We start from the raw sequence: 72,089 nt of genomic DNA, 5'->3' as shown, positions 1-72,089 counted from the left end.
GGAGGGAGAAGATACGATAAATACCAGCGATAAATAAGTGGAACTACGACCGATATGTCGAATCTCGTTGTCGTAACGAGAATGTAACAACGAGAATACTTCAGGAGTGGGCTGCAGGTGTGGCGCTTCAATATACGGCCAACAAGGATTCTACGTTTGCTGCATCATTATCTTGGGCAAGAAATTTCAAATCGGAGTATAAAATTCGTCAACGGCACGTCACTAAATACGTCTCTCATAAGGAGGTACAAAATATAGGAGAAATACATAAAGTGGCGGCTCTTCTCAGCACGCAAAGGACCTCACTTATGACCAGTTTTAATCGTAACTACGTTATCAACACCGATCAAACAGGATGCGAGTATCGGGTGAACATTCGAACCCTTGTCGCAGTTGGTGGTAAAAACAAACACATTCGTACACGGCGCAATATGTCATCACAGCCTCTGGAAAAGTGTGGCCTAAGGTTTTCCTGTCTTTACAAGACACGAATGTTACATTTGGTCCTCGGGTTATAGAAGAGGTCAATCGTTTAACCGACTAGTTGAAAAATGTTTACATTACCTGCTCCAAATCCGGGAAACTGACGAATGCGATTTACAGAACATTTCTTGAGAATGTTTTAAAACCATACGTTTCTGATAACAAGTTTTGTCTAATATTGGATTCCTGAAGTGGACAAATTAATACTTCAATATATGACACAATGTTTATAGACGGCGAGGGTCAGCCGACGTGCACAGTAAAAGTAATAACGCCAAACTGCACACCTGTGTGCCAGCCGTGTGATGTTTATTTCTATCGCCAGGTTAAAAACTTTATTTCCAGGCTTCAGAATTGCAGTGTGATTCTGGAATCCCAGCGGGAATTGCACAACCGCAAGGATGCAATAACTATTCACAGCATAACTCATAACCAACTTTCAGCACCGAGTTTTCAGGCAATGATATCGTATGCGTGGTACACATCAAAATTAATTCCCGAAATAGATATATATTTAAATTTAAACCAAGTTTGTTTTCTCTTCGGGAGGAACAGTGTAGCTGTCGAAAGATTGCATTCATTACATGTTCTTGGTGCCGTGAGTATATTTGTTTCGAATGTTTATATGACTAGTTGTTCGAAGAAAAGTGAGGACACGTAACAGTGACTGGAAGAGCCATTGTAAAGTGACCTCGAGTAACATATTAGTTGTTTACTATCCCAAGAGGTTTGAGAAATTTATTTGCCTACCCTATTATTATCAATCCTTGATTATTTACTCACCTTATTAACCCTCCTATCCCTATCAATTGAGATATGAAAAATACGAACGAAAATAAGAACATCCGCGAGATTTCTTCAAGATTCGAACCCGGGTTCTCCGATTCCCAGCCAGTTACCTTGGCCGTTGCGGTATCGGTGCTGTCGGCGAAGAGCGTTTACCACACGTATACAGAAGTGGCAGTTGCAAAAGTTTCTTATCTCGTTTTCTGGAAAAGTATGCGTTTTCGGACCCCATACCTGATGATGAAAAATGCTATATTTACAATTATCTACCGATCCCACCAATTTTGAGTTGATTCCTCGTCATAACCTTTAGTGGCGATTTTCTCAGAAACGCGGGGGTGTTCACCCAAAATATCTTAGATTCCTTCAGTTTTAGGTTGTACACAAGCTACCTGCCAAATCTGAACCGAATCGGTTGGCCGTGTCTGAGGCCTTCCCCTTGTGAGCCGCTAGCCGCCAGCAACGTGGTCACTGCAGTTGCGGTACAAACAGTCGAGACAGCAGTCAGCAGTATGAAGTATAGCAAGGGTAATTTACATGTATTTGAGAATGGAGGAAATGGTTACTGCATTTGGAAAAGTGAGTTTCGTTTGGGAAGATCAGATAAAGCCAATACTGAAGAAGCCTAACACTTGCTAACTCAAACTGTAAGTAGGCTGTTTATGTTTTCTTATTGGCAATGTTACCTAGCGCTCTGTATGAAAATCACTGGCTGTGCTGTGTGCAGTCCGTGGCTAGTTTGCATTGTTGTCTGCCATTGTATTGTTGGGCAGCTGGATGTGAACAGCGTGTAGCGTTGCGCAGTTGGAGGTGAGCCGCCAGCAGTGGTGGATGTGGGGACAGAGATGGCGGAGTTTTGAAATTTGTAAGACTGGATATCATGAACTGCTATATATATTATAACTATTAAGGTAAATACATCATTTGTTCTCTATCAAAATCTTTCATTTGCTAACTATGCCTATCAGTAGTTAGTGCCTCCCGTAGTTTGAATCTTTTATTTAGCTGGCAGTAGTGGCGCTCGCCGTATTGCAGTAGTTCGAGTAACCAAGATTTTTGTGAGGTAAGCGATTTGTGAAACGCATAGGTTAAGGTTAGTCAGGACCATTTTTTTGTAGGGATTTTTGAAAGTCAGATTGCGTTGCGCTAAAAATAATGTGTGTCAGTTTAAGCACAGTCATGTATAATTGTTCTGAGGGGACGTTTCATATGGCGACCCTGCCAGGATTCGAACCTGGAATCTTCTGATTTTTTCTTGTAGTTTGTGTAATTAGTGTAGATTTCGTTTATTGCTAGCGCATAATTGTAGAGAGAATCTCCTTTGTAGTTGCAGTCTTTCATTGTTGTACAGTAAAACAGGTGTGGAATGCATGTAAATTTGCACCAAGTATTTTGCAGCCTGCAATTAACTAGATATTATTTTCAGCGCTATGTTAATGTGTTCTCTTATTTTCTGTGTTATCGCGTGAAATATTGTGACAATAATGGCGTGAGAAAAACGTAACACTAGGCTCCAAAGTAAACAGAGAAATAATAGTGACGACGAGTGTAGCTTACCAGCCCCGCTGTGTAATGAATTAACAGACATTCAAAGTAGTAATTTGGTAACTGTGCATAGGGAAACGGAGCGGGCGTCAAATAATGGTGTAGACAGTGAAACAGATAGTGAACAGGTAAGCATTATCGATCGATCGGTCGGCAATAGCTCGCCTCAGGAATCCGAAATGACAGGACACAATTTTGCAAATACTGTAGATTCAGGTTTTGCGTCCTCACTGTTTTCACAAATAAGTCAAGACACATTTTCTGCTTGCCAAAATGTGAATGTTGCCTGTGCAAATGCACTGCCGAAAAGCGTAGAGGAACAGATTCCAGACACTAATGCATTGTTATTACAGCTAATGCAACAAATGGAACAAAATCAGAGACAAACACAGCAATAGCTTCAAAAGTTAGACACAATGGAACAACACCAGAGACAAACACAGCAAAAGCTTCAAAAGTTAGACACAATGGAACAAAATCTTCAAAAGTTAGACACAATGGAACAACACCAGAGACAAACACAGCAACAGTTAGTCGCAATGGAACAAAATCTTCACACCACGCTTAAACAAACACGTGAAGATTTAACTACTGAGTTACATAAAATCGAATCGAAATGTCAAAAAATCTGTAACGACGTAAAAACACAAATTTGTGAGCATTTTCAACCTATTTTTTCGCGGCATGAAAATGCATTACAGAATCACGAAGCAGCCATAAAAGAACTGCAGATTGTTGTTCATGAAAATCATGAGAACTTGCAAGCTAAAATTGACTCAGTTGCATCTACCGATTCGGTTATGCAACTTGCAAAAACTCAGGAAAACTTAAAAGACACAGTAGATAGACACATGGAGGAAATTAGTTCATTATCAGAGAAAGTAGTTGAACTTTCGGATCAGCTAAAGAATTTATCTACGAAGGTAGATGATAATTTGAATGACACAAAACCGGCAGTCTTTAATGGCACAGAAGAGTGCGAACAAACTAGGAAATTCAAACAAAATCAGAATCAAATTAATACGCAACACCAAAGAGAAATCCAGGAAGTACAAGATCAGCTGACACAAGTAATACAAAAATTAAATATTTCAGAGGACACTCGCGCTCCAACATGGGAAGAGGGATTTAGAAATACGGAACAACCACAAAATAATAACATAGGACACTTCGGAAATTATGAAAGAAATTGGCAAGGCACACCTAATTTTGAGATGGAACCGCCGAAACGACGTAACAATGACCGACATGTGACTCGCTGACATGAGGTTTTTGACTATAAGCTGTTCATTACTACACGTAAATTCGAAACATTTAATAATTCTGGCAACGACATTCATCCACAAACATGGCTCCATCAATTCTCACATTGTTTTCCTCCCAACTGGTCATTACAACACAGATTAGAATTTATGTGTGGCTACTTAGAGAGTGAACCAGCTGTAAGAATGCGATCGGCCATTCACGATTGTCACAGTGAAGGAGAATTTTACCATGCCTTCCTCTCAGCATATTGGTCTCAAGCTACACAAGACCGAGTAAAACATAGGATCATAATGATGAAACATTTCGAACAATCTTAATTTTCCAGTCTTGTCAAATATTTTGAAGACATGTTGCATAAGAATCAATATCTTTCAAACCCATACAGCCCTTCAGAACTCATCCGCATTTGCTTAATGAAATTGCCTGAAAATTTAAGAAATATTATTTTGGCAGGACGTTGCAAAGACGACATTGAAGCTTTTCAGGGACTCTTACAAGAATTAGAAATTGACACTGATAATCGTGGAACGTGAAAACAGGAACACAACAATTACAGGTCACAACCGTCACAATTCCGTGACGACAGAAACAATAACTGGACACGACAAGTCTATTCCTACAATGCAAATCGTGACCAAAACAGACACCACCCATATGACAACCACTGGCAGAGTAATAATAGTTACAGAGAAAGATCGCATTTCCGTAGTAGGGAATATGACAGAGATTACCATAGAAACAGACAATATGGGAACAAAAACAAATATTATCAAGGGAGACAGAATAACCTCCGAAGCAACGGTCCACCATGCAGTTACAATTCTGGGAGAAATCCTCCACCACATGACCGACAAACAAGAAACTATGTAAACCTCCGACAAAACGACAGACCTGAATTCCATCAGAACTGGCGGGATTCAAGCAGAGCAGGGCACTCTCGACAAGGTGAATTTGTAGAAGTTAGGTCTCCAAATCCCAATAACGACGCGCGCCAACAAAGAGACAATAGGCAATGACTCATACCGCTGGCAGCCACAAAACGTACGTATGAAACTGACGACGCAGCTGCCGTAGCTAGTAATTACGTAAAAATGGAAGACATTAGGGACATCTTACTCCAGGAACACGACATAAAACATAACAACATTGCATATCCTGTGATTCACATTACAGTAAGTGACGTAAAATTTACTGCAGTACTTGACTCTGGCAGTCCTATTTCAGTAATTAGTGAAACAGCCTTTAGCAAATGCAACAAATCGAACGATTGCCCCACACTTCCGTTACGTAAGATTAAATTACAAGGTGCAATCGTTGGAAAAAGTGTAGATGTATGCCAACAAACAAACTTAGAATTCTTTTGTTAAAGCCACAGCAACTCTACGAACTTTCTCATTGTTCCATTATTGTCGACAGAAATTATATTGGGAGTAGACTTTTTGAATGAATACAAAGCAATCTTAAACTTTCACGATGCTGAAATAAGTTTAGAGAAAGAAGGTAAGTCAATAGCTTTGAAATTTGAAGATTGGCTCTCAAACCATGACGAGGAAATTAATCGGCTTTACCTTCTGTTAGACAACAGTTCGGAATTTTCTACGGAACTAGACACTAACAATCACTCTGCAAGTACTGACAGGGATGATATCGACGACATATTTGATACTAATGAGTTAATTCAGAATAAAATTCGAACAATTGAGAATTGTAATGACACTGATAAGCAAGACCTTTTTGAGATTTTACAAGCACATTCCACAGTTTTTACTCACAAAACAGGAACACTCAAGGGATTTCAATACCAATTTCGTGTTCGTGAGCATACGAAATTTTGGGTTAGACCATATGTAATTCCAGCACATTATAGGGACCGTGTTAGAACAGAAATACAATCTATGCTTAATGAGGGCATTATTAAGCCTGCAGTAAGCTCATACAACAATCCATTACATGTTGTTGAGAAGAAAAATGGATCGATCAGACTTGTCTTAGATTCGAGACAAATCAATACTATCATCATTCCTGGAACGGACAGGCCGCAAACGATGGAAGAACTTCTTCAAAATTTTTATGGCGTAAAAGTGTTGTCTTCTATTGATCTCAGATCCAGCTTTTATCAGATCGAATTTCATCCAGAATGTAGAAAATACACAGCTTTCCTTTGTTTCGGCGTTTGTTATCAGTTTCGAAAACCTCCTTTTGGTTTGAACATTTCTTCGGCAGCATTCATTCGCGGGCTAAATTCCATATTACCTGAGTTCTTAAAACGTCACATCACCTTATATGTGGACGATATTCTGATAGCAGAAGCCTCTTAGGAACAACACAATCGCATCCTCAACAGCGTGTTACATATTTTTGCAGAATCTGGAATTACAGTTAACTTGGAAAAGTCTGAATTCGGTAGGTCAAAGGTGAGGTTTTTGGGACATATTATTTCTTCTGAAGGCATTCAGCCGGATCCCGAAAAGTTAGAAGCAATCAGAGCCATTCCAGTTCCATCCACAAAAAAACAAGTCCGCAGTTTTCTAGGTCTCGTAAATTTTTACTGTCGTTTTCTGAATATGCAAAATCTTGTTACACCAAAACTTTGTTCTCTCACTGGAAAAAATACTATTTGGAACTGGGACGAACAAGCACAGTTGGAATTCAATTCTTTGAAAGAATCGCTGCTTAACGCGCCAATACTAGCTCATCCAGATCTGTCATAAGATTTCTGCCTTAGCATGGATTCTTCTAAAGTCGGTCTTGGTGCCCATTTATTTCAAGAAGCCATAGAAAATGACACTACTGTTCAGAAAACCGTTGCTTTTGCTAGCCGAGTGCTAACAAAATCTGAAAAAAATTATTCCGTTACTGAATTAGAAGCATTAGCTATCGTTCGGGCATTTAACAAATTCCGTTTCTTTCTTCCTGGTAAGCACGTAAAAGTATACAGTGATCATCGTGCATTACAATTTCTTATGTCTTCAAAATTAAATCATGACCGATTAAAACGTTGGGCATTGTTTCTGCAAGAATTCCACTTCACAATAGTCTACATTCCCGGCAAGGAGAACATTGTTGCGGACTCACTGTCACGCGCACCGGCTGGGCTTGAGAAAAGTAACACAGAAGGCAACCTCGAGAAAAATTTCAGTATTCTTCACATTCAGAAAGTTGCCTATCAAAAATTCATCACCACATCTTTAAAGGATATTGCTCATGAACAAGATAAAGATCCGATTTGGAAAGACATCAAGAGCAAATGGCATGAAAAGACACACACACAGATTCGACATTATTACCTGGTTAGAAACAACATACTTTTCAAACGCTGCACTGTTGATGACAAGCTATGGGTACTTTGCATTCCAGACGATTTTGTTAATAAGCTCATTTGGTACATTCATTTCAGCTACGCACATTTTGGTCCACGAAAATGTTATCATATTCTTCGAACGACTTGTTATTTTAACAATATGGAAAAGAGAATTCGAAGAGTCTTGTCTATTTGTAAACTTTGTCAAAAGGCGAAACCATCTACTGTCTCACATCGTGCTCTGTTGTTTCCTATTATTCCTCCTAAATTAAAAGAATTTGCTGCTGTTGATCTCTTGGGACCGCTTGTCAGAACATCTAATGGATTTTCGTACGTTCTAGTCGCTGTTGAACTTACTTCAAAATTTGTTTCTTTCACTCCGTTACGTAAAGCCACTGGACGGTCTGTATCCAACGCCTTTGTTAAAAATTTCTTACGTGAAGTTGGACACGTTAGTAAAGTCATTTCAGATAACGGACCGCAATTCAGATCTGCTGTTTGGTCACGCATGCTTCGGAATCATAACTCAAACCTGTTTTATTTCATTGTACTCACCACATTGTAACCCAACTGAAAGGATTATGAAAGAAATCAATAAGCTTTGCAGACTTTATTGTCACAGAAAGCGTCAGCATTGGGACAGATATTTACACTTATTTCAAAATGTGCTGAATGAAATGCCTCATGATTCCACTGCTTTACCACCTACTCTTGTACCGAAGAATGAAGAACCACCGAACAGAATCAGAGAGCTTGTACCTTTCCCGAATACACGTAAACTTCGACACAAGGACATAATTGATTTGGCTATTAAAAATATAATATCTGCAGCAAACAAAAGGAGAAAACTACACAACAAAGCAAATGCAAAGAAATTACAGATTGGTCAGAAAGTTCTCATTAAAGCTCATTCATTGTCACGTAAGAAGAAACACTTGAGTCACAAATTCTTTCTAGTTTACAATGGACCTTACAGAATCCGACGTATACCACATGATAATTGCGTTGAAGTTGAAACTCTGCATACTAGGAAGAGTAAAGGTTTACACCACATTTCACATGCAAAACCGTTTATTGAAAGATAATCTGCTTTTTAACTTTGTCTTTGCCATAAAACTTTTCACTTCACATTTCTAGTATGCTTTGTCAGACTTAAGAAACTGTTAACATGCAGCAATGTTTGAAGTTAAATATCCAGTTTAGAACCTAGGAAACATTTTTAAACAGAAATTACGAATGCATTGTTATAGTGAACAGACGACACAGTGTTGTATTTGTACATTCTTGCTTGGTAGTTGCACGATTACGTAACGACTATAAGGCTTACATACTTAGGACATATACTGGTACGGCTAATGAGATTTTAATGCAGCATTTTGGTTTACTTGAAAATACATTCTGGATTTAAAGTACTTTCAGTGAGATACCAAATGACATAGTGGTTAGTTTATGTGACAGCTACACGATTTTATCACGACGCTACTAATGAGTGACAATTTACGATGTTGGTTTTGCGCTATATCTGTTTTATATCTGCACAGTTTTTCTGTTTTATTCTGGAAAGTAAAACATGTTTTAGTAGTAACTTTTGCGGTATAGCTACAATGACTCAGCCTTTTTCGTAGCACAACAATACGTTACATTATAGTACTTTCTTCATCACGGCAATAAGCATAATAACTACGATATCTATACGCAAAGCATCTCACTTTTGTTTATGATGCGGTGACTACATTGACTTCAGCAGAACTTTGCTTACAGAGGACGATAACTACGACACTTCAACAGAATTATCTTACTGCAAGACGCACATTTAGCGCTACAGGACACGCATTTCAGTGATTAATTTTGTACTTAAAACATTTATTTTTAAAGATTTTTGAATTACAAAGAAAGTGTTCCGTGATACATTTCATTCCATTGCTGTAATCTGTAACACCTGAGGGTATAATTACATTAATCCTCAGGGGGGTACACGCTTACTTTGTGTACCATGTGTTTGGCAAGCACAAGGAACCCTAGCTAATATGGTATTTGCTTATACAACTTTACACATCGGTACCATATTTCTCTAACACACAAATTACACAGCTATCTGATCATTTAACTGAGAGATAAACATTTTTTTTACTACATCAGTGACACATGTTTACACAATTACACAGTTGGGTAACTTCACACTTACGAAATTGTATTTTGTCTGTACTTTGTGAACTGTTGATATTTTTTCGGAACCATTGTGATATTATGAGAGCTTCGAATGATATATTTGGTAAGGGGGCATGATTTTAAAGTACGTCGGAGGTAGATGACACTGTTGAAATGAGCAGAGGTTTGTTATTTAGGTTTTGACATTATTGCAGAAAGCTACGACGTTTTTGAGATTTGACTGAGGTGTTATGATGTTATTACTACGATGACTATGTGTATTATGCTGTTGCAGTATGTTTATGATCAATAAGCTGATGCTATATGAATTATATGATTATGCTACGTATCTGTTGTGATGAAATATTGAAGAAGAGTCGACGAATTAGGTAAGGAATAATGAGTAGTGGTTAGGGACTCTGGTTTGTGAAAAAGGTTGTTGGAAACCAAGAATCGTACTTTAAGAGTTATAAAATGTATGTAAATGCGTGAATGTATCACAATGCCGACGAAAATTTTTTGGACACTGTTATATCAATAGGATTTTGTTTCTACAGATTTGTAACACAAATTCCTGACCTGTGAAATATTTTTATATGAGACTGTCACTGTAGTGGAAACTGCTGTCGTAAATATTTTGATAAGAAAGTTAAGTGACCACCTTCACATAATGCGCCGTGGGCACCCAGCTGCGCAACAGCTGCATGAAAAAAAAAAGCCATTAGTGTGTGCCTTTAAGAGGCACAGGTGGAGAAAGAAAAGAGGCTGTTATCCCCGCTATTGACATTCCTTTGTAGAAAGCATCGCAAATACGACAAGCTCATTACTTGGAAAGATACTTACATCTGCACACCTGATTATGACAAGCGTCGTTCTATGAGAGTTGAGAGAATTTCTACTAACTTATGAAATGCCTCATGACTACTGAATGATATTTTTATGCTTTACTTTGTAAATAGTTGCTTATTTTATTTGATATCTGTTTTCCAGGTGTGTTGCAGCATTGGTTTTATAAAATAAAATTAAATGCATTTGCTAATGTGAACACTTTCTGTCAACAGATCTATTAAATTATAATTTTATGAGCCACGCTCTTGGAAAAAGGAGCACTTGGAAAGGAAAGAACAATAAGAAGGGACTAATGACAGTAACTGCATACATAATTTTCTTTTCAAGTACTTGATAATTTTTATGGTAGAATAAGTTGTTGTGGTGCACTACTTTAATTACATAGACATTACGATGTGAATATACATTTCCCTTGTCTACATTGTTGTCTTTAGTGTAATATTTTTTTCTGCTTGAGCTATGTCATGTTTAGATATAAGTTATTTCATTTGCTGCTGCTGTTTGCCAGGCATAGTGTTGCTGAATTTGACTTTGTGTTACTCTGCTAAGCCAGTTTACTACTGATTTATTTTTCTTGTTTGCTGCTCATTGCCTTATATTAGTTGTAATATTGTTGCTTACTTTGCCAATTTGTATTTTTTTATCATTGTTGTTTGTGTTAATTGTTTTATGCTGCTGCATTGCATCGTTCCTTAGTTTAGCATCTGAGCTCAGTAGATTTAAGTTAGCTTAAGATAGGGTAGGCTATATGAGAGAGCGAGTTGTGATGAATTGGAAGAAATGCATTGAGAAGCTATAAGAAAATGGTTTGGCCAAAAAAAATTTTTTGAAAGATGATATGAACCAAAAAAGGTAGGGTTTAGGGACAACAGGTTTAGGTACGATTTTCTTGGAAATAAATGAGGTAAGATAATGGAAAATAAATAATGAGGTAAGAAATATGTGAACATATAAATACAGAAAGCATGCTTGGATAGGATTTTTTTGGTGGAGACAAATGTTGAAATAAGATGAAAGATCTATGGAATGAAGTTTTGGGTTGGACTGCAGTACCAAATACTACACTGAAAACAAATTCTGCCCTTTCCTGTTGTGTTATACTGCAATGTGTTTGTGTACACATGTGTATTTGTGTTTTTCCTGTCTTTATGTGTTTATCTGATGTTGTTATGTTGTAGAATTTTTCTAATACTATGTTATTTACTTTGTAAAGGTGTTTAGACATTATTTATCTGTTCTGTTTTGTTGCTCATATGTGAAGTTGATGTTTCAAAAGATATTCTGATCTTTATGTATGTACTTATGTCATAATTTTTGTAACACTGATGTGCATGTTTATTTCTGTTCTTTTGTAAAGTCTGTGTTACTACAAATGTTATCTGTACTGTTATGTTCTTTAATGATGTATTTTGTACCTTTGTAATTGTATTCTTATGTTATAAAATTGTAATTGACACCAGTTCATCATATTATTAACTTGTAAGTTACATTTCACTGCACACGTTTCTGTTGGTCATAGTATATGGACAATATGTGAGAAGTAGGGACTGTTAGTGTTTGCCCGTGTGTTAATAATTCAGCAAGGGAATGGATAACAGCATTGCTGGTTCTAAGGACAATTTCAAAAACTTTGTGAGTGCACAAGTGGTGGTTTATGGACTTGCTATATTGTCCACAAGACTCTTCGATGGTGATTGTACACCTGCACAGTTGCAACAGATGGCTGCTGGCCGTCTCTACAAGGACTACAGTGGGTCTGCATCTTTGATGGCCCACCATTACCATTATTTCTACCAGGACTGCAGTGGGTCTGCACCTCTGGTGGCCAACCAATACCGTAATCTCTACCAGGACTATAGTGGGTCTGCTCTGTGATGACGTATCTACCAATAATCTTCAAAATTTCGATTGACTCTGCTGTGGGTTAACTCTGTTGTGACCCATTACCTGTCTGCATGTCGAGAGTCAGCACTGTCTTTCCGTTGGAAGGACAACACTACTTCTTCAAGATTGCATGGAAATCCACTACTTCCATATGGATTTTCTTTTACTGCTCAGACTTTGAGAAAAACACTGCAATGTTACTGTGATGAATGATCAGGACTGTCTTTATGGACTGTGAGAAAATTTTAGCTTTTGACCAACAGTGTATCAATAAGTGGGTGCATTTGATATCTTTGTTATTGTAATTATGAAAAATTTTATCAAATCATTATTAGCCACTACCCAAAACAATTTGCAAAATTTTTTGTGGGGAGTATGGGGGCTATGTAAGTACGCTGTTTATGTTTTCTTATTGGCAACGTTACATAGCACTCTGTATGAAAATCACTGGCTGTGCTGTGTGCAGTCTGTGACTAGTTTGCATTGTTGTCTGCCATTGTAGTGCTGGGCAGCTGGATGTGAACAGCGCATAGCGTTGCGCAGTTGGAGGTGAGCCGCCAGCAGTGGTGGATGTGGGGAGAGAGATGGCGGAGTTTTGAAATTTGTAAGACTGGATATCATGAACTGCTATATATATTGTGACTATTAAGGTAAATACATCATTTGTTCTCTATCAAAATCTTTCATTTGCTAACTATGACTATCAGTAGTTAGTGCCTTCCGTAGTTTGAATCTTTTATTTAGCTGGCAGTAGTGGCGCTCGCCGTATTGCAGTAGTTCGAGTAACCAAGATTTTTGTGAGGTAAGCGATTTGTGAAACGCATAGGTTAATGTTAGTCAGGGCCATTTTTTTTGTAGGGATTTTTGTATGTCAGATTGCGTTGCGCAAAAAATAATGTGTGTCAGTTTAAGCACAGTCATGTATAATTGTTCTAAGGGGACGTATCAAAACTAATTAAAAGAAAGTTAGAAGCGTGGCGTGGTGGACAGGTAGAACCAGGTAACCACAGGAGTGAGACAAGACAGAAAGCAGCTCCGTTCAGAAAAAAATTATGTAACAGAAGAACGATTTTTACTCTATTACTACAATTCAGTATTACTTACCACGTTGAAATTATTCTCATCGTGTACGTAACTACGATGTAGAGAATACTGTGTGTGAAAGACCATCATCGGATATAGGAGGGGGCCTGAAGCCACTAACTTGTTACGTTGAATAAATAATTAAAAACTAATGTAAGCAAATTATTATTAATGTTAAATTAAAGCATTTGTTTGTTTAATATTCCTGGTTATGTCCATCAGGTGCTCTCTTAAATCGAACAGGTTTTCACACATACAGTACACTTTTTATATCAAAGATACTGAGAAATGAAGTTTTAACATGACAAATAGCACACACATCATAAAACGGTTTGCATCACCCCGGTTGTATCAGAGACACAGTCCCTTTGACTGTTCAGATATGTCACTAAACCCGCCCAAAGATCTAAAAACTCATGCATGAGCAGCGCCTATTAGACGGAGGGGGTCTGAGAGACGATCAGTTCCAGTTCCAGTCATTCCACCACGAAGGAGGTACAAGGAACGCGTTGTCTGTAATTCAACCATGCCTAGACAGTCAATACCGCGGTTCGATCGAATCCGCATTGTTACCCTGTGCCAGAAAGGGCTCTAAGCAATGGAAGTGTCCAGGCGTCTCAGAATGAACCAAAGCGATGATGTTCGGACATGGAAGAGATGCAGAGAGACAGCAACTGTCGATGACATGCTCGCTCAGGCCGCCCAAGGGCTACTACTGCAGTAGATGATCAGTACCTACGAATTATGTCTCGCAGGAATCTTGACAGCAACGACACCATGTTGAAAATGCTTTCCGTGCAGCCACAGGACGTCGTGTTACGACTCAAACTGTCCGTAATAGGCTGCATGATGCGCAACTTCACTCCTAACGTTCATGGCGAGGTCCACCTTTGCAACACCATGCAGCGTGGTACAGATGGGCCCAACAACATGCCGAATCGACCGCTCAGTATTGGCACCACGTTCTCTTCACCGACGAATGTCGCATATGCCTTCCAAAAAGGAGTTCCAAGTGGAGAAATCGGAACGTGTCGAACATATTATTCTGTTTGAAGTCAATAGAGGGTTGACAGAAGCGGAGGCAGCAAGATACATTTGCGCCGTGTATAGGGATAATGCCACTGGACAGAGTACGGCAAGAAACTGCTTTTCTCATTATAAGGAGGCTCTTTTTGACATTAGTGACTCTCCACGTTCAGGAAGACCTTCGTTGTTTGATGAAGATCCTTTAAATGTATTAATCCACAATGATCCACGTCACTGTTTTCGAGAACTGGCAAATGTGATGAACTGTGAATCTTGCATCATCGTGCGACACTTTTATTCAATGGGGAAGGTTCAAAACTCGGGTTTACGGGTACTGCATGCTCTGAGCTAAAATCACGCAAATCAGCGGGCGGCCGTAAGTGCATCTCTGCTTCTTCGTCATCAGCTGGCTCGTGAACAATACCGACCATTCCTGTCCTGTTTCGTTACTGGTGATGAGAAATGGTGTCTTTATGCTAACATCAGGAAGAAAGGAATGGTTGAGCCCGAACAAAGCAGTAACTCCCCGTACTCAGACGCGCGCGCATCCACGAAAGTGAAACACCGAAGGTCTGGTGTACTACGAATAGTTTCCCCGAGATGTAATCACCACTGCTGACATTTATTGTCAACAAAAGACATGTCTTGAATACACAATCCACGAACAACGACCAGGACCGCTGCGTGAAGTGTTGATACTCCCCGATAAGCCCGCCCATAATCTGCTAGACTGACGAAAACAACTATACCGGAGTTTAGTTGGGAAGTCACCCCTGCATCCGCCTTATTCACCTGATATTTTGCCCTCTGATTCTCAACTTTTTCTATCTAACAACCTTCAAGGAATTTCGTTTCTAGATGAAAAACGCTCCGAACATGGGTCGACAAATACTCCGCCTTGATACAGAGTGCCACGCGGGGTAGTTGCGCGGTCTACGGCTCCTTGCCACGGTTCGCATGGCTCTCCACGTCGGAGATTCGAGTCCTCCCTCGGGCATGGGAGTGTGTATGATGTCCTTAGCGTAAGTTAGTTTAAGTTAGATTAAGTAGCGCGTAAGCTTAGGGACCGATAACCTCAGCACTTTGGTCCCATAGGATCTTACCACCAATTTCCAAATGTTCAAACCCAAGTGATTTCTACAGGGGCGCATTCGAAAAGCTACCCCAGCATTGGTAGACTGTCGTAAATAGAGACCATATTATTGGTGACTAAAGTCACTGTTATGTGTATCTGTTGTGGTTATTAAACTTACGGAGAAAACGCTAAGAAGTTATGCACTAATCCAATAATAATAATAATGACAATAACAACAATGATGGTAGTGTAAAATCCACAAATCAATAAAGGTTTCCGCCGGCCGGAATGGCCGTGCTGTTCTAGGCGCTACAGTCTGGAACCGAGCGACCGCTACGGTCGCAGGTTCGAATCCTGCCTCGGGGATGGATGTGTGTGATGTCCTTAGGTTAGTTAGGTTTAAGTAGCTCTAAGTTCTGGGCGACTGATGACCTCAGAAGTTAAGTCGCATAGTGCTCAGAGCCAATAAAGGTTTCCCTAACCTCGGTTCAGAGAGATCCGGAAACTGTACAGAAAATTGGAATTGAGGTCAACGTAAACATCATTTCCACCCTTTTTATTGCTCATGAAAACCACAAATTGCATGTTGTACCACCATACAGCAAGACGTTCAGAGGTGGGGGTCCAGATTGCTGTACACACCGGTACCACTAATACCCAGTGGCCCGTCCTCTTGCATTGATGCATGCCTGTATTCGTCGTGCCATACTATCCACAAGTTCATCAAGGCACTGTTTGTCCACATTGCCCCACTCCTCAACGGAAATTCGGCATAGATCCCTCAGAGTGGTTGGTGAGTCACATCGTCAATAAACAGCCCTTTTTAATCCATCCCAGACGTGTTAGATAGGGTTCATGACCCGAGAACATGCTGGCCACTCTAGTCGAGCGATGTCGTTATCCTGAAGGAAGTGATTCACCAAATGTGCACAATGGGGGCGAGAATTGTCGTCCGTGAAGACGAATTCCTTGCGAATATGCTGCCGATATGGTTGCACTACCGGTCGGAGGATGGCATTCACGCGTCGTACAGCCGTTGTGGCGCCTCCCATGACCACCAGCGGCGTACGTCGGCCCCACGTAATGCCACCGCAAAACAGGAGGTAACCTCCACCTTGAGGCACTCACTGGACAGTGTGTCTAAGGCGTTCAGCCTGGCCGGGTTGCCTCCAAACACGTCTCTGACGATTGTGTGGTTGAAGACATATGAGACACTCATCGGTGAAGAGAACGTGATGCCAATCCTGAGCGGTACATTCGACATGTTGTTGGGCCCATCTGTAGGGTGCTGCGTGGTGTCGTGGTTGCAAAAATGGACCTCGCCATGGACGTCGGGAGTGAAGTTACGCAATGTGCAGCCTATTGCGCACTGTTTGACTCGTTACACGACGTACTGCAGCTGCATGGAAAGCATTATTCAACATGTTGGCGTTGCTGTCAGGTTTCCTCCGAGCCATAATCCATAGGTAGCGGTCATCCAATGCAGTAGCTGCCCTTGGGCGGCCTGAGCGAGGCATGTCATCGACAGTTCCTGTCTCTCTGTATCTCTTCCATGTCCGAACAACATCACTTTGGTTCACTCCGAGACACCTGGACAATTCCCTTGTTGAGAGCCCTTCCTGGCACAAAGTAACAATGTGGACGCGATCGAACCGCGGTATTCACCATCTAGGCATGGTTGAACTACAGACAACTCGAGCTGTGTACCTCCTTCCTGGTGGAGTGACTGGGACTGATCGGCTGTCGGACTCCCTCCGTATAGTAGGCGCTGCTCATGCGTGGTTGTTCACATCTTTGGGAGGGTTTAGTGACACCTCTGAACAGTCAAAGGTACTATGTATGTGATACAATATTCACAGTTAACATCTATCTTCAGGAGTTCTCGGAACTGGAGTGATGCAAAACTTCTATTGATGTGTGTATGAAAAGAATTTATAGGTGTACAAAATAGATGTTTTCTGATAAAACGAGTTCTGGGAAAGGAAATTAAAGGAGACTGTATCATCGAAGAAGAATATTGCGAAATGAGGAAGATATGGTAGGAAAGAACAGGGGCAATGTTAATTATTATTGTTGATTCAGTAGATATGTCATTAACTGTTTTCTGAAGCTGGTGAGCCGGCCGGAGTGGCCGAGCGGTTCTAGGTGCTTAAGTCTGGAACCGCGCGATCGCTACGGTCGCAGGTTCGAATCCTGCCTCGGGCATGGATGTATGTGATGTCTTAAGGTTAGTTAGGATTAAGTAGTTCTAATTTCTAGGGGACTGATGACCACAGCTGTTAAGTCTTATAGTGCTCAGAGCCATTTTTTTAAAGCTGGAGATGTTTAGTTCACATATGTAATGCAGAGTCGGGTTCCTACTATTTAGAAGTTTTAAATTTCGCGATGAAGAAATCGTTCACGCAGGAGAATCGTACAAACGGACCGTCGTTCAACTATCGAGCAAAATTCCCGTGTGGACAACATAATAATAAGCATCCCTGGTGTAGAGAAACAACTGAAAGATCTGAAAGCAAATGAATCACCAGGTTGGACCCCAATTCGGTTTTACAAAGAGTACTATACGGCACTGGTCCCATACCTATCCAGCATTAACGCGAATCTTTCGTCCTAGCGGAAAATCCCAAGCGACTGGAAAAAGTGCAAGTGACTCTTGTGTATAAGAACGTTAAAAAGCAGTCACGAAAAACTGCAGACCAATACCCTAACATCAGTATACTGCAGACTGCTTGAACATATTATCAGTTCGAACGCAATAAGTTTTCTTTAGACCGAGTAGCTTGGTTTTAGACAGCATCGTTCGTGCGACAATCAGCTTGACTTTTTCTCACATGAGACACCAAGTGGTATGGACGAAGGGCAACAGAATCCATATTTCGAGACATCTGTTAAGCATTTAACACTGCGACCCATTGCAGACTGTTAACGAAAGTACGGGAATACGGAACAGATTCGCTGATATGTAGGTGGCTCGAAGACTTGTTGAGTAATAGAATCCAGAGCCTTGTCTTCGATGGCGACTATTCAGCAGAGACAAGGGTGTCGTCAGGAGTGCCAGTGGGAAATGTGATGAAATTTCTGTTGTTCTCTATACACATAAATGATTTGGTGGACAGAGTGGGCAGCAATTTAAGATTGTTTGCTGATGATGCTGTGGTGTATGGTAGGGTGTCAAATTTGAGTGACTGTAGAAAGATACGGGATGACTGAGGCAAATTTTCTAGTTCGTTTGGTACATGTTGGAAAATATAAGTTAATGCGGATGGGTAGGAGAAACAAACCCGTAATGTTCGGATACAGCATTAGTAGTGTCCTCCTTGAAACAGTCACGTCACTTAAATATCTGGATGTAATGTTGCAAAGCGATATGAAATGGAACGAGAAAATGCTTCAAATTGCTCTAAGCTCTATGGGACTTAACATATGAGGTCATCAGTCACCTACACTTAGAACTACATGGGCCTAACTAACCTAAACACATCACACACATTCATGCCCGAGGCAGGATTCGAAACTGCGACCGTAGCAGCAGCGCGGTTCCGGACTGAAGCGCCTAGAACCGCTTTTTTTTTTATTTTCTGCAGTCACATTTTTGCTGCGTAAACCACTATCCTATATGTACAAAATTTGGGGTCACAATGAATATTTAATACAATAATTAGTATTTTTTAACAATGTCAGTTTTACATACTGTGCTTAAAAACATGTCTTCTATGGTATAAATCAATATATATTAATACTGAACACATGCCAAAATATGTACATGGAAGTTCTTCTAATTTAAGACACTGAAATAACTCCTCTAAATGACAATGTACGATTACTACTGAAATAAAAAAAAAAAATACAAACAATACAACATTTGAAGAACGTATATTCTTTCAATTTTAATATTTTTATGCAATCATTATCCAGTACACACTATACTTCCACCAAACCATTGTTACACCTATTGCCCTTATATACCCCAGCCCATAATACTTTACTGCGAAAGGATGTGGGAAACAATATGACAATTCTATTTACAAATTCATGGTGTACTTTATGCACACTTTATTATTGCATAATTTAATGAGTTACCAAATAAAAAGAGTGACATACACAACGAAGAATCAGGTTTTGTTTTTACACACTAAGTGAAGACATATCACTGGTCTTCAGCACATAACTTTTAAATATATTACAGTAGTGGAAATTGTCTCAGAATATTGGAATGTAGTTATCAGTTTTTGCCCTGTGTTTCTGGGCAACACATTCAGCAATCGATACAATGTTACGACATTCCTGTTCCTTCAGTTTCAAGTACGAATAGAACACACCAAAGTGGAACTGTTGTAAAAATGCATTCACATTCAATCGTACCTCATGTTCAAAGAATTTGTCCTCCAGTGTTTCTTCTCCTGGGTTGTTCCCTGCACCTTCGAATAAAGCACTGTATTCAGCATAGTATTCAGCTACAGCTTTTACTTGTTCATAGTCATCTGCACGTGCCAAAGCAGCTAGACCGTGAGGATGTAGCTTCCCACAACGAGGATACAGTTTGGCACGATCATCCTTTGTTAATTCAGTGCCAAATGAATTTATTGTAATAATAATTGCTCGTCTATCTGCTTCAAAAGCAAGAATTTCACACATAGTGTCAGCTGTTGTACCACCAAGTTCTTTGCAGAAAGAGTAGAATGTTTCTAAGTATGTCTTGTACAGGGTGTTTCGTATTATTTCTATATTCATTTCATCAAGATCTTGTTCACTGATGCAGTCCACAAAGAACGTGAAACGTCCACTTTGAAAAATTATACCTGACTGTGCTTAAACCGACACACAATATTTTTAGCGCAACGCAATCTGACTTTCAAAAAATCCCTACGAAAGAATGGCCCTGACTAACATTAACCTATATCTTTCACAAATCACTTACCTCACAAAAATCTTCGTTACTGGAACTACTGCAATACAGCGAGCGCCACTACTGCCAGCTAAATAAAAGATTCAAACTATGGAAGGCACTAACTACTGATGGGGATAGTTAGCAAATGAAAGATTTTAATAGAGAACAAACAATGTATTTACCTTAATAGTCATAATATGTATATCAGTTCATGACAAATTACAAAACTCCGCCATCTCTCTCCCCACATCCACCACTGCTGGCGGCTCACCTCCAGCTGCGCAACGCTATGCGCTGTTAACAGCCCAGCTGCCCAACACTACAATGGCGAGTATTACAACAATGCAAAGCAGCCACAGACTGCACACAGCACAGCCAGTGATTTTCATACAGAGGTGTCGTTACCAATAAAAAAACCTAAACAGCCTACTTTCATAGCCCCCATGCTCCCCACAAAAAATTTTACAAATTGTTTTGGGCAGTGGCCAATACTGGTTTGATAAAATTTTTCATAATTACAATAACAAAAATATCAGATGCACACACTTATTAATACAATGTTGGTCAAAAGCTAAAATTTTCTCACAGTCCATAAAGACAGTCCAGATTGTTCATCACAGTAAAATTGCAGTGTTTTTCTCAAAGTCTGAGCAGTAAAAGAAAATGCACGCGGAAGTAGTGGATTTCCATGCAGTCTTGAAGAAGTAGTCTTGTCCTTCCAACGGAAAGACAGTGCTGACTCTTGACATGCACACAGGTAATGGGCCACAACAGAGCAAACCCACAGCAGAGTCAGTCGAAGTTTTGAAGAATATTGGTAGGTAGGCCATCACAGAGCAGACCCACTATATTCTTGGTATAGAGTATGGTATTGGTGGGCCACCAAAGGTGCAGACCCACTGCAGTCCATGTAGAAATAATGGTATTGATGCATCATCAAAGGTGTAGACCCACTGTAGTCCTTGTAGAAATAATGGTATTGGTGGGTCATCAAAGATGCAGACACACTGTAGTCCTTGTGGAGATGGCCAGCAGCCATCTGTTGTGACTGTGCAGGTACACAATCACCATTGAAGAGTCTTGCAGATAATATAGCAAGTCCATAACCACCACTTGTGCACTCACAAAGTGTTTGGAATTGCCCTTAGAACCAGCAATGTTGTTATCCAGTCCCTTGCTGAATTATTAACACACGTGCAAACACTAACAGTCCCTACTTCTCACATATTGTCCATATACTATGACCAACAGAAATGTGTGCAGTGAAATGTAACTTACAAGTTAATTAATTTGATGAATTGGTGTCAAGCACAATTTTATAACATAAGAACATTATAACAAAGGTACAAAATACATCATTAAAAAAAAAACAATACAGATAACATTTGTAGTACAGGCTTCACAAAAGACTAGAAATAGACATGCATATCAGTGTTACAAGAATTATGACATAAGTACATACATAAAGATCAGAATAACTTTTGAAACATTACCTTCACATATGAGCAACAAAACAGAATAAATAATGTCTCAACATCTTTACAAAGTAAATAACATAGTATTAGAAAAATTCTACAACATAGCTCTCATCAGCTAAACACATAAAGACAGGAAAAACACAAATACACAAGGGTACACAAACATGTAGAGGGATGACACAAAAGGAAAGGACAGGGTTTGTTTTACTGCAGTATTTTGCATGGAGATCTCCCTTTGTTCATCATTATTCCCAAAAGTACTATCTAAGCCTGCTTTCTGTATTCTGTTCACATCCTCTTTCAAAATAGTTTTTCTCCACTGTACACTACTTTTTTTTTGGCCAAACCATTTTCTTATATCTTCTCAATGCATTTCTTCCAATTCATCATAGTTAGTTTCTTATATAGTCTACCACCTCTTAAGCTAACTTAAATCTACTGAGCTCAGATGCTAAACTAAGGGACGAGGCAATGCAGCAGCACAAAACAATTAACACAAACAGCAATGACAAAAATTGCAGATTTGCAAAGGGAGCAGCATTATAGAAATTAGCAAAGCAATTGCAATATTACAACTAACATAAGGCAATGTGCAGCAAACAAGAAAAATAAATCAGTAGTAAACTGGGTTAGAAGAGTAACACACAGTCAAATTCAGTAACACTATGCCTGGCAAACAGCAGCAGAAAATGAAATACCTAAACATGACAAAGCTCAAGCAGAAAAAATAGTACACTAAAGACAACAACACAGATAAGGGAAATGTCTGTTCGCATCTTAATATCTATGTCATTAAAGTGGTGCACCACAAAACTAATTCTACAAAAGATATTACCAAGTAGTTGAAAAGAAAATTATGAATGCAGTTCCTGTGAAGGTAAATGTCTTTTTGTGCTCCCTCATTATTTTGAAAAAATTATTATTTACTCGATCTGTAGACAGAAAATATTTATATTAGTACATCTATAAAATTTTATTTTAACCAATGCTGTAGTGCAGCTAGAACTAGATATTAAACACAATGATCAATTATGTACAAAGTAAAGCATAAGAACATCATTCAGTAGTCATGAGGCATTTCATAAGTTTGTAGAAAAATCTCTCAACTAGAGAGACAGTAGTCATAATCAGGTGTACAGACATAAAAATATTTCTCGTCACTTCATTAGGCATTTCAGTAAATATCATAAAATAAGAGCTCAACAGTGTAATCATTTGTTTTCAAATTCGACCATGTCGTTTTTGCGATGCTTTCTACAAAGGAACGTCAATAGCGAGGTTTATGGCCTCCCTTTTTTTTTTCACTTGTACCTCTGAAACGCACACGCTAATGGCTTTTTTCAAGGTGACTGTCGCCCAGCTGGGTGCCCACGGCGCATTACGTGCAGGTGGTCACTTAACTTTCTTACCAAAATATTTATGACACCAGTTTCCGCTACAGTGACAGTCTCATACGAAAATTTCACAGGTCGAAAATTTACATTACAAATGTGTAGAAACAAAATCCTGTAAATATAACAGTGTCCAAAAAATTTTCGTCGGCATTGTGGTACATTCAAGCATTTACACACATTTCATAACTCTTAAAGTATGATTCTTGGTTTCCAACAACCTTTTTCACAAACCAGAGTCCCTAACCACTACTCATTATTCCTTACCTTATTCGTCGACATTTCTTCAATATTTCATCTTAATAAATACGTAGCATACTCAAATTCCTCATATAGCATCAGCTTATTTATCATAAACATACCTCAGCAGCATAATACACATAGTCATCGTAATAATAACATCATAACACCTCAGTCAACTCTCAAAATCGTCGTAGCTTCCTCCAATAATTTCAAAACCTAAAAAAATTCACTGCTCATGTCAAAAATGTCATCTGCCTCAAACGCACTTCAAAAATCATGATCCCATACCAAATACATCATTCAAAGCTCTAATAGTATCGCAATGGTTCTGAAAAAATATGAACAGTTTACAAAGTACAGACACAATACAGTTTCATAATTGTGAAGTTATCCAACTGTGTAATTTCGTAAACATCTGTCACTGATGTAATAAAAAAAATGTTTGTTTCTCTGTTAAATAATCAGATAGCTGTGTAATTCTGTGTTGGAGAAATATGGTACCGATGTGTAAAGTTGTATAAGCAAATACCATATTAGCCAGGGCTCCTTGTGCTTGCCAAACACATGGTACGCAAAGTAAGCGTGTATCCCCCTGAGGATTAATGTAATTATACCCTCAGGTGTTACAGAGTACAGCAATGGAATGAAATGTATCACGAAAATCCTTTGTACCATTGTACTTCAAATATCTTTAAAAATAAATGTTTTAAGTATAAAATTAATCACTCAAATACGTGTCCTGTAGCGCTAAATGTGCGTCTTGCTGTAAGATAATCTCTGTGGAAGTGTCGTAGTTATCGTCCTCCAAAAGCTAAGTTCTGCAGAAGTCAATGTACTTACCTCATGATAAACAAAAGTGAATGATTTGCGTATAGATATCTTAGTTATTACGCTTATTGTTGTGATGAAGAAATTACTGTGCTGTAACGTATTGTTGTGCTATGGAAAAGGCTGTCTCATTGTAGCTATACCACAGAAGTTACTACTAAAACATGTTTTACTTTCCAAAATAATACAGAAAAACTGTGCAGATATGAAACAGAAACACCGCAAAAGCAACATTGTAAATTGTCACTCATTAGTAGCGTCGTAATAAAATCATGTAGCTGTCACATAAGCTAACCACTGTCTCATCTGGTATCTCACAGAAAGTACTTTAAATCCAGAATGTATTTTCAAGTAAACCAAAATGTTGCATTAGAATCTCATTAGCAGTACCAGTATATGTTCTAAGTATGTGAGCCTTATAGTCGTTACGTAATCGTGCAACTAACAAGCAAGAATGTACACACACAATAACACTGTGTCGTCTGTTCGCAATAACAATGCATTCGTAATTTCTGTTTAAATAAGTTCTCTTGGTTCTTGACTGGATATTTAACTTCAAACATTGTTGCAGGGTAACAGTTTCTAAAGCATACTAGTAACGTGAAGTGAAACGTTTTATGGCAAAGACAAAGTTAGAAAGCAGATTATCTTTCAATAAACGGTTTTACATGTGAAATGTGGTGTAAACCTTTACTCTTCCTAGTACCAGAGTTTCAACTTCAACGCAATTATCATGTGGTGTACGTCAGATTCTGTAAGGTCCATAGTAAACTAGAAAGAATTTGTGACTCAAGTGTTTCTTCTTATGTGACAATGAATGAGCTTTAATGAGAACTTTCTGACCAATCTATAATTTCTTTGCATTTGCTTTACCGTGTAGTTTTCTCCTTTTTTCTGCTGCAGATTTTATATTTTTAAGAGCCAAATCAATTATGTCTTTGTGTCGAAGTTAACGTGTATTCGAGAAAGGTACAAGCTCTCTGATTCTGTTCGGTGGTTCTTCATTCTTCAGTACAATAGTAGGTGGTAAAGCAGTGGAGTCGTGAGGCATTTCATTCAGCACGTTTTGAAATAAGTGTAAATATCTGTCCCAATGCTGATGCTTTCTGTGACAATAAAGTCTGCAAAGCTTATTGATTTCTTTCATAATTCGTGCAGACGGGTTACAATGTGGTGAGTACAATGAAATAAAAACAGGTTTGATTTTATGATTCCGAAGCGTGCGTGACCAAACAGCAGATCTGAATTGCGGTCCGTTATCTGAAATGACTTTACTAACGTGTCAAACTTCACGTAAGAAATTTTTTACAAAGGCGTTGGATAGAGACCGTCCAGCAGCTTTACGTAACGGTGTGAAAGAAACAAATTTTGAAGTAAGTTCAACAGCGACTAGAACGTACGAAAATCCATTAGATGTTCTGACAAGCGGTCCCAAGAGATCAACAGCAGCAAATTCTTTTAATTTAGAAGGAATGATAGGAAATAGCGGAGCACGATGGGAGATAGTAGATGGTTTGGCCTTTTGACAAAGTTTCCAAATAGACAAGACTCTTCGAATTCTCTTTTCCATATTGTTAAAATAACAAGTCGTTCGAAGAATATGATAACATTTTCGTGGACCAAAATGTGCGTAGCTGAAATAAATGTACCAAATGGGCTTATTAACAAAATCGTCTGGAATGCAAAGTACCCATAGCTTGTCATCAACAGTGCAGCGTTTGAAGAGTATGTTGTTTCTAACCGGATAATAATGCCGAATCTGTGTGTGTGTCTTTTCATGCCATTTCCTCTTGATGTCTTTCCAAATCGGATCTTTATCTTGTTCATGAGCAATGTCCTTTAAAGATGTGGTGATGAAGTTTTCAAAGGCGACTTTCTGAATGTAAAGAATACTGAAATTTTTCTTGAGATTGCCTTCTGTGTTACTTTTCTCAAGCCCAGCCGGTGCGCGTGACAGTGTGTCCGCAACAATGTTCTCCTTGCCGGGAATGTAGACTATTGTGAAGCAGAATTCTTGCAGAAACAATGCCCAACGTTTTAACCTGTCATGATTTAATTTTGAAGACATAAGAAATTGTAATGCATGATGATCACTGTATACTTTTACGTGCTTACCAGAGAGAAAGAAACGGAATTTGTTAAATGCCCAAATGATAACTAAAGCTTCTAATTCAGTATCGGAATAATTTTTTCAGATTTTTTTTGCACTCGGCTAGCAAAAGCAACGGTTTTCTGAACAGTAGTGTCATTTTCTGTGGCTTCTTGAAATAAATGGGCACCAAGACCGACTTTAGAAGAATCCGTGCTAAGGCAGAAAGAAGTCTTGTGACAGATCTGGATGAGCTAGTATTGGCGCATTAAGTAGCGATTCTTTCAAAGAATTGAATTCCAACTGTGCTTGTTCGTCCCAGTTCCAAATAGTATTTTTTCCAGTGAGAGAACAAAGTTTTGGTGTAACAAGAATTTGCATATTCAGAAAACGATGGTAAAAATTTACGAGACCTAGAAAACTGCGGACTTGTTTTTTTGTGGATGGAACTGGAATGGCTCTGATTGCTTGTAACTTTTCAGGATCCGGCTGAATGCCTTCAGAAGAAATAATATGTCACAAAAACCTCACCTTTGACCTACCGAATTCAGACTTTTCCAAGTTAACTGTAATTCCAGGTTCTGCAAAAATACGTAACAAACTGTTGAGGATGCGATTATGTTGTTCCCATGAAGCTTCTGCTATTAGAATATCGTCCACATATAAGGTGATGTGACGTTTTAAGAACTCAGGTAATATGGAATTTAGCCCGCGAATGAATGCTGCCGAAGAAATGTTCAAACCAAAAGGAAGTTTCCGAAACTGATAACAAACGCCGAAACAAAGGAAAGCTGTGTATTTTCTACATTCTGGATGAAGTTCGATCTGATAAAAGCTGGATCTGAAATCAATGGATGACAACACTTTTACACCATTAAAATTTTGAAGAAGTTCTTCCAACGTTTGCGGCCTGTCTGTTTCAGGAATAATGATAGTATTGATTTGTCTCGAATCTAAGACAAGCCTGACCGATCCATTTCTCTTCTCAACAACATGTAATGGATTGTTGTATAAGCTTACTGCAGGCTCAATAATGTCCTCGTCAAGCGGTCCCTATAATGTGCTGGAATTACATATGGTCTAACACAAAATTTAGTATGCTCACGAACACGAAATTGGTATTGAAATCCCTTGAGTGTTCCTGTTTTATGAGTAAAAACTGTGGAATGTTCTTGTAAAATCTCAAAAACGTTCTGCCTATCAGTGTCATTTCAATTCTCAATTGTTTGAATTTTATTCTGAATTAACTCATTAATTTCAAATATGCCGTCGATATCATCTCTGTCAGTACTTGCAGAGTTATTGTTAGTGTCTAGTTCCGTAGAAAATTCCGAACTGTTGTCCAACAGAAGGTAAAGCCGATTAATTTCTTCGTCATGGTTTGAGAGCCAATCTTCAAATATCAAAGCTATTGACTTACCTTCTTTCTCTAAACTTATTTCAGCATCGTGAAAGTTTAAGATTGCTTTGTATTCATTCAAAAAGTCTACTCCCAATATAATTTCCGTCGACAATAATGGAACAATGAGAAAGTTCATAGAGAAGCTGTGGCTTTGACAAAAGAATTCTAAGTTGGTTTGTTGGCTTACATCTACACTTTTTCCAAAGATTGCACCTTGTAATTTAATCTTACGTAACGGAAGTGTGGGGCAATCGTTCGATTTGTTGCATTTGCTAAAGGCTGTTTCACTAATTACTGAAATGGGACTGCCAGAGTCAAGTACTGCCGTAAATTATACATTTACAGTAATGTGAATCACAGCATATGCAATGTTGTTAAGTTTTACGTCGTGTTCCAGGAGTAAGATGTCCCTAATGTCTTCCATTTTTACGTAATTACTAGCTATGGCAGCTGTGTCGTCAGTTTCATAAGTACGTTTTGTGGCTGCCAGCGGTGTGAGTCATTGCCTATTGTCTCTTTGTTGGCGCGCGTCGTTATTGGGATTTGGAGACCTAACTTCTACAAATTCACCGTGACGAGAGGGCCCTGCCCTGTTTATATCCCGCCAGTTCTGATGCAATTCAGGTCTGTCGTTACGATCACATCGTCTGTCGTCATGTCGGTAGTTCCTGTAGTTTCTTTCTTGTCAGTTAAGTGGTGGCGAATTTCTCCCTGAATCGTAACTGCACGCTGGACCGTTGCGTCTAAAGTTATTCTGTCTCCCAATAATAATTATTTTGGTTCCCATATTGTCTGTTTCTCTGATTGTCTCTGTGATAGTCATTACCACGGAGAGGTGATCTTTCCCCGTAATTATTACTACTCTGCCAACGGTTGTCGTACGGGTGGTGTCTATTTTGGTCACGATTTGCGTCGTAAGAATAGACCTGTCGTGTCCAGTTATTGTTTCTGTCGTCACGGAATTGTGACGGATATGACCTGCAGTGATCGTTTTCCTGTTTTCGCATCCTGCGACTGTCTGTATCAATTTCTATTTCTTGTAAGAGTCCCTGAAAAGCTTCAATATCGTCTTTGCAACGTCCTGCCAAAATAATATGTCGTAAATGTTCAGGTAATTTGATTAAGCAAATGCGGATGAGTTCTGAAGGGCTGTATGGGTTTGAAAGATATTGATTCTTATGCAGCATGTCTTCAAAATATTTGACAAGACTGGAAAATTAAGATTGTTCAAAGTGTTTCATCATCATGATGCTATGTTTTACTCGGTCTTGTGTAGCTTGAGACCAATATGCTGATAGGAAGGCATGGTAAAATTCTCCTTCACTGTGACAATCGTGAATGACCGATCGCATTCTTACAGCTGGTTCATTCTCTAAGTAGCCACACATAAATTCTAATCTGTGTTCTAATGACCAGTTGGGAGGAAAGCAATGAGAGAATTGATGAAGCCACGCTTATGGATGAATGTCGTTGGCAGAATTCTTAAACGTTTTGAATTTACGTGTAGTAATGAACAGCTTATAGTCAAAATCATCATGTCGGCGAGTCGCATATCGGTCATTGTTAGGTCGTGTCGGCCGTTCCATCTCAAAATTCGGTGCACCTTGGCAATTTCTTTCATAGTTTCCGAAATGCCCTGTATTATTATTTTGCGGCTTTTCCGTATTTCTAAGTCCCTCTTCCCGTGTTGGAGCGCGAGTGTCCTCTGAAATTTGTAATTTTTGTATTACTTGTGCCAGCTGATCTTGTACTTCCCGGATTTCTCTTTGGTGTTGCGTATTAATTTGATTCAGATTTTGTTTCAGTTTCCTAATTTGTTCGCTCTCTTCTGTGTCATTAAAGACTACCGGTTTTGTGTCATTCAGATTATCATCTACCTTCGTAGATAGATTATTTCGCTGATCCGAAAGTTCAACTACTTTCTCTGATAATGAACTAATTTCCTCCATGTGTCTTTCTGAACCAATTTTCAGAGTATCTACTGTGTCCTTTAAGTTTTCTTGATTTTTTGCAAGTTGCATAACCAAATCGGTAGATGCAACTGAGTCAATTTTAGCTTGCAGGGTCTCATGATTTTGATGAACAGTAGTTTGCAGTTCTTTTATGGCTGCTTCGTGATTCTGTAATGCATTTTCATGCCGCAAAAAATAGGTTGAAAATGCTCACAAATTTGTGTTTTTACGTCATTAGAGACTTTTTGACATTTCGATTCAATGTTATGTAACTCAGTAGTTAAATCTTCACGTGTTTGTTCAAGCGTGGTGTCTAACGTTTGAAGATTTTGTTCCATTGTGTCTAACTTTTTAAGATTTTGTTCCACTGTGTCTAACTGTTGCTGTGTTTGTCTCTGGTGTTGTTCCATTGTGTCTAATTTTTTAAGATTTTGTTCCACTGTGTCTAACTTTTGAAGATTTTGTCCCATTTGTTTCTGATTTTGTTCAAGCGTTGTGTCTAACTTTTGTAGCCTTTGTCCCATTTGTTGCATTAACTGTAATAACAGTGCACTGGTGTCTGAAACATGTTCCTCCGTGCTATTCGGCAGTGCATTTGAACCGGCAATATTCGCATTCTGAGAAGCAGAAAATGTGTCTTGATTTATTTGAGAAAACGGTGAGGACGCAAAACCTGGATCTACAGTATTTGCAAGATTGTGTCCTGTCATTTCGGAATCCTGAGGCGAGCTGTTGCCGACCGATCAATCGATAATGCTTCCCTGTTCACTAATTGTTTCACTGCCTACACCATTATTTGACGCCCGCTCCATTTCCCTATGCACAGTTACCAAATTACTACTTTGAATATTTGTTAATTCATTACATGGTGACGTTAACACACTGATTTCGTCTTCACTTTTATTTCTCAGTTTACTTTGGAGCCTAGTATTATGTTTTTCACACGCCATTGTTGTCACAATATTTCACACGACAACACAGAAAAACACAATTTGAAGAGCAAAAATAAGAGAATACATTAACATAGCACTGAAAATAATATCTAGTTAATTGCAAGCGCAGCTGCGAAATACTTGGTGCAAATCTACATGCATGCCACAACTGTTTTACTGTACAAGAATGAAAAACTACAACTACAAAGGAAATTCTTTCTACAATTACGCGCAATAAACAAAGGCTGCACTAATTGCACAAACCACAAGAATAAATCAGAAGATTCCAGTGAGGTATCCTCGGCTAAGGGCCGACATTTGAAACGTCCCCTTTGAAAAATTATACCTGACAGTGCTTAAACTGACACACAATATTTTTAGCGCAACGCAATCTGACTTTCAAAAAATCCATACGAAAGACTGTCCCTGACTAACATTTAACCTATACCTTTCACAAATCACTTACCTCACAAAAATCTTCGTTACTGGAACTACTGCAATACAGCGAGCGCCACTACTGCCAGCTAAATAAAAGATTCAAACTATGGAAGGCACTAACTACTGATAGGGATAGTTAGCAAATGAAAGATTTTATTAGAGAACAAACAATGTATTTACCTTAATAGTCATAATATATATATCAGTTCATGACAAATTACAAAACTCCGCCATCTCTCTCCCCACATCCACCACTGCTGGCGGCTCACCTCCAGCTGCGCAACGCTACGCGCTGTTAACAGCCCAGCTGCCCAACACTACAATGGCGAGTATTACAACAATGCAAAGCAGCCACAGACTGCACACAGCACAGCCAGTGATTTTCATACAGAGGTGTCGTTACCAATAAAAAAACCTAAACAGCCTACTTACAAACGGAGCAAGTGGTGTGTCAACCAAGACTGCACTGTACAGTTCTGCAGGTGTTGCTGAAACATGAATAGCCTCCATCTGTTCGAAACTCCCGAGTGGGTGACACTTTGGGATCAATTCCGATATTGGTCGCTGGTGTAAGGTTCCAGTGATAAGAAGAATGATGTTATCTATCATGTAGCTGTACGTAATATAGTCCAGAAAAGTGGACAATGGTTCAGCTGCATGATGTCTTATGTGCTGAAATTCGATAACCAATTTTTCTCTCAGCTTATCATTGATGACAGACACTTGGAGTGGACTTGGTTCATTTGCTAAGAAGCTTCCATAATCTGTGCCCTGAAGATGTAACTTCAGATCTTCAAGAGTTTCACATTGCACTAAGTTAAAGTAATCAGCTTGTTTCAGAATTCCACATTTGAACCCTCTATACAGGCCTTCCAAGTAACCAGCATCAATATTGAACATACACCCAATCATTTCGATTTTGTAAAGAAAATAACAATTGATTTTTTTATATATTTACACTGCACTTCTATAACACTCGGCCCTTCCCACTTGCTCCACTTCCAATCAACTGTCATGTGCTCGGCCACAATGGCCGGTGGAAAAGGAACGAGAATTTGGCGAATTTGGTAGCGAAGACGAAGGGTCGACTTCGGTTTATTGGGAGAATTTTAGAAAAGTGTGGTTTATCTGTAAAGAAGACCGCATAGAGGACGCTGGTGCGACTTTCCTCTAGAATTTCTCGAGTGTTTGGGATTCCCATCAGTTCTCACTAAAGTATGGCATCGAAGCAATTCAGAGGTAGGCTGCTAGATTTGTTACCGATAGGTTCGAACAATACGCAACTGTTACAGAGATGCTTCGCGAACTCAGATGGGGATCCTTGGAGGGAAGGTGACGTTAGTTTCAAGGAACCCATTGAGAAAATTTAGAGAACAGGCATTTGAAGCTTACTGCGAAACGATTCTTCTGCCGCCAACATACGTTGTGCTTAAGGACCACGAAGATAAGGTATGAGAAATTAGTGCTCACACGGAGGCATATAGACAGTAGTTTCTGTCTCGCTCTATTTGCGAGTGGAACGGGACGGGAAATTACTACAGTAGTACGGGGTACTCTCCGCGAAGCCCCTACAGTGTCTTATGGAGTATCTAAGTAAGTGTAGATTTCGAGAAAGTAGCTAAATGATGGGGCGGGACGGAAAGAATTTTACTCTGATGGTAACGGGTCTGGTCATGTTGTTGAGACCGGGCGTCAAGGCCGCGGAGGGATATGAGGGACAGTGCACATTGGAAACATGATAGAGAAGACAGAGGATATGGAAATCCCTGCGTTTCTCTGCACGCAGGCGGGATAACTGTGCGTATGATGTCGAAATATGTTCAAAGAGCCAAACACCACAGACATAACTAACACAGGCATTCATAACCAGTTCCAGGCGCCGCGAGTTCTCCTGAGATCGACCTTGCAAGATGAGATCGCTGTAATCAATAACTGCAGGTGTACGTGTATGTACAAGTTTATTTTTCAGGTCAAAGGGGAGAGCGTTTTACATTTCCGTAGGGCATGGACAGATGTTGATGCATTCTTGCACTTTGCAGTTACGTGCTCAGACCAACCTAGATTTTCAAATATCATTGCTCCTGGATTCTTTATTGAGAGAGAGAAGTCGATTTTTGTAGCATGTAGGATGAAAGATGATGGGGATTCCAGATATTTCTGGCTAATGGGCCCAGAAATACGAACGAGCATCGCTTGGTTTATGGATTGGTTGAGATTTCATCCCATACTCCGTGTCCACTTTTGTAGTGCACACATGTTGGTATTAAGATTATCGACAGCTATCTTCAGGCTTATTGGTTTTGTGCTTGCCCTAGATATCTCTGGAGGTCATTTGAAGTAGGAGAAAACTGATGACAGCCGTAGCACGTTGAAAGCGACTGAGAGTCATTTTGGGAGGAGGAGAAGGCACAGAAAGTAACAAACCGTGACCCCGCCACCGCCCAAGACCTATTGCGACTAGTTTCGAAACTCGGCGCGCTGTCGATCCCTGCCTGCAACACACGCACACACACAGACACACACACACACACACACACACACACACACACACACACACACACACGAGGTAAACCGCTGATTCGCGTGCGCGCTGCCTCACACCTGCATCGAACAGGCGGACCGGAACGGCCATTTTCCGCATAATCAGGCCGCAAACCTGTTCCCGAGGCCGAGCGGCGACAAGTGCAGGACCGGGAAGAGAAAAGCGACCAACAAGAGGAACACACACAGCCCCCCCCCCCTCCCTCTCTCCTTTCTTTGGACCGCTATTCTCGCCACGAGTCAAATTATTTTCGTCGCCACTGTGCGGGTATTTCCTAGCTGTTATATGTTATCCAACCGTTCTCGAGTATAATGGACGGTGCCTCCGGAACTTATATCGAAGAGAGAAGAGATGGTGGAGAGATAGCCCGGCAGTGAACCTCGGCCCACCGACGAGAGCCACCGCGCAGCCATCTGTCTTTGAGGCAATAGGCTGCGGGCAGTGGAAATTAATTACCGCTATTAGACCGCGAATTAACAGCACACCGTTTATAAGCCGGCAGAACAAGAGGTGGATTTCTCTGATTGCGGAGAATAAGCAGTGTCTCTCTTTGAATCACTTCACTCCTGTATCGGACGCAGCGTTCAAACTATAATTATTATTCATGGAGGTGTCCCGTATTTGTGTAAAGCAGTCTGTTTTCTGCCGTACTCGTTTCGCTTCTTTCACTTGGGAAGCATTCTCAGTGGCCTATATATATCTGCTACACATATAAGTGCATTATGCAGTAGCTACAAATATGTTGCTATGCTACGTTTTCTCTGGTTTTTCTCTTGTTTTTCACATTAGAAACAACTTTTCCAACACAGGTTTCGTGAAATTAAATTATTATTTGGCCTTACGATTTACAATGTTGCTAGCCCATGTCTGTGGTCCTAAAGACAACTTCATCGCAACTCATAGTCTATCTGATCGATTTCAGGCGTTTATTTCACCTACATTTATTACAACACATCACTGCACTTTTCGTTGAGTAGTCACCATATGTATCTTAACAGTGTATAGTGTAACCAAATGTCACTGCGAGTGTGCGTCCTCTCTTTTGTTTGTGTTGTCTCTGTGGTTTGATATTTATCATTTGTTTTGTGAGTATATGCGTCTGTGTGTGTGTGTGTGTGTGTGTGTGTGTGTGTGTGTGTTTGTATGTATTTTGATATGTGTGAATACCTAGTTCATTGTGAGGGTGCTTTGTTTTTAGTGTTGTGGGTGTGTTATTCTTTGCGCGCGCGCGTTCGTGTGTGTGTGTGTGTGTGTGTGTGTGTGTGTGTGTGTGTGTGTGTGTGTGCGCTTATGTGTGTGAGGGCGATATAAATTATTAATGCGAACAATTACAAGAAAAAGCTTCTGACATTGCAATAAAAATTTCATATACAAAGTGCCCTCTCAATGAAAAAGAAAATAATTAATGACCAAATCAATATCAGGAATAATTCACAGGGGAAAAAAATGGTTCAAATCGCTCTGAGGAGGACTTAACATCTGAGGTCATCAGTCCCCTAGAACCTAGAACTACTTAAATCTAACTAACCTAAGGACATCACACACATCCATGCCCGAGGCAGGATTCGAACCTGCGACCGTATCAGTCACGCGGTTCCGGACTGAAGCGCCTAGAACTGCTCGGACACCGCGGCCGGCTCACAGGGGAAACTCCCCACCGAACCCCTCTCAGATTTAGTGATAAGATGGCCCAGTGGATAGCCCATCAAACACTGAACACATATCAAGCATGAAAACAGGAAGAAACTTTACTGAACTGTGGAAAAAAGAAGCAAAACCGAAACAGTGACCAGTCCCAACATGTTGTCTTTTGTTGTGGTCTTCAGTCCAGAGACTGGTTTGTTGCAACTCTCCATGCTACTCTATCCTGTAAAAGCCTCTTCATCTTCGAATAACTACTGCACCCTACATCCTTCTGAATCTGCTTAGTGTATTCACTTCTCGGCCTCCCTCTACTACTTTTACCCTCCACGCTTCCCTCTAATACTAAAATGGTGTCTCCTTAATGCCTCAGAACATGTCCTACCAACCAAGTTGCTCTTCACAAGATCTACGTATCTAATCTATAGGATTCTTCTGTAGCACCACATTTCGAAGCTTTGTATTCTCTTCTTGTCTACACTGTTTATTGTCCATGTTTCACTTCCATCCAGGCTACACTCCATACGAATACTTCCATAAAAGAATTCCTAACCCTTACATCTATACCTGATGTTGACAAATTTCTCTTCTTCAGAAACGCTTTCCTTGACACAGCCTGTCTATATTTTATACCCTCTCTACTTTGACCATCGTCAGTTATTTTTCTCCCCAAATAGCAAAACACATTTACAACTCTGAGTGTCTCATATCATAATCTAATTCCCTCAGCATCACCTGATTTAATTCGACTACATTCCATATCTTCATTTGTTTTCATTGATGTCCATCTTATATCCTCCTTTCCTTTTAACACACTGTCCATTCTGTTCAGCTGCTCTTTCAGGTCCTTTGCTGTCTCTGACACAATAACAATATCGAAGGCAAACCTCAAAGTTTTAATTTCTTCTCCATGGATTTTAGTTCCTACTCCAAATTTTTCTTTTGTTTCATTTACCGCTTGCTCAGTATGCATGTTCTGGCGTAACCCCAAACGCCGGAACGGAAGACCAGAGAAGGGGGTGAGGAAACAGCGGCCATTGGTACACGGAATTGGATCGCGCCGCGCCGCAAAACGCACGCCCGCTACAGGACGCGAATAAAAGCGACTGTCCTTTCCAGCCTCGGCCGCGGAGATCGGCACCGGATCGCGGACGGTAATTATCAGTGACGTGTCAACTTCCAGGATCTTTGTGTACAGCAAGAACTTTACTGTTCTCATGTCGCCTCTCGATACATTTGACGTATCTCCAAAGTTAACTATTGTCATTTGCTTTCTATAAATAATACTAGTGATGTTATTTGTTTGAAACTGTTGTATAGCATTCCGAGAACGCTGCATCCCGTAGACACCCTATTAGAGACGAGTGGACAAGACCCCACAACACAGACTGAACAACATCGGGATAGGCTAGAACCATGTCTCACTCACTTCTCAACCACTGCTTCCCTTTCATGCCCCTCGACTCTTGTAAATGCCATGCTTTCTACACAAATTGTAAATAGCCTTTAGCTCCCTGTACTTTATATCTGTCACCTTCAGAATATGAAAGAGAGTATTCCGGTCAACATTGTCAAAATATTTTTCTAAGTCCACAAACGCTAAAAACGTAGGTCTGCTTTCGTTAACCTATCATCTAAGGTAAGTCGAAGGGTCAGTATTGCCTCGAGTATTCCAACATTTCTACGGAATCCAGACTGATCTTCCTCGCGGTCGGCTTCTACCAGTTTTTCCATTCGTTTCTAAAGAATTCGTGTTAGTACTTTGCAACCATGACTTATTAATCTGATAGTTAGGTAATTTTCACACCTGTCAACAGCTGCTTTGTTTGGGATCTGAGTTATTACATTCTTTTTGACGTATGAAGGTATTTCGCCTGTCTGATACATCTTGATCACCTGATGGAAGAGCTTTGTCATGGCTGGCTCTCTCAAGGCTATCAGTAGTTCTAATGGAATGTTGTCTACTCCTGGAGCCTTGTTTCGACTGAGATCTTTCAGTGCTCTGTGAAATTCTTCACGCAGTATCATATCTCCCATTTCATCTTTATCTACGTCCTCTTCCATTTCCATAATATTGCCCTGAAGTACAACGCCCTTATACATCTATATCTATATACATACTCTGCAGTCCACCACACGGTGCGTGGCGGAGAGTACCTCGTACCACAACTAGCATTTTCTTTCCCTGTTCCACTCCCAAACAGAACGAGGGAAGAAATGACTGCCTATATGCCTCTGTATATGCCAATATTCCTCTCTTATCTTATCTTTGTGGTCTTTCCGCGAAATATAAGTTGGCGGCAGTAAAATTGTACTGCAGTCAGCCTCAAATGCTGGTTCTCTAAATTTCCTCAGTAGCTATTCACGAAAAGAGCGCCTCCTTTCCTCTAGAGACTCCCACCCGAGTTCCTGAAGCATTTCCGTAACACTCGCGTGATGATCAAACCTACCAGTAACAAATCTAGCAGCCCGCCTCTGAATTGCTTCTATGTCCTCCCTCAATCCGACCTGATAGGGATCCCAAACGCTCGAGCAATACTCAAGAATAGGTCGTATTACTGTTGTATAAGCGGTCTCCTTTACAGCTGAACCACGTCTTCCCAAAATTCTACCAATGAACCGAAGACGATTATCCGCCTTCCCCACAACTGCCATTACATGCTTGTCCCACTTTATATCGCTCTGCAATGTTACGCCCAAATATTTAATCGACGTACTGTTTATATACTCCATCCATCTTTCTACTTTCCCTTCTTTGCTTAGGATTGGTTTTCCAAACTTAACGTGTGTAATACTGAGTGAAGACGACCAGAATCGCCGTCGCGGTTAAGTGGTCACGGTAAAAGACTGCATAAAGAGCGAGCAGTATTTGACACTCCCTCACGATACTTAATCTGTTTCCTCCAACGGTATAGATCTCCGTTCGGTCATTGAAATGTTTGTTCTCTTTCTGTTGCAAGTAGACTCACGAATAGTGTGAGGCGGCGAAACGTCTCCCAGAAATGACAACAAATAAACGGCTATGAACTGTATTACAACGAAGGAATTCAAGAGTTAAAATTTACAAAACGGAACGCAATTTCAAATCGTTAAAAACATGTTCTGACAGAGCACACAGAAACTGTGAGATTGTGAATCTGTTGTGTCATTCATTGCAGCTTATGTAACAAACTATTATGTTTCCATCATTTCCTTGGAACTGGTCATATTGACATTCATACGAACAGCTAAATCGGACAAGGAGGCATATGTGACTCACTCACCAGGCTGCAAATAAGGTGCTTCAGTAAGAGGTCCCGTATGTGATACACCGGACGTGTTTTCCAGGGGAGTGTTCGGTTGACTTGCCACCTTGTGAGCAAACCTTTGTGGTTCCCGTTCGATAGCCACTCACTTTCGAAGACTAGCTGTGCGAAATCAACTGCCATTATAGGACCTTTCCTTACACCCCTTGTTGCAAGCCGAACGGGAGTAACACCAAGACAAAGTCACAAATCTGAATACAGGGAACAGCGACAGAAAGATAAAAAAGTTGGTAAAAGCAAGTTTCGTACATGGCTCGCCTGCTCTGCAGGCCAACACCATAACCACTATTTTATTTTATTTTGCTCGTTACTGTTCGTTGCATTTGTGCGATGCGGACGCCTATGGCACCCATTGTTGTTCATTGTTGATTCATAACGCAATCGTTTTTATTTTAATTTTTATTTATTTATTTTATTACAGAGAACAGCTAACCCACTGACCGAACACGCTGAAGTACCGTGCCGGCGACTTAACCACGATGCCATTTCTTTCGCTTTCTGGCTCAGTTTTTGACGGGTTGTCCACTAGGTTCTCTTACCACTAAGTCTGTGGGGGATGCGATGGGGAGTTTCCTTTATCAGTGATCATGCTAGCCACTAAAACAATAACAAACAGAAATGCGAAACAGAGCAAGAATAAGGAATGAATCTTTTTCCTACCTGTCTCTCTCTTTCTCTCTCTCTCTCTCTCTCTCTCTCTCTCTCTCTCTCCCTCTCCCTCCCCCTCTCTCCACAACAAAGGTACACACACACACACACACACACACACACACACACACACACACAGACACACACACACTCGCTAAGAATAACACACACACATGACATATATTCACATGCAACAAAATACACACACAGACACACAAGCGCGCACAAACACAGAGAATAAATGAAGACTATTAAACCATCGACACAGCGCAAACAAAAGACAGGAGATAAACAAGCAGTGCCATTTGTTAAAACTATACACTGTAAAGATACACGTGGTGATCAACAAATGGAACGTGCAAGTGATGTGTTGTAATAAATGTAGCTGAAAAAATGCCTGAAATCGGCCAGATGGAGTCTGAGCTTCGGATGAACAGATCTCCAGGACCACAAATATGGACTAGCAACATTGGATATCGGAAGAACCACCAATAATAATATAACCTCACGAAACGTGTGCAACAAAAGTTGTTTCTAATCTGAAAAACTAGAGAAATACATTACAGGCTACTGGAGATGCGCAAACCGCTTTTCATTTAGTTGAAAAACACGGAACAGACCTGCATGAATTCAGAAGCAACTTTGGAACGACGGAAAACGGAGAAAATGACGATGTAATTATCAGTTTATTCTGTTGATAAAATGTTCTAGTTCAAATCTCATCTGTCTTTCATTCAGGTAAGAGACTTTTAGAAAACATTAAGAGAATATCTGGAGTAACAAGTTTTTCAGCTACTGCTCACCGTTCTCCAGAAATACGAAGCCATGTAATTTTCCAGGAGATGCAGATCTGATGAGTTTTCGCAGATTGATGAAAGCACGTGGCAAGTCAGCAGTTTGTGAAGGTCATTACAGGCAGAGGAGGTTACTGTGTTATACGTTATATGACCGTCTGCTGTCACCTCCTTCTCCTTCCCTCCCCCCCCCCCTCTCCTGCCCCCCTCTCTCTTCCACAAATTAAACCATTAATCTTGCCGCGAAAGTTTGGATTACATGACTCAACGATTGTCAGTAGAGATTATTCACTTTATCAAGGGTGCCGAGGCACTACGTGCAGACACAGGAAAGTTATCTGTGGAGAGGTTAGACTACCACATCGTTCCTTATAAGCAGTTAAGGGGGAAGCATATGCTGATTAGCTCTTGTAACGTTAGCCAATATAACGTTGCTATGTTGACTGCGACGCGACTGTAACCAATGGGAAACACACGCAGCTCTACAGCATAGTTTAATGACGATGTCCTCCGCTTGCCTAACGTTTTCCGGGAATAGGATATCCGAATAGAGACTAATCAGCAGGTTGTGGTCGCTATGAATAGATGAAGAGACTTGTACGGGATAGACTGGGGAGCTACACCAAACCAGTCTTTGCAATGGAAATTGAAACAAGAATAACAGATTACTTCTAGTGCGTTTCATCTTCCTCCTGAACGGACAGAAGAATGATGGTGTCAAAGACCCCATCTTTCTCCTATGCAAGTTTTAGAAGCTCAAACAGCAACCATGTTATAGAATTTTCCTCGTTGTAGGATTTAAAGCATTCGCTCAAATCATAGGAGTAGGCGTAATAACGAATAATAAAACAAGATTGTAGGAGAAGTACTATGAACAGTATAGTGTATGCACTATCTTGACCAAGACAGAGACAAAACCAGGACCCAACAACAATAGTACAAATATATGTGCCAACTCTTTCCGCGTATGACAAAGAAATTACAAGACTGTGAAATGATATAAACGAAATTATTCAATTTATTAAGGGCGAGCGAAGATTTAATTGTAAAAGGGGTCTGGAATCGATAGAAGAGAAGGAAGTGAAGAAAAAAATAGTACAACCTTATGAATTGCAGGAAAGCAACGGAAGAGGAAGCTACCTTATAAAATTTTGAATATATGACAAATTAATCATTGCAAACATCTGATATTACATATCCTGAAAGAGTCTTGTACCCATAGAAGAGGTCTGGAGACAGCAGAAAGTTTCAGGTAGAATATATAAAGGTAAGACACAGATTTCAAAATCAAATTTTAAACTGTAAAACTGTCTGGTGTCAGATACAAAATATAATTTATTGGCTACCAACTCCAAATTAAAACTGGAGAAACTGCAGAAAGAGTGAACGTTGCTGAATATGGGTCTCTGCAGCAGGTACCTGGTTCAAGCATTCAAGCTGATTGCTGACTGCTGTTCATCGGGTACGAAGACTGTAATTTGCACGGAAGTACACACTGAGTGGCTGAAGTGGCCTTTTCAGATAAAATCACGTTTTATGCTACATGGGACAGACTATCATTGGCATGTAGAGTGTGAAACGTCTGAAAGCATCAGTCGTCAGAAGGAACCACGCCAGAGGGCATTCCCTGCGCGTTCTCGTCATTCTGGAAGGTACAATAGATCAACACAAGTATGAATCTATGCTTGAAGACCACGTCCACCCCTACATGCAGTTTCTTTTTCTCAGTACGGTGGCATCTACCAGCAGGACAGTGCACACAGCTCGCAGCACACGGACGTGGTGTGCAGAGCATAAGAATGAATTTACTTTACTTCCCTGGCGACCAAACTCCCCAGACGTAAATCCAATAGAGAATCTGTGGAACCAATTCGATGGTTCTATTCACATCTAGCGTAGCTAGCCAAGTCACTGGAGTCGGGATGACTCCACACCCTTGTTGTTACCTTCCAGACCCTCACTGACTGTCTAATCTACACACATCGTAGCGGCCCGCGCCGTGAAAGGTGGTTTGTCAGGCATTCGACATGTGGTCACATTAGTGTGTATTTTTAAAGTTGATCGGCGTAATCAAAACATAATAACAATTAAAGCCACAGTTGTTGTTTGGGTAAACTGTAATCCAGGCCACACATCGGCAAAAATGAATGCGAGGAACCTCCAAAAACAATCACAAATTGCCTGGTTATCGAGCTCTAAGCAAGCTAGGACTGAATCAGGGTGACGGCATGTTGTGCTGTTTTACGCCCAGTGGAGGTTGAGAAGATCCAATTTCATGAAGTGGACATTTTCTTCGACTTGATTTTTCACACTGTTCGGTTCCATGGATGAAATACGATAAGTCCTCAGGGGCTCAGTATTTGTCTGTTGGGTATGGACTTGACGAACCCAGGGTTTCTGAGATGGGGAATGGTAAGTTCTGCCAGTACCCTGTCACTGTAAGCTCTGGGCATGCTTCAGAGACCACTGTATGGCGCGGCAGTGGAACAATGTTTGTCACAGGAATAGAGACTTTGGCTTGACCGCCCAGGTCGCGAGGACGGTAAAAATCTCTGTGACGAACCCTCGATCTTAATGTGTGCTGCGTGCTGATGAGATGCAAGGCTGTTGAGGTAGAACAGTCATTAGCGGGCAACCTCTGGGAATTCAGCCACATCTCTGTTGAATAAGGTTTACCTAGGCACGCAGGGTTATGTATGGACAGACTTCCCTAGCTGCTGGTGGGATAGAGATGGAACACTCGAAATTATCTCCTTTTCCTCCTAGTGGAAAGGCTGGGGCGCTGAGTGGTACTGACAATTAAATAAGAGGGTTCGTGTAGACAGTCCTCCTGACTCAGGAGTAAATTCTAGAATTGGGTCTAGTAACAGAACACATCCTGGCAGCCACAATGTGTTTGTAAGAAAAGAGGGCAGCTTCGAGAAAGTTTCGCCTTCCTGTATTCGAAAAGGGTTATAAGGCATTTCTGGCAGTTTAAAATCAGTTAAGCTTCTGCACAACGGGATACTGTTGGTGGAAACATGTAGTTCCTAACAACTTAAGAACTTCCAATAAGCTCAATGCCTTGAGGAGTAAGCTATCGAAACCGAGCTGCCAACGACGTTGAATTACAGAAAAGGTGTTGTGAATGCAGGGACCTAGTGGACATTCCCAAGGGGGAAATGGAAGATGAGAGAGCTCCCGAACGTATAGTCGATGTGCAAAGTACAACGAAGTGGATGTGTGGGAATTTTATAAAGTCCGATTTCTTTATCCTAACGCTTAACAGCACGAAACTGCAGGTTACCTTCGCTTAAGCGTGAGGTCTTAAGTCCCCAACCCAACGTTTGGTTTCAAGCGCCAGAGCTCTGGGCACATTGCACTTTCGAGTCATGGAGAGGCCACTTGTGGCAAATATGGTAAGGCCACCCATGAAGGAGTCATTTGTACATCTTCTCTGAAGCGTGTGAATTGCTCTGGAGTTCACCCTGCTTGGAGCCGAGATTGCAGTATACGCCTTGAAGAACGAAAGATACAAGGGCTCAAAACTACAAAGCTCGTCCCATAAGATGAATCCAAAAAAAAAAAAGTAGAAAGCCATACTACCCCCAATGTTCGCTACCTCCTTTGTTTTGGTACTTAAACAACCAGTATAGAAAGCCTACGCTGCTACACAAACGAGGATTGCTAGTATCAGCAGCAGCACCTGCGTTTGTCCATGCACTTGTGCTGTTGCAGTCATTTCGCCTCCCAGAATTTTAGAAAAAGCTGTGGTTACTGACATTGTGGAGCTCCCTGCCCTCCAATGTTTCAGTGTGGGACGCCATCCAGTGTTGCCACCGCAGCCACAGCTGTGGCTCCAAAGCCAAGGCAAAAAATCAAAGGTAAGTGTCCATCACTCATGGAATCGGGAAGTAAACAGTCAAACGATGTCAACGTCATTGTCTCTGACGTCTCTCTCTGTTGTTCTTTAGAGGCGATGGACCTTGATGTCGGACTGAGGCAATCATCTCACCCCAAGACTGAGCCTCCAGCCATTGCAAGTCTCCCTCCACAGTAGAAATGAAGATGAAACTGCAACAGCCGTGATAAATGGTTCACATCTTACAATGGAACATTAATGGGTTCAGGAAACATGTGGAGGAACTGAAACTGCTAATACAGGAACACCCCCCGTGCGTGTGTTTGCAGGAAACGCATTTTAAAGCGACAGATGACCCTGTCCTAAGGGGATACACATCCTATCACAAGGATGACCTGACTGGCAAAAGGGCCTAGGGAGGGTCGCTCTGTTTGTCAATAATGTGCACCACTCCTCTTCTCTCGCCCTAGCTGCTGACACGCAAGAAGTTGCAGTTGCAGTTCACGCATGTCAAGCATCACAGTTTTTTCGCTGTATTTACCACCACACAATGCTACTGACACTAAGGCTCTAACAGGTCTTATAGAACAACTCCCCTGATCAGTTGTCCTAGTGAGAGACTTCAATGCTCATCATATATTGTGGGATTTGGCCTCTCCTTGCCCTAAGAGTCAGGTTTTGGAGAGCCATCTCACGAGAAATGCATTCTCAACACAGGCAGTCCCACATATTTCTGTGCTGCTACAAGGCCATTTTCAGTGATCGACCTCTCTTTTTTTGCTCTCCATCCCTCATGGACTCTGTTCAGTTGGAGGACATTGCCGACCTTCATTCCATTGATCACTTCCCTCTCCGCATTCATATCCTGGATGGAGTATTACCAGCACATAAGCCACCAGACTGGATGGTCAGCAAGGCCAACTGGACGCTGTTCAGCCAGCCGACGGTGTCTGAACGCCACGACAGTCTCCAAGAATGGGTGGATCACATCACATGAGTAATCCATCGTGCCGCTGACTTCTCGATCCCAAAGTCCTCAAGTCATTTAAAGAGGTAACCTGTTCCTTGGTGGTCCAGTGAGTACCACTCAGCAATCCGGGACAGGCAAGTGGCTCAACGACAGTTTAAGTATTGCCCAACAGCAGACAGCCTCACAGCATTTTGGATGCGAGAGCCAAGGCTCGACGGGTAATTAAGGAGACCAAGAAAAGGTAATGGTAAGCGTTTCTGGCCTCCGTAAATCGGTTCAATTGTTAAAAAAAAATGGAAAGCAATCAGGAGGATTTCTGGTAAACACAACCGTTTACCAATAACAGCAGTGTTGAAACAGGGGTGGCTCTCAACAAAGTCTGGAGACATCGTTTAGACAATGGAAGAGCTTTATGCAGTGACTACTGCCTGTGCCAGCCATGATCCTGGTTTTCACCTCCACTATGCGACTGCAGAGGGGGCAAGGTAGACTTCCGATTCCACAATACTGAGTCTTACAACTACCCTCTCTCCATGAAGGAGCTGGAATCGGCGCTGTTTGAGATTCCTGATACTGTATCTGATCACAACCAAATCCGGTACTGCATACTTCGACATTTGCCAGCAGCGTCAAAGGGAGTCGTCAACGGATGTTTTATCTTATGTGGCAGACAGGCGCCTTCCCCAACTCGTAGAGAGGGGCAATTTTGACCACTCTCCTCAAGCCAGGAAAAGACCACACACTTCCCAATAGTTACCAGAATGCCGCCTTATGAGCTATGTGGGAAAGACCCTGGAACAAATAGTTAACCGTCGTCTAGTCTGGTTGTTAGAGACCGGGGAACTGCTTAGCCTCTCTCACTGTGGATTTCGGCTTCTTCGCTTCACTGTCGACAATCTGACCCAAATACAGGCGGATATTCAACTGTCTATCCCACTTAAACTTCGCTGTCTCGACATATTCTCTGATACCAGTAAGGCGTACGACACTACATTGAGACACAGTATTCTCGTGCAACTCCATCAATGGGGGGAAATCGTGACCACCTTCCTATCTTCATCTGAGCTCTTTCTTAGGTTCTGAATTGGTGACGTGCTGTCGGATGATTTTCAGCTAGAGAATGGTGTTCCTCAGGGAAGTGTGTTAAGTGTTAACCTCTTCGCCCTAGCCATAAACAGTATCAGATCTATAGTAAGACGTACCGCAGAGTGCACCTTATTTCTGGGCGATTTTAATGTTTTCTATTCATCCTCCAGAGCTGAAACAGTGACCCGTCGGTTGTGTGTGTGTGTGTGTGTGTGTGTGTGTGTGTATTTTTGTCTCCAAAGTATCGTGGTTAACGCACCTAAGAGACCTGAAAGCCAGAACCCAGAAGACACTAACATCGTAAGGTGCATTAGCCACAAATCATGGGGAACAGACAGAGCGCATCTGTTCGTTTCATAGGGTTCTTGTGCGTTGACTGCTAGACTATTGATGCACAGTTGACGGGTCAGCGAGGCCTTCTTACCTGAAGGTTATTGACGATATCCAGCATGAGGGGATAAGGCTGGCCAGAGGTGCTTGCGGTACCAGCCCCGTATCCAGTCTCTGTGCTGTCGAAGTTGCATTGCCACTCATCCGGCGGCAGCTCCTCACGATGAGGCAGACGTACAAGTTCCTTGTAGCACTGACTTCACCTGCATACCCTAATGTTGCTCATCCGCCACTGGAACGTTTTTTCTCCAGTCGTCCACGAGCAACAAAGCCGTTTGGGATCCGCGTGCAGCGTTATGTTAGACTAACTAGGTGTGGAGTACATACAACCCTAAATCCACGGGTTTAACTGATTGCCACGCTGATTACTGCAGAGGCCCAAGGTAATTGTAGATTGTTGCAGTAAAGGGGAGATCGTACTCCTGCATATGTTTTAAAGCATCATTTCGACTGAGCACCGCACCGCTACAACTGCTTTTACTGATGGGCTGAAACTGGCAGACTCCTTTGGTTGCTCTGTTGTTTTCCCCGATCGTGTCCTTAAGGTCCGACTGCCACGAGACTTTACTGTCTTCGACGCGGAATTATGTGCGACAGTGCGGGCACTGGGGCAGATGCGATGTGCATAAGTGCTAAATTCCTCGGATGAGAATATCCAGAACGCCCTTCTTCACCTGCGACGTCTGGGGAAGGAAATGTGTTTCTGCTGGGTACCAGCTATCAGAGTACATGGGTATTGGGGGGAACGAAAGGGCAGGTGTAGTGTCCAAGGAGGCGTGCCGTGGTCGTCAGCTGTTTTAGTGTGCCACCCACCTACATGCTGTCGGCTCGCTGTTGAGATGCGGAGCCTTACATCGGTGTTAGGACGAGTGGATGAAAGTGACAGACGGTGAGCTCCGTCTAGTAAAGCCCACTACGCGGCCGTGGCGTAGCTCCTTCCAGCCACGTCGACGGCACGAGGTCCCCCTTACTCGCCTTTGCAAAGACCACCGTCCTATGACGCACGGCTCCCTGCTCCAGCGAGAGTACCCTCCAATGTGTGGTGCTTATGGCGTACAGATAACGGTGTCCCACATTTTATTAGACTGTGATTTGTACTCCGACTAGTGGGCAGCGGCAAGCAGATAAGCCCTCTGTTTTAAGTAACGTTCAAATGAATGTGGTCCAAGTTTTAAAGTTTTGTGATTTGCTTCCGAAAAGTTTATGGATATGTTCTTAATGTGTGTACAGGGTGACAGGCTCACAATGTTTTGTATGAGTGGCCAGTCCTTCACTTTTCTTCGTGCCTTTCTTGTAGCTCTTCTGTGGCTTTGCTTCTGTTTTGATCGCATGTATAGCACTTTTCACTCTTCTCCGTTTTCTTAAAGCCTGTGAGATAGAGTGATTGTGTGGGTCTACACGAGTGAGGTGGGAGTAAGCGAATGAGTGCCGTTTTAAAGGTTTTCTCCTAATTGTGTGACAACAATCTTCGACACTTTATCCATATTCGCTTATTTTAATATGTGTGAGGGTGTTGATAACCTCACAGTTGAACATCTGTCAGCTCCAAACACACACACACACACACACACACACACACACACACACACACACACACACACACACACACGAAGTACGATGCATACACCCACGGTGCAGGAAGACCGTGTTCTTCAGTGGACTACAGTTACTCTGCGATTGTGGAAGTGAATGTTGCCTCAGCAATCAGTGACAAGTCTTCTTTGCCCACTGGCAAATGGTTAACTATTGTGTGATTGCGTACTCAGAAGAAGGAGGTGCGGGTGTCCTTTTGGGAACTGGGGACTGATGTTGGCCAGGCGAACTGCTGCCATGTTAATTTGAGGCGCTGCATTTCGCTCGCCAGCGAATTGGACTACTCTCTTTCTGGATCACGATAAGGAGTGTGTGAGGAAGGGGCAGGTAATGATATGAGGACTCCATTTGGCAATATGCCGTAAATCTTCACATACGCGCTTTGAAAGCAGGACAACGCCGCAATCAACGCCGTTCGACAGTGCCTTTTTGTTAGAGAAAATTACACAATGGAAAAGATCCTCCAATTAAGCATTGTTTAAAGGTGCAGGTAATTCAAGAGATTCTGGTGAGTATTTTGCTGTATCAAGACTCAACATTCCAACAGAGATGGGATTATTTCTCATTCTTACGGTTCCTCTGATATTAAAAAAAAGTTTTATTACTATTCTCTCATAACGCGAATGTTCAGGCCAATGCGTTGAGAACGGCTCATGTCGTTTTTCATTGAGGTAGTAAAACTTGAATAAAATCCTTACACCACGAAAGTGTAAAACATTTATGTGATGAAACTTCGTTTGTTACTAAGACAGGTTCTTTCTGTAATGCGAGAATGATTAATGATAGTGCCAACACCATTGAAAAATCCGGTTGCAATCCTATTCAAGACGGCCTGCTATGAAAACATCAATTTACTGCTCTGGCTGAGTAATGACGTGAAAAAATCGATATTTAATGTATTTCTACTAAATAACCACTTACATCACAAAAGTTACATTGTGCTTCCACCCATACTACAGATAAATAAGAGGGTCACTACAAGACAATTGAAGTATTCTGACGTTTTCTTGTTTAAGAAGATAAATGAAAAGACACGTAAGAAATCTCTGGATTTTAACCTTTTTTTAGACATCTGCGTGTGAATAGTACACAATCAGTCATACTTTCTTGTATTCGAAGGTAATGTATGTTATGACGCTTAGTATCAGCGCCAGACGATACGTATCCGAGTGAGGAGCATGCGTACGGAACATAGTCTGTGGCTAAGCCATGTCTCCACAATATCCTTTCTTTCAGGAGTGCTAGTTCTGCAAGGTTCGCAGGAGAGCTTCTGTAAAGTTTGGAAGGTAGGAGACGAGATACTGGCAGAAGTACAGCTGTGAGTACCGGCCGTGAGTTGTGCTTCGGTAGCTCAGCTGGTAGAGCACTTGCCCGCGAAAGGCAAAGGTCCCGAGTTCGAGTCTCGGTCGGGCACACAGTTTTAATCTGCCAGTAAGTTTCATATCAGCGCACACTCCGCTGCAGAGTGAAAATCTCATTCTGGGAACATAGTCTGTTCAGAAAGGTGCATGAGAACCAAAGGATAAATCAGACACGGAATAAATAACAAACGTCACTTTAAAATACACTCCTGGAAATGGAAAAAAGAACACATTGACACCGGTGTGTCAGACCCACCATACTTGCTCCGGACACTGCGAGAGGGCTGTACAAGCAATGATCACACGCACGGCACAGCGGACACACCAGGAACCGCGGTGTTGGCCGTCGAATGGCGCTAGCTGCGCAGCATTTGTGCACCGCCGCCGTTAGTGTCAGCCAGTTTGCCGTGGCATACGGAGCTCCATCGCAGTCTTTAACACTGGTAGCATGCCGCGACAGCGTGGACGTGAACCGTATGTGCAGTTGACGGACTTTGAGCGAGGGCGTATAGTGGGCATGCGGGAGGCCGGGTGGACGTACCGCCGAATTGCTCAACACGTGGGGCGTGAGGTCTCCACAGTACATCGATGTTGTCGCCAGTGGTCGGCGGAAGGTGCACGTGCCCGTCGACCTGGGACCGGACCGCAACGACGCACGGATGCACGCCAAGACCGTAGGATCCTACGCAGTGCCGTAGGGGACCGCACCGCCACTTCCCAGCAAATTAGGGACACTGTTGCTCCTGGGGTATCGGCGAGGACCATTCGCAACCGTCTCCATGAAGCTGGGCTACGGTCCCGCACACCGTTAGGCCGTCTTCCGCTCACGCCCCAACATTGTGCAGCCCGCCTCCAGTTGTGTCGCGACAGGCGTGAATGGAGGGACGAATGGAGACGTGTCGTCTTCAGCGATGAGAGTCGCTTCTGCCTTGGTGCCAATGATGGTCGTATGCGCGTTTGGCGCCGTGCAGGTGAGCGCCACAATCAGGACTGCATACGACCGAGGCACACAGGGCCAACACCCGGCATCATGGTGTGGGGAGCGATCTCCTACACTGGCCGCACACCACTGGTGATCGTCGAGGGGACACTGAATAGTGCACGGTACATCCAAACCGTCATCGAACCCATCGTTCTACCATTCCTAGACCGGCAAGGGAACTTGCTGTTCCAACAGGACAATGCACGTCCGCATGTATCCCGTGCCACCCAACGTGCTCTAGAAGGTGTAAGTCAACTACCCTGGCCAGCAAGATCTCCGGATCTGTCCCCCATTGAGCATGTTTGGGACTGGATGAAGCGTCGTCTCACGCGGTCTGCACGTCCAGCACGAACGCTGGTCCAACTGAGGCGCCAGGTGGAAATGGCATGGCAAGCCGTTCCACAGGACTACATCCAGCATCTCTACGATCGTCTCCATGGGAGAATAGCAGCCTGCATTGCTGCGAAAGATGGATATACACTGTACTAGTGCCGACATTGTGCATGCTCTGTTGCCTGTGTCTATGTGCCTGTGGTTCTGTCAGTGTGATCATGTGATGTATCTGACCCCAGGAATGTGTCAATAAAGTTTCCCCTTCCTGGGACAATGAATTCACGGTGTTCTTATTTCAATTTCCAGGAGTGTAGCTATATTGGGAATATTCAGTTTATACGTTGATGATCTGTACGTGGATGTGGTGCTGACGTAAACAACTGCAAGTCTCTGTATCAGTACACTAGTTCTGTTGCGCCTGACTGAGCTAGCTGTCCCAGTCGTGAGCTGATGTCTCTGACGTGAGGTAATCACTGAATAGCGATGTACGTCACTGTACTAAGTAACCCCGCTGGGTCCCGAAGAGTAACTGGGGAGTAACCCGGAAGTAACTGGCTACTGGCGCTGCACGTGGTACCTCTGCATGAGGTCCAGTCTCGCGCCCTGGTGGCGCTGCCGCGCAGGTGGCGTTGCCCTGCGTCCACTCTGGGTCGGTCGGCGCCCATTGCACTGGCGACCACCGGTGAATGCCCGCTGCACTAATGCTGCCGACGACGGCGGCCCCTTGTCTGGTGCCGATTGTGTAACGATACCACAATGTTATACAGTGCCAAAGAAAATGAATAATTTCCCATGAACAGCCTGTGTGAGAAGTCTGTGCCTCAGATTCCAGGAGTGGGCAATTGCCCCCTCTGTCCATCCCGCCCTCCTCCCGCTGCTGTGGCCGCCTGTGTCTGTTCCCATTTCCTAGCATAATAACCAACGAATTGCCTACTTCGTATGCCCCTCCACTATCCTCCATACCTATAAATCCCTCATCCACCCTATTCTCTGCTACACCCACCCTGCCTGGATCTCTGCCCCTCCTACCTTTTTCAAATCCCATCAAATCCTAGAACGCCATGCTCTCTGCCTCGCCTATCGCATATGTCTCCCCTGCCCCACGTACATCCTGTATAACCTTATTCCGTTCCCACAGCTCCTTTTCCTCGAACGGATACGGATCCTCTGCACCTCCCATAAACTCGATCCTCCTCACCTGCTCGTCTCGCCCGCCCTCTCCCACCCCCGTCTGCTGTCGCGCCTGTATTCCCACATCCCACCTGCTCTCATCTCTCCACTCTCCATACCCTCGCCCAAGTTGCCTTCCACCAACTCCCCCTCCCTGATTATGCCCTCATCCCCTCCATCTACCCCTCCTACCAGCTTTGATCCTGATCTTCCACATCCTGTGCTTTTTTTTCCCCTTAGAGCACCCTCTCTCCCTTCTCTCCTTCCTACCTTCCTCCCCATCCTCGTCCCGGGCTTCACCTACACCCCCCCGCCATACCTTCTTTCCTCCCCCCCCCCCCCCCAACTCCACTGCCACTGGCATCTACACTCTCCCCTCTCCCTCCTCCCCCACCTTTCCCCAGACTCGCACACGTCACGGGGAACTTTCGCGCGCTGGAGATCATCGCCATTGGTTTCTGTGTGTGTGCCGTCGTGTTAGTGATTCAGTGTTTTCACCGAACCACGCTCCATCGTTCACGTGTGTTCTCTCAGTCGTCAGTGTTCGTGTACAGTGCTGACCGTTTTTTATCTTTTACTCCACATGTGAACGGCTCCGTGTTTTTTAATTAATGTGTCTACTGTTTTTGTCCACCATTCTGTTATGTCTATCTGTGTCTTCATTGTTTCTCTTTGTACAGACTGTGGCTGAAGAGCGGCGTAATATTGCCACTGCCAGCGCAGCTTTTGTATAAGGTGTTAAAATCACAATAAAGAAAAAAAAACTGCTTCGTATGTGAACGTCTTCAGGTGTTGGGTGTTCTGCCAGATGTCAGTGTCATCCATAAACAATATTTCGACAACGTGACTCGTTGCCTTCGTCAGGTGTCACCTGAGGCTACTAGTCAGGTGGAACGGGCCCATTATTTAAAGCTACTACCTCCTCTCCGTGGTCGGTTCTAGGCGCTCTGTAGGGATGGTGGTTATCTCTGAAACAATAGATTTCCGGTTATATAGTTTTTTTTCTATGCCAGTTTAAACTGGCTGTTAAAACTGCTCTAAATGACTGGTTCCTCAGATAGCCCATTTTCAATGTGATATTCCTTGTATTTCCTGTTTTAAATGTCGAAATCCAACAAAGACTGAAATATTTTGACACTCTCAGTTTCACGGTACATAGAACCGAAATATTAAATTAAATACGAAAATAAAAGAAAACAGTTGTAAGTAGGCTGTTTAGGTTTTTTTATTGGTAATGCCACCTCTGTATGAAAATCACTGGCTGTGCTGTGTGCAGTCTGTGGCTAGTTTGCATTGTTGTCTGCCATTGTAGTGTTGGGCAGCGGCAGCTAGATGTGAACAGCGCGTAGCGTTGCGCAGTTGGAGGTGAGCCGCCAGCAGTGGTGGATGTGGGGAGAGAGATGGCGGAGTTTTGTAATTTGTCATGAACTGCTATATATATTATGACTATTAAGGTAAATACATTGTTTGTTCTCTATTAATATCTTTCATTTTGCTAACTATGCCTATCAGTAGTTAGTGCCTTCCATAGTTTGAATCTTTTATTTAGCTGGCAGTAGTGGCACTCGCTGTATTGCGGTAGTTCCAGTAACGAAGATTTTTGTGAGGTAAGTGATGTATTTACCTTAATAGTCATAATATATATAGCAGTTCATGACAAATTACAAAACTCCGTCAACTCTCTCCCGATATCCACCACTGCTGGCGGCTCACCTCCAACTGCGCACTGTTCACATCCACCTGCCGCTGCCCATTACTACAATGGCAGACAACAATGCAAACTAGACACAGACTGCACACAGCACAGCCAGTGATTTCTATACAGAGGTGGCGTTACCAATAAAAAAAACCTAAACAGCCTAGTAATAATTACAGGGAAAGATCACCTCTCCGCGGTAGTGACTATCACAGGGACAATCAGAGAAACAGACAATTTGGGAACCAAAATAATTATTATCAAGGGAGACAGAATAACTTTAGGCGCAACGGTCCAGCGCGCAGTTACGATTCAGGAAGAAATTCTTCACCACGTGACCGACAAGAAAGAAACTATGGCATCTACCGACATGATGACAGACGATATGATCGTAACAACAGACCTAAATTGGCAAGGCGCATTGGATTTTGAGAGTTGACTGAGGTGTTATGATGTTATTATTACGATGACTATGTGTATTATGCTGTTGCGGTATGTTTAAGATCAATAAGCTGATGCTATATGAGTTATTTGAGTATGCTATGTATCTGTTATGATGAAATATTGAAGAAGTGTCGACGAATAAGGTAAAGAATAATGAGTAGTGGTTAGGGACTCTGGTTTGTGAAACAGGTTGTTGGAAACCGAGAATCGTACTTTAAGAGTTATGAAATGTATGTAACTACTAAAATTAAATGCATTTGCTAATGTGAACACATTCTGTCAACAAATCTATTAAATAATTATTTTATGACCCACATTCTTCGAAAAAGGAGCTCTTGGAATAGAAAGAACAATAAGAAGGGACTAATAACAGTAACTGCATATATCATTTTCTTTTCAAGTACTTGGTAATTTCTTTTGTAGAAATAGTTGTGGTGCACCACTTTAATTACATAGACATTAAGATGCGATTATACATTTCCTTTATCTGCATTGTTGTCTTTAGTGTACTATTTTTTCTGCTTGAGCTTTGTCATGCTTAGGTATACGTTATAGCATTTACTGCTGCTGTTTGCCAGGCATAGTGCTACTGAATTTTAATTTGTGTTACTCTGCTAAACCAGTTTACTACTGATTTATTTTTCTTGTTTGCTGCTCATTGCCTTATATTAGTTGTAATTTATGCTGCTTGCTTTGCCTTTTGTACTTTTTTATCATTGCTGTTTGTGTTAATTGTTTTGTGCTGCTGCATTGCCTCGTCCCTTAGTTTAGCATCTGAGCTCAGTAGATTTAAGTTAGCTTAAGAGGGGGTAGACTATATGAGAGAATGAGTTGCGATGAATTGGAAGAAACGCATTGAGAAGATATAAGAAACAGATTTGGCAAAAATGAGTATTGTGCACTGAGAAATAATTATTTTGAAAGAAATATGAATAGAATACAGAAAGCAGGTATAGATAGGAATTTTTGGGAATAATGATGAATGAAGGGAGATCTCCAAGAAGTAAAGAAAGTTTTTTTTGCAAAATACTGCAGTAAAACAAACCGTGTCCTTTCCTTTTGTATTATTATGCTATGTGTTTGTGTACCCTTGTGTATTTCTTTTCTTCCTGTCTCTGTGTACTGTTTCATAGAAATTTTTTTCTGTTCTAGTACTAAGCTACATTCACTACGATGAGGAATACTGTTATCCTCAAATATAATTTGCATTTATAATATGTTATTTTCTTTGTAAAGATGTTTAGACATTATTTATTGTGTTTTGTTTTAATGCTCATGTGTGAAATTGATGTTTCAAAAGTTACTCTGATCTTTTATGTATGTACTTATGTCATAATTCCTGTAACACTGATGTATCTGTTTATTTCTATTCTTTTGTAAAGCCTGTACTACAGCAAATTTATCTGTATTGTTATGTTCTTTAATGATGTATTTTGTAACTTTGTAATTGTATTCTCATGTTATAAAATTGTAATTGACACCAGTTCATCAAATTAAGTAACGTGTTAGTTACCTTTCACTGCACACGTTTCTGTTGGTCATAGTATATGGACTGATCGTGTTTGCACGTGTGTCAATAATTCAGCAAGGGACTGGATAACAGTATTGCTGGTTCTAAGGACATTTCAAACAAATTTTTTGTGAGTGGACAAGTGGTGGTTTATGGACTGGCTATATTCTCCGCAAGACTCTTCGATGGTGATTGTGCACCTGCACAATCACAACAGATGGCTGCTGGCCATCTCTACAAAGACTACAGTGGGTCTACGCCTTTGATGACCCACCAATACCATTATTTCTACAAGGACCGCAGTGGGTCTACTCTGTGATGACCTACCTACCAATATTCTTCAAAACTTCGACTGACTCTGCTGTGGGTTTGCTCTGTTGTGGCCCATTACCTATCAGCATGTCAAGAGTCAGCACTGTCTTTCCGTTGGAAGGACAACGCTACTTCTTCAAGACAGCATGGAAATCCACTACTTCTGTGTGCATTTCCATGGTGAACATTATATCTGGATGGCGTAAATTAATATATTCCAGTAACTCAGTAAGCCTCACCCTAATATGAGGAGAGATCACAAAGTTATCGTCCACGTACATAATAAGTAGGTGAATTTGTATCTAGCTGTCTAATGCTTCTTCCTCAGAGATGTCCATGAACAAATTGGCAACCATGGGACAGGAGCCTACCTATCGCCACTCCTTCTATTGCGTTTTCAGGGACTCCGGTACAGGAGCCTCTGCCTTGGTGATTGGGTATGAGTGTCACAGTTCATGGGTTTTCTGCCACCTTTCTCTCTACTGACTGCCATTCAGAAAATACCTTGAAGCCAGTATATGCCAAAATAGGTTCATCACAGAATCGTCAGCTTTTTCTACAATGAGTTGCAGTGACCGCTTCAGTGGTGCACTGCTAACAGGGAAATCACATCACATTCTGTTACATGTAGTTGGTTTCCATTGTCAGAAATCGTCCGAGTTGCATATGTGGTGAATACACTTCCCCAGATATGGGCAAAGCAGTCTCTTGAAGTACTTAGGTGCTTAGTTATGGAGTCGTAGCCTCTTTGTGCACTTTTGGCAGTCCATGCATTCTAGTTGGAACTGGCGCTCTGGATCGTAGCCGTTCCATGAAGAGTGAATTCATATGTGTTATTTTTCATCTTCTAGACAGAACGTTAATGTACTTCACTACAAAATTTCGAGCAGAACATTTTTAGTTCACTCCTGGCTCATTTCCTTCTTGATACATTCCAAGCATGGACAACTGGCAGTGACCATAAATGCAAATGCTATGGCAAATACGTTGTCCAGATTACCTGTTGTTGTGTAAGATGTTCCAGGACGAGTTAAGCCATTACACGGTCCTGATGCCTGCAAAAGTCACAGCAGCTGATAGGCAGGTCAGTTGGCACTCAATTTACAGCCTGAAATGCCAACAGTGGCCTACTTATCACCATATCACTGATGCTTGCCACTGGGAATTTTCTGCACGTGGGCGTAGAGTACTATTCGGACACTGTGCCCCTACTTCAGCTGCTGTCTCGCAGCGCAACCACTAGCGATGTGAAAAACTGTTCCTTTCAGAGACTGGATCAGAAGTGCTCACTCAGTGGAATGAACTAGCTCTTTGTCTTGCCTCATCACACATCATTGACCCATAAAAATAAATAATTTTTCAATTCGACTATGGCACCAACATTTTTATGTGATTTAGTCCTGTTTTGAAAGATTGTAAAAAGAGAACTAATAAGTTTATGATATGTCCCTAGTGGTTTTGAGATTTACATCATCAGCATTTCATCTGCTTTAAAAATTAAAAATATTACGATAAAGTCCTAATTATTTTTTATCAAGTGGAAAAATTTTAAAAGTAAGACTAATTATTGTTATGTTTTCACACTTTTATTGGAAACTAAAACTAATTCTTGTAATTTTTCCATATTTTTATAGGAGACAAAATACAATATAAGAAATGTAACACAAATATGATTAATTTAACTATCTACAGTCCTCATTTACAATCAGTATGGTATTATATGTACAAAAAAATCAATCATCGTTATGATTTATGAATAAAATTTGACCTGTATTACTTGAAGTGAGTCAGTTTCTTTTCTCTATGCATATTTGTCCTTCTTTTGAGAAGATACACTCACAGGGCACTGGCATAATTGGGTTGTATAATAGTTTCAGAACCAATTGGTGTAGCATTGGTTACAACAATTTTGTGGTTTCCCACCAGCTTAAGGAATGGCTGTGTCTAGGCAAATATGCCTCAGGTAAATATTTCTCTAGTTTGACAATCACTGCACATGACTTCCTTGGAGCTGAGAACACACTCCAGATAGCTGTTAATATGTCATCCGTAATTGAAAAGGAAAACAGAAGTTATGTCTCTCAGGGGCCAGAAGCCAATTCCAGCAAAATAATAATAATAATAAATGGTCAGAAAATAGAAAACAGAAACTCGTTCAAACCCTTAGAAAATATTATCTCATTTATAAGAGAAATGGACACACAGAAGAAATAAGATAAATTTAATTGCATTAACAGAAAAATATAGGAAACTTTCAGAACTGAAGTAAGAAAAGAAACTCTATCCAAGTTCTGCACAACAGTGTCAGAATACAGAACCAACTATGATATTTGGAAATGAATTGTGGACTGAAAAAAAAGAATAAAGGATACATGCACTGGAGATGTGACTCCTGAGAAGGGTAGCTGGCTACACACTCCCTGACAAGTGGATGAATGCTGATATCAGAGAAGACCAGAGTGTAAACTGCTTAAATGAGCAGAATAAGGAATAGATTAAAGTCTGTATGGACTATGCCAAAATAATATAAAATGACAGAGTACCCAAATTATTGATTAATTAGTCCCCAATGGGCATAAGGTCTTCAGGAAGACGAAGACAAAGTAGGAAGGAAAAGTTTTTTGTGAATTTGTGGTAAGTTCCTATGGGGCCAAACTACTCAGGTCACCTGTCCCTAGGCTTACACGCTACTTAATGTAACTTAAACTAACTTACGCTAAGGACAAAACACACACCCATGCCCCAGGGAGGACTGGAACCTCTGAAGGGAGGAGCTACACGAACTGTGGCAAGGCACCCCAGACCGTGCAGCTACCCCGTGCAGCAAGGTGGAAAGACTAATAATTTCAACCAAGATGGTGTAATGGGAAAACGCCTATATAAGCAGGTAAAAGAAGATGTCTCATATTCAAAATGTTGTGATCTTTTAAGTAACTAGCTATGATGTTATAAGTTTTGAAACTACATTTACAACTTTGGTCTTATCGAAGAGAGAGCATTAGTCTGATCAGGTTAAATACATAATAAATAAAATAAGAACGATATATACATGCACTGCCATATATGTACAATAATTATGTCAATGTGTACTGTTATTGTGGTAAAGAACCGCATCCAGAAAGCTGTTCAAATGGTTCAAATGGCTCTGAGCACTATGGGACTCAACTGCTGTGGTCATCAGTCCCCTAGAACTTAGAACTACTTAAACCTAACTAACCTAAGGACATCACACACACCCATGCCCGAGGCAGGATTCGAACCTGCGACCGTAGCAGCAGCGCGGCTCCGGACTGGAGAGCCTAGAACCGCACGACCACCGCGGCCGGCCCAGAAAGCTGTACTCAGATGGAGAAGCAATGAATCAAGGAAGCGAACTGGAAGCTGTATCAGTGGGTGAGCCAAGAGCACAGAGAGGAGAGTGACTCCAGAGTTGCTTTGTAATCCACTCCATGCAATCAGCTGGCGATCGGGATGAGCCAGAGCGCGAGATCGGCTGACGATCGGGATCGACTGACACGCTGTAGGGAGCTGGGCTCCGACCACTGTGGGACTTAACAGCTGAGGTCACCACTCCCCTAGAACTTAGAACTACGTAAACCTGACTAACCTGAGGACATCACACACATCCATGCCCGAGGCAGGATTCGAGCCTGCGACCGTAGCGGTCGCGCGGTTCCAGACTGAAGCGCCTAGAACCGCTCTGCCACTCCGGCCGGCGCTGTAGGGAGCGGTCATTTTTCTATACGTTGTGTGCAAGTGGTGGCTGATGACAGCTGCCTGTGTGACTCACACGATCATCAACAACATGTTCTGAGTGTGAGGCTACGTCTAAGGAAATGAAGTAACAACTCATTCAGTAGTATGTAAACATTTAATCGGCTTCTGAAATTTGAGGCTTTTCTCTTCAAATCAAAAGCTGAAATACAGGGTGTAAGCGATAATTGATTCTCTCCATCCTTGGTTGTGTCTATGCTGACTACCACAGTAGCTGACACAGCACTAACAACTACAGTACTAAGCTGGCTGGAATACGCGCATATCATCTATTCCAGTTCGACACACAAGTCGCCGAAATGGCGTCACTTAAGTAGACTTTCTCCAAGCGACCGGTCTACCCGACGAGAGGCCCTAGCCACAAGACATTTCCATTTTTCCATCTATTCCAGTTCATCTGCCCGTTCCCAGGGACAGCTTAACAACAATAAGCACCTGCAGAAAATATCCACACCACCCTTATTCCACTTCCGCTTCCGAAATCCTAAGCCAACAGCTGTTCAACAGTAAAGTGAAGTGTTACATATTCAACTCCCACAGTAACAGTGGAAGAAAATTGAACTGATGGTTTGTTCATGGGTACAAAAAGTCGACTTTTTTCACCAAACATGTGTTAACATATTGATGCACATTGTGAGTCATAAAGAGGTAACAAAAAACACACATACGTTGGCTTAATCGGACTTGGAAACATTCGTCAGTTTGAGGAAAGGAAAATGTCTCAGTTTAGAATTCATTCACATCAGTGCTGGTGGTCGCATCTGATGTACAATTGATTCAGACCTTGTGTTTGCAGTGCATCTGAGTATTATTTTGTGTTTAATGTTGGACGTCTGAGTTTACATATTCTTCATTAAAGATAAATGAATAAAACTTAATGAAGAAGTAGTTGTTCTAGATGTTTTTAAAGCTTGTTAGTTTGGCGTTTCTAATGTGATCTCATATTTCTAGTTGTAGGCCTCCGTTTCCTGACCAAGTATGTATGTAGAACACCGTCGTTGAAAACAAACAATACGACCGTGAGATTAAAGAGCTTCAACTTTTCGGTGACGTCTGCAGGGGCCAAAACTGCAACAACACGCCGCGCGTGGTAGCCGCGTGGTTTGAGGCGCCTTATCACGGTGAGTGCGCCTTACCACGTCGGAGGTTCGAGCTGCAGTCATGGACTGAGCGGTTGGTCCCGGCGGAGGTTCGAGTCCTTCCTCGGGCATGGGTGTGTGTGTGTGTTGTCCATAGCGTAAGTTAGTTTAAGTTAGACTAAGTAGTGTGTAGGCTTAGGGACCGATGACCTCAGCAGTTTGGTCCCGTAAGACCTTACCACAAATTTCCAAAATTGCAACAACACGTCAGTGCGCTTTTTCCTTGCACTGGTTGCTATTGAGTTGTTTACAAAGATATTTAAGTACTTTTCTGGGCGAGGAATCCCCTTTCTTCAATGTGATCTCAGTTTTGGACTTGTAAAAAGGAAAATCAGACGACTAGACATAATTTAAACACCACAATCGTCAAGGAAGACAGGATTCAATGTTACCTAAATCCCTGCTGAAAGTATCTTGGATTTCAAGAACTTGTGGCCTAAGTTCTAGAAAAACTCACCGAAGTTCCGGAAAAGTTCACAGTTCCGATTTCCAAAGTACAAGAAGTTAGAATAATTTTTACCTATCTTAGTTCACTGATGGTTTGACAAAAACACTTTCTTGCTGAAAAAGAACAACGCAAGAATGCCTCAAATTCCAATAAAAATGGCGAACAATGGAAAAATTCCAATACAAGAAGCTCCGGGACATATACAAGATAGTTACATACATTCCACATCAGTGCAGACCTTTTTATGAGGTGGTGTTGATGTGACCAACTACAGCTATAGCAGAGGTCGATGAGAGTCGACAGTAATGGTTTTCAGAGTAAATTTCATGTATAATGCTTCAAAAACGGAGTGAGAAGTATAGGCATTTCCTGTATATGTCGTATTATGAATGTTTTGTGAAAATTTAGCATTTTGTTAGAAAAGTTTTAAGAGATGTTTTCTTAAAAATAGAAAATTGCACTTACCAGTTAATGATCCTAGCTCCCATCGAAGTAGTCCCCTTGGCTATCTATACAGAGCTGCCAACGTTTCTCGAGGTCATGGAAGATAGAATGGAAATTTTCATCTGCGATGCTTGTAAGTTAATTTTCCACAGCCCGTTGAATGTCTGCGATATCTTGATGAAGCTCTCCTTTCACTCGCAGGAAGAAGAAAAAATCGGAAAGCGAGACGTCGGGTGAATACGGCGGATGTGGGATTGTAATAACAGAATGTCTGGCCAGATACTCGCTACAGATGGAGCAGAATGGGGTCTTGCATTTTGATGGAGTAAGAACCAGTCCTGACAATGCTACACATCAGGGCGAAGTCTTCGAATTGCTTTGCAAACGTTTTGAGAATTTGGTTCACTGTTTGACTTGAAGGAACATACTCATTGTCAACTAATCCTTTACTGTCAAAGAATGCAATCAACATTGTCCTTGCTCTCGAAGGTTGACGTTTGACTTTTTTCGAGGCTGGTGATTCAGGGCTCTCCCATTTAGCACTCTGCTGCTTTATGTGAGGGTCACATTGCTAGTACCAACTGTCATCGCCAGAAATGATCTTTCACAGAAACGTGGCATCACGTCTGGCTCCATCCAGTAGTTCATCAGAAATTCATCGCCTTTCCTCTATCTGTTCATCTGTCAGCGAATGAGGGACGAGTTTTCCATGAAGTTTCCGTTTACCTAGATCTTCGCGTAACATCTTTTGACACACAATTCAAATTAAGTTCTTCTGGTATTGCACACATAGTTACATATCAGCCACTCTCCAATAACTATCTCACACGCTCCTCATTTACACTGGTATGTGTTCTGGACGGGCGACCAACTCCGGGATCGTCTTGCACCGAATCTCTGCCTTTACGAAACATTTTGTGCCACTGAAAATACGACTTCTAGAAAGTGCTTTGAAGCATATGCTTGCTTAATCGTTGTGCACGTCTCACTAGGAGTTTTCCCGAGCTTGACGCAGAGTTTAATGTTCACCATTTCCTCACAATCAGGACACATTGTGTCACAGTAACTAATGATCCAAGAACCCAGTGTGTTGCTAAGCACAGCCCTGCCACCTAGTGAATTTGCAGGGAAACGGGGCCAAGGTCATTTCAGGGATGTCCACGTACGAGGTATCATAAAAACAACATTTTTTCCATTTTAGTGTCGCAAACTCAGAAATAGAAAAAGAACTGTCCTCTAACTTTTCTTGGAAAGGGTATGTTTCTGATACAATAATAAGAAGTTTTAGTGCAGAATTCATAATCATTTTGAAGAAGAGAACACATTATCAGTTTTTAATATCGTGATGCCTCCTTCAGCACAATCCAGTTCATCTTCCAAGCTACTGGTGTATGAGGTTCATGTAAAGAATCCCATATAACTGTTTCGTTAAGATAAAACTGAAAATATGAACGGGAGAAAGTTTCTTTGTATTTCCCTACGCGAGGAGATTTCGTATTCCTTCCCTTCTTCAAACTACCGAATAAACTGTCTGTCAGCAAATAGCTGTGTGGTGGCTGACATACATATTCTCGCAAATTGCAGCGGCCCCATACAAGTTGCCACACCACTACGCAAAACATGCCGTGTCCCTAGCCTCATACCTTCGCCACAGCTAAGAGTAATGCAACGAACTTGTCCTCCAGCGTGTCTGCCAACCGTTGAAAGCCAAGGACTGCAGTACCGTTCATGCTAGGTTGCCGTTTGAGCACGAGATTCCGGAGTGGAGACGTACAGCTTGGAAACAGCCGCAACGCAGCCTTCGTGTCTCAGTGTGGCTCTGATGAATGCTTGTAGGGCCGTACTTGTATCTGGGATGTTCACGAGAAAAGGAAAAGAACGAAGCCCGCTGGCAGTCCACTTGCCCCTGGCCTCGAGAGGAACTCCGAGCTTAAAGTCCTCACACGACAGGCATTTCACTATTAAAGCTGCAAGAGAGTTTAATTTGGCACATGACGTTTGCTGACTTGGTTGCTCATTAGTTTATATCATTTACATAAAAGAGTTCTCTCTGATGATGGCCATGTCACTCACAAACTGGTTTATAAGAGAAATGGATGCAGTAGGACCTTCAGAGTTTGAACATTAGACATACAAGTACACATGTTCCCTGCACGTGAATTAATCGTCTGTCTCGAGTAATCTAATCTGTTTTAATAGCCCAAAATGACGAGTTATTGCAGATTACCTGTTGTCGGGTTCTTCATAACTCCTATTTCAAGAGCCAAATATGATGGAGGGTGTATGTAAAACGTGGACGTGTGTGTACTAATCAGATTTTCGCAATGTGATGAAGTGACCCCGAGTTAAACTGCTCTCATCTATTCTGAAAGAGCGTGTGTTCGTGCGTTTCTGTGTGTGTGTGTGTGTGTGTGTGTGTGTGTGTGTGTGTGTGTATGAGAGAGAGAGAGAGAGAGAGAGAGAGAGAGAGAGAGTGTTGGGCAACCAACATGAGCAGGACAGTTGGAAAAACCCCTAATGTCGGTCAAGAAGCATATATATGTTCGCCTTATTTACCGATAGTAGCTACGCCCTCGCTAAAGATCTGGCAATAAATTCTTGGGGAATGACGTTTCATGAAATCGCTCAAATGGTCTGATTTCCATAGGGTTATATCCAGAAAATCATCTCAGCCCTGTAATGAATCTGTACTCCCAAAATGGACTCGTAGCACAATGTTAACAGACGAACAGTCACCTCGATGAAGATCTCCCCCCACTACATAGAAGCAAAGAAGAAAAATACGGTTTTGGAAATCTTGTTGACTATATCAAACACAGGTCTCCGAATTGACGAAAAAGTAGTGTGAAATCATGTTGATTCGACCAACTTTAAAAAGTCTGTATATTGTCTTCTTTAACTGTGAAAACTAACGCAATCTTGAGGATTTTGAGAACACAATTTCTTGTTTTTCTCCATTCACTATAGCATTGTCCCGTGATGTTATGCTATTACCAGTGATCTTTGCTTCATTCTATTGCAAAACGTATGCATAAGATGGATAAAATACATTGGTATTCAGTTTCAGAGTTTATTTTTTTATTTTTTTAAATTTTTTTTAGAAACGTTAACTGCACATTTGACTTTTATGTTTATTGCTTGTGTGTCACAGTCGGTGTTAGTCATCTGCAACTAATAAGAATACTTTATGTTGCTGTACTATCGAAGGAGTGAAAATGCAATCTTAAAATGTCACTAATAATCTGTGCGTTCCTTCCTTCCTCCATTTGCTTATTTACTGGACTTACTAATCGTTTGTTATAATACTTTTATCATTTTGCAGACAATGTGTCTGCTTGTTGGTCAAGAAACATATTGCTTCAGAAGTAATCTGAAAAAAAAGGTATTGAGTGAAGTATTTTCAAATGGTACTTTAACTTACTTTTGTTCTTGGTGGGAGCGGTTTTCATGTTATCGTAAATTCTGTAAAATATATTCACAACACGAACTGTTTCAGTAATTAAACTCATCCATCTCTTCCGCCATATTGTTTGCGTTAAGGATGGGAAATAAGCGTAACAGCAACTTGAAATATTTCAATAAATTTTGTACCTAGCATACCGTGCAATATCCTTGACATTCAACTGTTGTAAAATCTGAGAATGTGTTATGTTCCCAAACTCAGAGAGTTATCTCGGATACAGTGAGCTATTCCCTGCCAGTCATCATGGATTCCGAAAATGTCAGCCACGCAAAACCCAGCTTCTATTTTCCTCAAATGACGTCGTGACATCCACATATCAAAGTAGTGAAGTAGATGGAATGCTTCTTGGCTTCTGAAAAGCATACGATTCAGTAGCACTTTTTTTTTTAAGTAGGGAGGAGACAGGATGTTATCTTTGATGGAAGGTGATAGCCAGCTGTAGAAGTAACATGAAGTGTGTCCCAGGGAAGTGTGTCTGAATACTTCCTGATGAAGTTGTAATTTTATTGGCTTTGCGGACAATACCGTTAGTAACATCAGATCAGGTTACCTTCCATTAGGAACGCGGTTGCACTCAACGACTGTGATATGACTTTCGGATGATAGAGCACAGTAATCAGTCACCCATTTCTTTCAGTTTTATTCTGCAAATATAGATTTCGGCTAGTGCCTAGCCATTATCAATGGCTTCCGTCACAGTTCTTTCAAGACTACTAGTCTTGAAAGAACAGTGACAGAAGCCCGAACAACAGGGACTAACGTACTGGAACATGCACTGACACTATGAAATGGTGCACTCATAATGGCTAGGCACTGGCCGAAATCTAGATTTTACGAATAAAACTTGCAAGAAAAGGACGACTGATTGCTGTGCTCTATCACTTAAAAGTAACGTAAGACTTCTTCAGAGGATGCAGTTACCTATAGTGAAGTACTGTGAAATCGCGGTAAGATTATAAAGTGGTAAACAGATTGGTAACTTGCTTTAACGGTTCAGAAATTTAAAACTGATGATTTCACAACAGGAAAAAAACATCATACTCTATGACTAAAATATCAGTGAGTCAGTTATTTATTTATTTATTTATTTGACATTACATCTAACCACTCGTTACATATTTGGCATTGCATTCATTAATTTAAACATGTTATAAATTACATGTAATATAGAATATTATACAACATTTAGAAATTACTATGGTGTAGAAAAAACTAAATTCGTTCATGAAAAGTAGGGCAGAGTGCTGCAACTGAAGTATAGTGTACCTAGGAAGACGTTATATTTCTGGGTTGGTGTTTGAATCTAGTGACTGACCTTAGAATCACATACAGTAGTGCCCACTAGTACCAGCCGTAATCAATTTCCGGTATTTTCTATGGTTTTTGTTGTTGTGCGCCTTGAAATTGTTTTTTGTGCGTCTGTCATAAATTTTACTAGCTCTACGTATTACGTACCTGGTAAAATATTAATTCTATTTGCAGGATACAGTTAATCAAAGAAAAAATGGTGCTATAAGAGCACAAAAAATGGGAATAAGTTTCTCTTTATTTAAAAGACTGAGTGAAAAGTGGGGTACTTTCTAAGCACCCTTAAAAATTCTTCCATATTCGTGCTCTTTTTTAACATGCAACTCACTTCAAACGGCCACAGTTTCCGCAAGTGTAAGTCATGCTTTTGGTCCACTGTTGTATATTGCGCATACCCACCTACTCGCAGTTACCCTTTCTCACTCTCTCATACAGTCCAGCTTATTGTCAGTATCTCTGTCTTCTACCTCTGTCTCCTGTGCCGCAACCACAGTCCCCTTTTTCCTGTTCTACTACTACAGTCTCCTCATACTCTCACTGCCTGCCTCTACGTCTCTCTTGCTGCAACAATCTCATTCCTTCCTTCCTACTGCTGCTGTTTCACTCTCACTGTTTCTCTCTTCCTCGTTGTCACTGTCAGTACTCTGTCTCCCATTATCACTGGCTCTCACACACTTCCACTTTTTCTCTCTCTCTCTCTCTCTCTCTCTCTCTCTCTCTCTCTCTCTCTCTCTCTCTTTACTCTAACCCTGTGGCTCTGTCTCCTTCGCTCTTTTCCTAACAGTTCTCTCAGTGTCAACTATGTTCTACTGCCAGCGTTTCCCTAACTTTCTCTCACACTGTCATTCTCTCCTTCGCTCTTTCGAGCACACAATCAGCCTCTACTATCTTCCAGTATTTGTTATGTTTCCTTCTCTTTACCACTGCCACTGTCTTCTCTTTCAGCATAAAACATCGCGAATCTGTTCGCATGTCCAAATCTTTTGGGAAATTTTTTAAAGGTGCTGAGGGAGGTAGAATGGGGCAGACTGCACCCCACTTTTCAATCAGAGTTTCTTTAAATAAATAGGAACATAACCGTATTTTTTGTGCTCCTATAGAAGTATTTTTCCGCTGGTTTTCTTCTTTTCCCTGCTGCAACAGGGCGTGTAACTCATACGAAAAGAAATGTATTTGTCAATAAAACTTTGACAGGTCACTTGCGTGTAACAGAAATAACGCAAAATTAATTTTACACCTCAGACCGTATTTTAAGTGAGGAAAAAAATTACATGTGCTTCAGTACTACAACATGGGGTTCCCAGATGAAACAGACACTTTACAGCATATTTCTCCGTTCTGTGCTACTTTATATACTACATTTTCGCCTCACACCGGACTTTATATGCGTATTTTACGTGTACAAGTAGCGTAACTTGGAACCTCTGTATCCCGGAAACCGCTAAAGAAACAAAAAAATTGTTCAAAAAAAATGGTTCAAATGGCTCTGAGCACTATGGGACTCAACTGCTGAGGTCATTAGTCCCCTAGAACTTAGAACTAGTTAAACCTAACTAACCTAAGGACATCACAAACATCCATGCCCGAGGCAGGATTCGAACCTGCGACCGTAGAGGTCTTGCGGTTCCAGACTGCAGCGCCTTTAACCGCACGGCCACTTCGGCCGGCCAAAAAATTTGTTCCCTCCACCTAATCACGAGAGGTGTGTAATTCTTACTTTGACCCTCCACTGTAGGAAAGAGACATTAAGATGACCCTTCTGTTGAATACTCAAATGGTCTCTAGCCGAAGGGCTATCCAGAGCGTTTGACTCTACCTTTTTATCGCCCATATAACCTGAGATATAAACATCTGAAAATCCCGTTTTGATGTGCGGTGTTTTGGAACATACTAAACTAGTTACCATATTTCATCGGTCGTTTATCGTCTTGTGTACTGAAGCGGAAGGTATTCTGCAGAGTCCACGTGATATTTGCAAATGAACTGAGTTCCTTTAATGTGTCAACAATCTTGAAAATGGAAACTGATGTAAACTGCCAATAGATTCTGTTTAATTTGATTTCACATACTGATTATTGGAGTGCAGTAGATTAACAATGTAATACATGGACAGTTAAATACAATACTGACAAAATTTCCTCGATTGCAACGTTTTTATACTTGAATGGAATACTTGTGCATAGATAGTTTCTCACATTTAGGAAAACGTTACTTGTGTAGGGTGGTTTTTGCAGTAACAGAAAAGATTTGCGCCACGCATATAGCGAAAGTTATAATTTCAAAATGGAATAAGAAAATACGTTCAAATTCCTTTACCGGACTGGCTAGAGACGGAAGTCTGAAAAGTATTCCAAGGTACCAAACTCTCCCTTACAGTGACACAGACGTACTACACGAAGCTAGTTTCAAACCAGGGTTTTCTTCAGGAGGAATGTGCGTACCTCTTAAAAATTTCCAAACCGCTGAAGAAAAAATGGTTCAAATGGCTCTGAGCACTATGGGACACACATCCATGCCCGAGGCAGGATTCGAACCTGCGACCGTAGCAGTCGCGCAGTCGCGCGGTTCCGGACTGAGCGCCTAGAAGCGCTAGACCCCCGCGGCCGGCACCGCTGAAGAAAAATTATCGGTATTGTTCTTTCTAGTCAAGCAAATATACGGCCCAGTCACATTAATGAGACCACCTATTTTCGTCGTCAACATGCAATAACCACTCACAGACGGTAGGTGACAGCACTAGCAATTGACGGTATATATAGCATGCCGGGGGGGGGGGGGGGGGGGGGAGGGGAGGGGGGGTGCGGGAATCACCGCAGTCGATGTTGTATTCGGAAATGGAGCCATTTATCCGATGTCCAGAATGGCATGATCATTGGCTTTCGAGTCAAGGGTGGAAGAATTTTCGAAACGGCTAAGTTTGTAAACTGTTAGTCTGTTGAAGTAAACCGTGAGTATATTGTGCATGGCAAAATGGCCTAAACGTAACTGGTGGCTAGATAACTGCGGCGCACAATGGGCCATAGATGACAGATTTGAACGACGGCTATGGAGATGTGTGCGATGAACAAACGTGCAATTGTTGAGCAACTGACCACCAGGATGAATCAAGGTGCTACCAACAACACGCCAACACCGCTACTGAGCGTCCATTGAGTGACCACAGGCACACTTTTCAGATGAATCACGTTTTATGCTCCATTGGCTACATATGGCAGTTGGCGTGTGTGGTGTGGAACTTCTGAAAACGAACGCCCTGCAACAACTGTCAGAAGGTTCCAGGCCGGAGGAGGGAGCGTTATGATCTGGGCAATATTTCCGTGGCGTTCCCTGGGTGATCTCGTCATTTTGGAGGGCACAGTAGATTAACACAAGCATGCATCTATCTCTAGGGACCATGTCCACCTCTACATGCAGTCTGTTTTGGAACATATCACACTGCTCTCAGTGTACGCGTATGGTTCGAAGACCAAGATGAATTCATCGTACTTCCCGGATTTCAACCCAGTCGAGACCATCTCGAGCAGGCTATTCGCACCCTCGGTCCACAACGGAGAAACGTAGCGGAGTTGGCCACGGAACAGGAGTCGGCGTAACTCCATATCCCTGTCGGTATCTTTCAGAACCTCACTGAGACTCTTCCTGCACGTCTTGCAGCCTTCAGAGCTGCAAAAGGGGGTTGTTCATACTTTTGATACGTTGTCATAATGAGGTGACTGGGCAGTGTTCAACTTTCTATCTGAAATTTCAGCAATCATTTGGCGTCGACATGCTGTTCACAAGAGCTGGGGAAGATTTCGAGTTATCCTCGATTCAGATCGACCTATCGAATCAGTTTGTTTGTAGACAACTCGACACTAAGTAGCAGAAGAGGAATCTGAAAATTAGGCCGTTTTATCATCTGCTTGACTAAGGCCTTATAATTGCTGCCCTATTTGCAGGAATCTTAGGTAAGTATTTTAGTGCCGTAAATTGGCTAATTTTAAGCTGCCGCCGCCAGCATCAATTGAACTGAGTCACAAATGGATTCAGTCAATTCATACAAATGCCTGGATGTAACAGTTTCTTGCAGGGATAAGAAATTGTCACATAAGCTCAGCCATAGTCAAAGCAGGTAGCAGACTTTGTTTCATTGATAGGATATTGGAAAAAGTGCAGTAACTCTAGAAAGGAGATTAATTACAAAACATTTATGCGATGCATCCCAGGATATTGCTCACAAGTGTGGGATCTGTACCGAATAGAATTAACAGGCTGTATTCAACGTCCACAAACAAGGGCAGCGCGAATCGTTACAGGTTTGTCTCAACCACGGGTGAGAGTCGCAGAGGTGCTAAAACACTGAACTGGTGGACGTCTGAAGACAAGAACAGAGATGCTGTGTAATCACACTTACACGTTCTCAACAACTTCTTTAAGTGATGAATCTAGGAATAAGAAGTGTGTGAGAAAAGTAATGGTTGGTTTGGTTGTTTGAGGTTAAAGGGACCAAACAGCAAGGTCATCAGTCCCTTGTTTCAAATAGACTCCATTCTGCTAACGGGACATGTCAGAAAAGTCAGAACAATAAAACGGAAAAAGGGAAAAACGTAAAAGGGCAGTCACGTTGTCATTAGTAAAAACAAATGAGGGAAGTCGGCAAGAGAACGAACCCAACACTATGCTGAAGCAGCATAGGCAAGACCACCTGTGACTTAAAAGGTACAACTGCTATAATGCAGAAAGTACGTATGGGAATAGAAAGACTAACCAAGCCTTAAAAAGAAGGGGTAAAAACGGAGTAAAAGGGGAAGAAAAGAGGATTCCAGTCAGGGAGGTGAATCGGGAATCTCTGAACACTGCCTACAGTGGGAGACACCCAAACACTCACCGCCCTGCCCCAACACCAGAGAGAGATTAAAAACTTTAAAACTGAGAATAAAAACCACTCTCCCGGAGGAAACCGAGAACCAGAGACACCACCCGGGAATCGTCAGCCAATATCAAAGGTAAAGTGTGGGGGAGTCTGTACTTAGCACGCAGAGCCAAAAGAAGGGGGCATTCAACCAAAATGTGGGCCACTGACTGGAAGGCTCCACAACCACATAGCGGGGGTGGCTCATCACGCAAAAGAAATCCATGGGTCAGCCTGGTATGGCCAATGCGGAGACGACACAGTGTGGTCGAGTCCTTGCGGGAGAGGCGAAAGGAAGAACGCCATGGGCCTGGTGTCACCTTAATTGCATGAAGTTTATTAGACAGTGGAGTAGCCTCCCAAGAATTGGCCCATAACTGTGCGAAGTGGGATTTGATGTGAAGCCGTAAATCCGCTGCAGGAGGGGTTACAGAAAATGGGGGTTAAGTAACTGCTCCCCCAGCCAAACGATCAGCGAGCTCATTACCCGGGATACCCACATGGCCTGGGACCCATAGGAAGTCAATGGAACAAGCAGCACGGTGAATATCAGCGAGATGGTCATGGATGGCAGAGACCAAGGGATGGCGCGAAAAACACTGGTCAATAGCAAGAAGGCCACTCATCGAGTCCGTACATAACAAAACGCGGTTGTGTTGGGATTGTTTAATAAAGGTAAGGGCCCGGGAAATTGCCATCAATTCCGCAGTAAACACCCCACATGTAGGTGGCAGCAGATGATTTTCCGTTCCAACAAAGGACGTGAAGGCATACCCAACATGATCAGCAGATTTAGAGCCATCAGTGTAAAAAACAACAGCATCCCGAAACTCCCATAAAATTTGGCGGAAAAAGGAACGGAACACCACCGGGGGGATGGAATCTTTCAGACCGCGGCGGAGATCCATCCGAATTCG

The 72,089-nt window shown here is 41.7% G+C and overlaps 1 protein-coding gene across 1 annotated transcript; it reads right to left on the bottom strand.

Moving 5' to 3' along the window:
* Positions 1-19,625: 19,625 nt before the first annotated feature.
* Positions 19,626-31,999, bottom strand: LOC124798658 (V-type proton ATPase subunit d-like). Its single transcript, XM_047262160.1, has 2 exons — positions 31,524-31,999; positions 19,626-20,229 (listed from the first exon to the last, which is right to left on the bottom strand). Exons 1-2 carry the CDS (start codon positions 31,997-31,999, stop codon positions 19,647-19,649), a joined length of 1,059 nt encoding a protein of 352 aa, XP_047118116.1. The 3' UTR covers positions 19,626-19,646.
* Positions 32,000-72,089: the final 40,090 nt, after the last annotated feature.

Source organism: Schistocerca piceifrons, chromosome 5, assembly GCF_021461385.2.
Source record: "Schistocerca piceifrons isolate TAMUIC-IGC-003096 chromosome 5, iqSchPice1.1, whole genome shotgun sequence".
NCBI lineage: Eukaryota > Metazoa > Arthropoda > Insecta > Orthoptera > Acrididae > Schistocerca > Schistocerca piceifrons.
The sequence above is the reverse complement of the archived record's forward strand: the minus strand, read 5'-3'. Positions and strand labels throughout refer to the sequence as shown.

What these genes read in the sequence shown, in the direction of transcription:
- LOC124798658 (XM_047262160.1), bottom strand. Translation starts at nt 31,999, where the DNA reads ATGATTGGGTGTATGTTCAATATTGATGCTGGTTACTTGGAAGGCCTG. An exon ending in GTTGACACACCACTTGCTCC is followed by an intron (nt 20,230 to 31,523) that starts GTTTGTAAGTAG and finishes AATTTTTCAAAG; the next exon opens with TGGACGTTTCACGTTCTTTG.